This window comes from Schistocerca cancellata, chromosome 6 (assembly GCF_023864275.1).
Source record: "Schistocerca cancellata isolate TAMUIC-IGC-003103 chromosome 6, iqSchCanc2.1, whole genome shotgun sequence".
Classification (NCBI taxonomy): domain Eukaryota; kingdom Metazoa; phylum Arthropoda; class Insecta; order Orthoptera; family Acrididae; genus Schistocerca; species Schistocerca cancellata.
In genome coordinates, this window is record NC_064631.1 from 174,447,373 (window position 1) to 174,519,461 (window position 72,089).

Below are 72,089 nucleotides of genomic sequence, written 5' to 3' on the forward strand. Positions count from 1 at the left end.
ATTCCTGCCAACATAGTCGAATAATGGTATTGTTCCTATTCATATTTCGAGTGATTTGTTACTTCAATCTGCTTCTTTGCCAACTAAGTGTTCTCTCTCAAATGCTGACATCTGCATGTATACTCTTCACGTGCCAGTCTGCGCGGCATAGTTACTCGCCAACTAAGAACACGAAATTAAATTCGCAAAGACTTCAAGCCCTGGTATCGGCATGCCCCTTGTTTACTAATTTTCTCAGCCGTATGGTGAAATTGCATTGCGGCATCACATATACATCCATCGGCGGTCAAAGTTTACAGTTTTACATTTTCTTGGATACTCTTATGAATAACAGTTTGTAGCCAATTTGCATATGTCCTTCGTGGCACGCCGACTTTTTTATCTTAATATGTATATCCATGATAAAGGGCAGAAGACAGAGCTGGTACGAATTTCTGTAGATTTTCATGGAGACTTGTTAGCTTGCTGAAGTGAATAATTTACTCGTCATGAACACCGTTTTTAAGGGGAACCGTTCGTGAGCGAATTTTCTGCTGTTGACAATAGTAACGTTTTCACACTTTTCTAAAATATTATTTGTTTAAATCGAACCAAATCTGAATCATACATAACCTACCCTATTTTATTTTACATGTATGATAGTAACATTCTTATCACAGAAGAAACCCTAAAACAGGTATGTGACTTAAAAAATTGGCACTTAAAAATGTCTAAACATTTGTCAAATTTTGCCATAATTCTAGTACATTTTAATTAAAGTGATGTAATTAACCTCTGTGCCAAGTTCCATTGATTTAGATGTATTTGTTTCAGAAAAAATTTACATGAAGCCAAAAATTACATACTTTCGGGAAAATGCATTTAAAGATTTTAATACAATGTCTTCAACTTACATTCAAAGCTGAAAATTCAAAGCAGAAACTCGTCAGGGCCATAGCTGCCATCGTTACGGGTTTCTGTTTCCTCCGGATTATCTTTGGAAGCCTTCTTTTGAATTTTGGCCCATTTTGCCATTTCTAGGATACTTTTCTCAGCCTCCCGCACTATCAACTGGTCAATTGACAAAAGCGTATTCTTTACGTTCACTCCAGATTCTAAGCCCATATCACTGAAAACTTTATGCTTGCTGTCTGACCCATCACTGAAACACAACACTGCTTCCATGATACCAGTTTTTAGGGGTTTGAGGCCCACAAATACTGTATTAGGGAACCGTTGACACTTTCGCTGTGATCTTGAGTTCTTCCATGGTTACATTTAACAATGTTTTTGTTAGCTATATCTTTATATGAATTTTATAACTTCTGCTTTTGGCATAGGCAGGGGATGGCTACATCTATATTCGTAACCAGTTACACTAGCCCTATAATATTTACATTGTGGCTCGGGGCCCTTTGGACAGAAAGAATGAAATTTCGCCTCCGTCCCTACATCTAAATTTCCTTATTCTGCCTATATTTACGATCTGCGTGAATAAAATATAGCTAGAAACAGAGTACTTCCAAAAATCAATCAATATTTCAGATCACTACGATGAGTAAATCGAAAAAAGGATTCTGAAATGATATTCAGCTATTACCTACACTCTCTTAGCACCAGGCTGACCAATTTGAAAAACAGTGGTCAAAGAATAAGTAGCGTAAAGACAAAAAAAAAAGTCTGCTGCAGCCGGAATAAAGACATCTCAATTGACAGCAGATGGAGGGGGGAGTGTCGTTGTTTAAAAAATTATGCAAAAGCTGTACAAATTCTGATACAGCAAGTATTGGGGTATAACTTAACAGAATTTAAAAAAAAGTCATATTTCGACGGATCCTCTCTTCCTGATTCGCTTAAAACACACTGTAAAAGAAGTGGACTCGGAGAAGCTCAAATCACAAGACTCTGAATGGAACAGATTTTATTTTTACAAATTAAAACAAATCTATCAAGGATGTTTCGGTTTCAAACTAATTTAATATTGGTAGCGACCACAGACTGAGCGAAATTAGACATGAAGATTCAAAAAGGAGGGGTAAACTAATATCCCTGAAAAAGAAACTGTTAACATAGATTAATACAGTCACTTTCTATAATGATGTTTTCTATTTTTCTGTATGTGATGTATGTATAGATGGTGTTTGGCCCAGTTTTGGAGTACTTCTTCTTCCAATGTTGAGAACTATTTCTGTTCTATTACCTAACTCTCGCATGTAACAGGTATTTTTTGTGCTATAAAGGTACGCTATCCCTAATTTTAATCACGCTTCACCGTCGCCGTTATCAAGCGTGATGCCTTGGCGAATTAAACCTGCAGTGGGCGAATAGTTTGATGTTTTCGGTAACAGTCAGGAAAGTGAGCTGGTGTAGTCGGTTACTCAGTTTTATATCATGCCAGCCGTCAACGCAGGACCCATTTTCACTGTTACTCAACGAGCTTGGCATGAGGCATATTGTTACATACATGTAGGACAGAGGTCTGTAGGGCTCACCCAGTTGTATATCATCCTTAGCAACATTAATCACTTATAGGTGGTTTATTCTTCCTGTACCTACTCCGACATTTATTTTATTTGGACAGTTCTTTCAGTATGTTGGCAGTTATACAGATGTTAGTGCGTATTTCTTCAATTTTATCGTTGAACACCGCCCTTGCTATGCTCTTGGTTATCTGCAGCGCAACCTCTGCATCATCGCGTAATGCTGCATCCCAACCAGCTGTGTCCATCACCTGGAAGATGTGTGTCCTGATGAAATCAACACAGGTTCTCTTCAGTGAGGTGCAGGAGTGCTTGATGGCGACCACGGCCAAGAGCATTGCACTGTCAACAGTAATTTTGTGTTCCAACTGCTCTTCACAGTACTGCTTCAGGCCGCAAAGTGCATAGTTGTCAGCCAGCACCAGGAGCTTGTCTGTGACGCTAGCTGGCGGCGGCAGCTGGTCGCTGTACATGTAGAGCAGGACTTGACGCAGTTCCTCCTCTCGCACCCCATCCACCCGCAGGGTGCCACCTGGGCTGTCCTTGAGCTGCTCGGCTAGGACGGGGCTACGCGCTGCCAGCACTGCCCTATGAGCTGCCTGTGATGCCCCACCCACCATGAGCGTCACGTCGCTGCCCTCGCCAGACTCCAGCAGCACCAGCAGGTCGCTGACCAATCTGCCCTCGACATCTTCCACCGCTGCTGATCTTTCATTCTCGCTGTGGAAATGAAGTACAGTCTTTAAATACAACGCTACTGAGAACATAATAGACAAAGTTCACTCATGCTGATAAATTAAGGATAATGCTGATACATGGTGAAACAACGCTCTGGTGGGCGGTTTGCGGGCTTAAATCACCTCGGGGTATGACCATGCGGTGCATTTGACCTGCGGTCGTCGCATGGTGGCGCTGGCAGCAACCCACATACGCAGAGGTGTGTTGGTGCATGTCAGAGTACGGTGAAGTGAATACGTGTGCAGAAGTTTTCAGACGTGCTAATGGTGACTGTGTGTTGAAAATGACTCAAAGAACACGTATTGATGACGTTATGAGGGGTAGAATACTAGGGCGACTGGAGGCTGGTCAAACACAGCAGCTCGTAGCACGAGCCCTCCGTGAGCCACAAAGTGCGATCTCAAAATCATGGCAACGATTGCAGCAGACAGGAAACGTGTCTAGGCGCAACAGTACGGGACGTCCATAGTGTACAACAACACAAGAAGACCGATATCTCACCATCAGTGCCTGCAGACGGCCACGGTATACTGCAGGTAGCCTTGCTCGGGACCTTACCACAGCCATTGGAACAGTCTACAGATGATTGAATAGACTTGGTTTAGTCGCCCGGAGACCTGCACGGTACATTCCACTGGTCCCTGGTCACAGGAGAGCCCGTAAAGCCTGGTGTCAAGAACACAGTACATGGTCATTGGAACAGTGGTCCCAGGTTATGTTCACGGACGAGTCCAGGTATAGTCTGAACAGTGATTCTCGCCGGGTTTTCATTTGGCGTGAACCAGGAACCAGATACCAACCCCTTAATGTCCTTGAAAGGGGCTTGTATGGAGGTCGTGGTTTGATGGTACGGGGTGGGATTATGATTGATGCACGTACACCCCTGCATGTCTTTGACAGGGGAACTGTAACAGGTAAGGTGTATCGGGACGTCATTTTGCACCAGTATGTCTGCCTTTTGAGGGGTGCAGTGGGTCCCACCTTGCTCCTGATGGATGATAACACTCAGCCCCACTGAGCTGCCATCGTGTAGGAGTACCTTGAAACAGAAGATATCAGGCGAATGGAGTGGCCTGTCTGTTCTCCAGACCTAAACCCCATAGAGCACGTCTGGGATGCTCTCAGTTGACGTATCGCTGCACATATTCAAACCCCTATGACACTTCAGTAGCTCCGACAGGCACTGGTGCAAGAACAGGGGGTTATACCCCAGCAGCTGCTCGAAAACCTGATCCAGAGTATACCAACCCGTTGTGCGGCCTGTGTATGTGTTCATGGTGGTCAAATCCCATATTGATGTCGGGGTACATGAGCAGGAAACAGTGGCGTTTTGTAGCACATGCGTTTCAGGACGGTTTTCTCAACTTATCACCAATACCGTGGACTTACAATCTGTGTCGTGTGTGATCCCTATATGCCTATGCTATTAGCACCAGTTTTGTGTAGTGTCACGTTGCGTGGCAGCGCATTCTGCAGTTATCCTTAATTTATGAGTGAGTGTAGTTATAACCTACACCTGCATAATATGCAAATGCTAAACATTGTCATGTATTGACAGCAAATTCCATGAACAGGATTTTATATCGGTTACACAGCACAGTAAAGCTATTATGACATGATATTTGGTATACAGCAGTGTCCAGACAGAGTCCAAACCCATAATTAATTCTGAAATAGAAGAAATATATCCCAGACTAGAAATTGCAAAACAGGAAAATCTCTTCTAGAACACTAACATCTTATTACAGCCACCTGAATCACAGGCCACTTGGCCACTTACAATGTGGCTCAAGTGATGCATTCGCAGTAGCTCTTTTCCTGCAAAGGAACTGTGTGGCGCTATGGAAGAGTCTTTGCTAGTTATGATAGACAATAAATCATCTTCCCATTGCATCCCACACTTAGTACTCTGGTTGATGTTATTACCTCCCAGGTCTCGCAGTGTATATCTTGCCTTCTTGTAATTCATTTCGAAAATCGATGTAGACAAATCATGAAAGTTATTTCTCTGACACAGGCTGGCCCCATGCCCCCCTCTCACACCTACACACATAGCTCTAACTAAGTAACTGGTCTCTCCACATGATGTTCCTCCGACTGCTTCACTACCCTTCAGATGAATATGCAACAAGGACCATCCCATAAACTGAAGAGGAAGTCATCTGTTTGAAGTACATTATCCATTTGTTCATCTCCCAACTCTGGACACTGGACTCGCATTCGCAAGGACGACGGTTAAAACCCATGTCGGGCCGTCCTGATTTAGGTTTTCCGAGATTTCCCTAAATCGCTTCAGGCAATTGCCGGGATGGTTCCTTTGAAAGGGCACAACTGACTTCCTTCCCCCTCCTTCCCAAATCGCATGGGGCCAGTGACATCGCTGTTTGGTCCCTTCTCCCAAATCAACCAACCATTCAATTGAACTCTGACATTGTGGATTCCAATTAAACTGGCACGTTTTGGTAACACTGTAAACAGGATGTCACTGCCTGATAATAGCTCACGGACCATCTATCCTCGGGCTTCTGATACAGAAGCTTCTGGAGAATTGTAATTTTGTCATGTGCTTAAGGGCAGACACTTGTTCTGTTGTGGAATAGACACTCTAGACCACATACATTGCCCGACAAAAAAAGTGAAGCACCTAGAAGACATGGTTAGCTGGCAGTGAAACATTATACAAACACAGACCATCGGTGGGTACGTAAATGATAAAGAGTTACAATTCTGTGACAAAATGGCCACAATAGAGCATTAGTGTTGCTTCTATTTAGTGTTGTTACCAGGCCTGGCAGGGGATGTAAGGGACTTGAACAGGTTCAGATGCTGAGTGATCACTCAAGGACATGGAGATGCTGCATGTTCGTAAGTGTTACAGCGGATCCCAAGGACGCACACAGGTAAACGGCAAGGTTTGCCTGCCACCAACATACACATCGCATCTGCAGGCATAGAATGGAAAGGGTGTCACGGCGAGGATGTACCCTGAAATAAAATATTTCTGCCTAAAATTCTTTGATATTTAGTGCAACACAATCTATTACGGCTTCATTAATTTCACAGCTACCAAACAGAGAGCGTCGATGATTGAATCTATAGAGACTTAGAATGTTTCTCTACGACGCCATCTTTCAAGGTGTACTAATTTTCTTTCTGGCATTCTATATACACTCCTGGAAATGGAAAAAAGAACACATTGACACCGGTGTGTCAGACCCACCATACTTGCTCCGGACACTGCGAGAGGGCTCTACAAGCAATGATCACACGCACGGCACAGCAGACACACCAGGAACCGCGGTGTTGGCCGTCGAATGGCGCTAGCTGCACAGCATTTGTGCACCGCCGCCGTCAGTGTCAGCCAGTTTGCCGTGGCATACGGAGCTCCATCGCAGTCTTTAACACTGGTAGCATGCCGCGACAGCGTGGACGTGAACCGTATGTGCAGTTGACGGACTTTGAGCGAGCGCGTATAGTGGGCATGCGGGAGGCCGGGTGGACGTACCGCCGAATTGCTCAACACGTGGGGCGTGAGGTCTCCACAGTACATCGATGTTGCCGCCAGTGGTCGGCGGAAGGTGCACGCGCCCGTCGACCTGGGACCGGACCGCAGCGACGCACGGATGCACGCCAAGACCGTAGGATCCTACACAGTGCCGTAGGGGACCGCACCGCCACTTCCCAGCAAATTAGGGACACTGTTGCTCCTGGGGTATCGGCGAGGACCATTCGCAACTGTCTCCATGAAGCTGGGCTACGGTCCCGCACACCGTTAGGCCGTCTTCCGCTCACGCCCCAACATCGTGCAGCCCGCCTCCAGTGGTGTCGCGACAGGCGTGAATGGAGGGACGAATGGAGACGTGTCGTCTTCAGCGATGAGAGTCGCTTCTGCCTTGGTGCCAATGATGGTCGTATCCGTGTTTGGCGCCGTGCAGGTGAGCGCCACAATCAGGACTGCATACGACCGAGGCACACACGGCCAACACCCGGCATCATGGTGTGGGGAGCGATCTCCTACACTGGCCGTACACCACTGGTGATCGTCGAGGGGACACTGAATAGTGCACGGTACATCCAAACCGTCATCGAACCCATCGTTCTACCATTCCTAGACCGGCAAGGGAACTTGCTGTTCCAATAGGACAATGCACGTCCGCATATATCCCGTGCCACCCAACGTGCTCTAGAAGGTGTAAGTCAACTACCCTGGCCAGCAAGATCTCCGGATCTGTCCCCCATTGAGCATGTTTGGGACTGGATGAAGCGTCGTCTCACGCGGTCTGCACGTCCAGCACGAACGCTGGTCCAACTGAGGCGCCAGGTGGAAATGGCATGGCAAGCCGTTCCACAGGACTACATCCAGCATCTCTACGATCGTCTCCATGGGAGAATAGCAGCCTGCATTGCTGCGAAAGGTGGATATACACTGTACTAGTGCCGACATTGTGCATGCTCTGTTGCCTGTGTCTATGTGCCTGTGGTTCTGTCAGTGTGATCATGTGATGTATCTGACCCCAGGAATGTGTCAATAAAGTTTCCCCTTCCTGGGACAATGAATTCACGGTGTTCTTATTTCAATTTCCAGGAGTGTATAAAGTCTATTACAGCGTCGAGCGCCATGATCTGGCATATTAAATAGTTTAACGTGACAAGGAACAAACAATGTTGCACTTTAATTAAGCCAGGATACGTAATTTTCAGCGGTTGTACAAGTTATGAAGTCAGAGCACAGTATCCACATCCATTACCTGTTTTCTCTCTTACGTCAGTGATTCCACTATATTCAGCGTTTTAATAGTAATATTACACTTATTTGAATCAGTCGTTAATAAAAGATTTTGACATGTGAGTAAGCTGCATGTGTTGTAAGGTTTCGGTGCACGATATGAAACGTCCTCAAAAGAGGTTTCGGAATAACTGGCCACTTATGTTCTTGGGTTAACATATTTTCTTTGTGTAAACCAATTTTGCAAATAGGTTTCAATATCAATTTTGTCAATAACAAGCGAACTAATAAACATATAATGTAGTTTTTAGGTGGTAAATAATCGCAAGAAGGAGTATATAAGTGCATTGTTAATGTTTTATTTGCAAAATTTGAACCGTGGTCATAAGAAATATTTTCGGTGTAACGAACCGGGCAGCGTGACGTCAGCTACACAAATGAGAGGTGTCAATGTGCGAGGTCTTCACTGCCTCAGTCGTAGTGGCTGTGTCTGTCTCGGCGGCAAGATCGGTAATACGCAGCGCTGTAAGAGATTTTGTACGGCATATCGGCCGCGTCGAGCGCCAAAGCCTTCAAACTTTCCGCTATGTGTTGAACTCCATCTTAATTCAACATTCACGGGTGATACTGCGAGAACGAACTTTCTGAGGGTGTTAGGTAGTGGAGCGATCTGAAATATTCGTTTTACAGTGTGTTACAATGCTCGCTAACTAGTGGTGCTAATAACAAACTAAACATATTTTACTGGACAGAATTACTACCGCTTTTTAGTGACTACAGAATCATTTAATGAACTTTAATTTCCTATTTTCAAGTAGTCAGAGCACTTTCGGAATGTGAGCCCCCACCTCTGACGGGTGCTTGGTATGAGACTTCACTGTGTTCAGATCTGATGTCCAGTTAGCTTTACTAACAGACATCAACCCGGTTGACGAACTGGTCTCGTCAAAACTGGTTTTTGCGTGTGTGTGTGTGTGTGTGTGTGTGTGTGTGTGTGTGTGTGTGTGTGTGTCCACTATTCACAAGTGAATTCACTTTTATTTCATAGAACACTTTGTTCAGTTTCAATCATAAATACTTGTCAGGAGCTTAATTATCCTATTTTATTAATTTTAATGACAAATCTTTCCATATTTTGCAATTTTCGGCAAGCGCTAGGAAACTCACAAAGAAATCCAACAATTCTACAGCCAAGTTGGACGAAAGGAAATAAATGGAATGATATGAAACCATCCGCACAGACATGTGTATGAGCCACAATTTCTACTATGTTGCAGATTTAGCTGACTCTCCACTGATCAGACCACACATTTTAACACGAATTTCATCTGGCCAAAAAGAATGGGGAGCTCACACGTGAGACACCGTTACCATCACCTAATGTGCCTGTGAATTTCCGTTCGGCCAGCTGGTCGAACGGTGCAGTATTCAGATTTGTGTGGCGCTTTTATGTGACAGTGGCTCAATGTTGGGCTCCATATGAATGTGAAGGCAGGCATACTCGTCGTCAAGGTTTCTGACGATCATATCTGACCACCACAAGAAGGATCGCTGTCTTGTGCACCGACCACATTGTAACCCCTTTACATCTGCACCTCCCATCTAAGAACAAATAATGGACTCCCTACAACGTTCTGTCACCACACCGTTGGCCAGAGACTAGCAGCCGAACTACCTCGTGTGTAGGCTGTCGTTAGGACTACAATACAAACGACTTGCGTTTGGGATGTTGCCGTGACACGGAAAAGCTGACTGCTGATGAACGGCGTCACATTATGATTGGTTGGTTGATTTGGGGAGGGACCAAACAACGAGGTCATCGGCCCTAACGGACTGGGGAAGGATAGGGAAAGAAATCGGCCATGCCCTTTCAAAGAAACCATCCCGGCGTTTGCCCGGAAAACCTAAATCAGGATGGCCAACGCGGGCTTGAACCGTCGTCCTCCTGAAAGCGAATCCAGTGTGCTAATCCCTGCGCTCTCGGTCTCGCATTATGTTCAGCAATGAATCGCAATTCTGCACAAGCCTGGATGACCATCGTCGTCGAGTACGACGACAACCTGGGAAGAGATTTCATTCTTCCAATTTTTTGGAGAGGGACAGCGGTGTCACTCCTGGTGTCGTGGTGTGGTAAAAGAACTGGTACGACCTTTGGTCACGCCTGGTAGTGATCGAAGGAACTATGATGGCATAACGGTACGTCACGGACATCCTAGGTCTCGCGCGACCATATCGTGATGCCACTTTTCAACAGGACAATGCTCGTTTACACACGCCACGTGTCTCTACGAACGGTCTGCGAGGTACTCCGGTGGCCAGGAAGCCCTCCAGGTCCGTCTCTCATGGAATATGAAGGACCAGCTGGGACGTTCAATTCCGAACCAGTGTCAGTATCTAGGATATCGAGGACCAATTACAACAGTTGTGGGCCAGCTTGCCTCGGGAGAGAATACAATGGACTTATGACATCATTCCCAATCGAATCGGTGTGTTCATCCAGACCAGAGGAATTGCAGCGTCGCACTGGTAAGTGGGTTCATAGTGCAAAGTTCTTTATTAAACTGACTATATTTATCACTGAAATACACTATGTGATCAAAAACATCCGGACATCCCTAAAAACATAGGTTTATCATATTAGGTGCATTGTGCTGCCACCTACTGTCAGGTACCCCATATCAGCGACCACAGTAGTCATTAGACATCGTGAGAGAGCAGAATGGGATGCTCCGAGGAGCCTATGGACTTAGAACGTGGTCAGGTGATTGGGCGCCACTTGTGTCATACGTCTGTACGCGAAATTTCCATACTTCTGAACATCCCTCGGTCCATTTTTTCCGATGTGATAGTGAAGAGGAAACGTGAAGGGACACATATAGCACAAAAACTAACAGACCGACCTCGTCTGTTGACAGACACAGCGCCGACAGTTGAAGAAGGTCATAATGTGTAATAGGCAGACATTTATCCAAACCATCAAAAAGGAATTCCAAAATGCATGAGGATCCACTGCAAGTACTCTGACAGTTAGGCGGGAGATGAGAAAACTCGGATTTCATGGTCGAGCGGCTGTTCATAAGCCACACATCACGCCAGTAAATGCCAAACGATGCTTCTCTTGGTGAAGGGAGCGTAAACATTGGACTATTCGACAGTGTAAAAACGTTGCGTGGAGTGACGAAGCATGGTACACAATGCGGCGATCCGATGGCAGTGTGTGGGTATGGCGAATGCCTGGTGAACGTTGTCTGCCAGCGTGTGTAGTGCCAACAGTAAAATTCGTGTGGTCGTGTTTTTCATGGAGCAGGCTTGCAACCCTCGTTGTTTTGCGTGGCACTATTACAGTATAGGCGTACACTGATCTTTTAAGCACCTTCTTTTCTCCCACTGTTAAGGATGTCGATTGCATCTTTCAACATGATCGAGCACCTGTTCATAATGCACGGCCTGTGGCGGATTGGTTACAGGACAATAACATCCCTGTAATGGATTGGCCCACATATAGTCCTGACCTGAATCGTGTAGAACACCTTCGGGATGTTTTGGAATGCCGACTTCTTGTACCTCTTCTCAGTGGAGTACTCCATGAAGAATGGTCAGCTATTCCATAAGAAACCTTCCAGCACTTGACTGAACGTATGCCTGCGAGAGTGGAAGCTGTCATCAAGGCTAAGGGTGCGTCAACACCGTAGTAGATTCCAGCATTACCGATGGAGGGCGCCACGAACTTGTAAAGTCATTTTCAGCCAGGTGTCCGGATACTTTTGATCATATAGTATAATACCACATACCCTCTCAACCTAAGAAATTTCTTTCCATTCCCTCCTCCCTGTCTGGTTGCTTAACTTTTTTTCTTGCCTTCATTTCCTGAATTTCTGAACCGTCACCAAGAACTTCAAAAATTAAAACTGTTTCTGATGTCATCTTTGTATCAGCTGTTATAACTAGTATTATATTGTCTTTCACGTCCTAAGCATTCTGAAAACTAAAAGAGTCATTGACCACATACGTTTTGCTTTATTAGAAAAGTTCCATCAGTGGTATATTTCATGATAAAGCACTATCAGCAATGATTAGGGGACAGCAGGGTAATAGCTTGCACCGCTTAGTGTTGCCACAAAGCGAAAGTAATATCAGTTACACCCAGAGTTGTGGTCAGCTTCTAACAGCACGAGATTGTTCACACTATCTCATTATTTAATTTCAGCTGCTTTTGTTATAAAAACATGGATATGAAGTGTAGAGGTCAGTGAAACATTTTAATTGTAACTATATAAAGTAACCAATTACAATTTTATGAAACTTGTTCTGCACATCAAACATTAGTACTTAAAAATTGTGGCCTTTAGGTTAAGATTGGAAATGTAAGATTCATGTTCGTCATGAGATAATGCCGCGTAGGATGCACAGTATTGCCTGGGGATAAACTATAATGCCCTATACGGTAATTTCATTTTAATATTCGCGATGAATTACTTTTTGAAAATGTATGAAAACTTATAAGATCGTTTCTTTACAGATGGTGAGGAAAAGAATCAGAGTGACGAACACGGGAAAATGATGGAAAGCCACAAATGGCAGCTGCAAGGAGGAAGGAGAAACCTTTTTCTACTTTAAGAGATAGGTTGGAAGGTGGAGGCTGTTCTATAGTGAAACTTAGGCAGAAAGCTTACGTTATCTAAAGAACAGGACGAAGACATATCTAAGCATGTGTTATTGCTAGCAAAGACTTTTATGGAGTACCTTCTGCGGATTTGAGATATTTAGTTGAATGCATATGCTGTGGCAAAAAATATTCAGCATAATTTTAACAAATCATTCAAGATGATCGGGCAGGACTGGCTCTCTGGGTTTTGGTATTAGAAAGCTATATGTCAACAATCGGAAAACTGAGACTGAGTCATGAGTGGATCTCAGCTTTTAACGCAAGTAACACAACCATTTTTCTCTAACCTCTCCTCTGTGACTGAAATCCATAATCTGAATGCCTCTAGGGTTTATTATTTTGATGAGATCCTGGTATCAATAATTCAAAAGCCAGGTAAACAAGTAGGTTCAGCAACAACCTGGGAACGTGGTAAAAACGTTTACGGTGTTCCGTGTAGCGAGTGCCAGAAATGAAATGTAATTTATCATCGAATCATGTCGCCTACGACACACTGGGATCGTGGTAAGAACGTTCACAGAGTTTCGTGTAGCGAGTGCCAGCGCGGCATATATGCCTTCCATGTTTATTTTCCTGCTGTGTGGGATAACCGACCCTTGCTTTACAGAGAAGGGGGCCATCAAATTCAATATATGACTGCAGCAAAATGGCTAGATGAGTGAGGATCTCTTTCCAAAGTGGCTAGACTCAGCATTCGAGGACCATAACATTCTTTTGATTTTAGAAATTCACGGTAGCCATGTCTCCCTACAAGCCTATACCTTTCGCAGGGACGATGGACTAGCAGACCTTCCAATACCACATCACAGCTCCCACAAGCTAAAACCTTTGTAAGTGGCTTTTTCAGCAATTTAAAGGCTCCATTTAATCTAGAATGTAACAATTTTATGAATAGGAAATAGCGCCGTATGACATTTGCCCTATCTTTAACGAAGCCTTCAAGGAGGTTGCAAACATAGAAAGCGATGTTTCTGTCTACAGTAAAACAGCAATCTTCCCTCTGCGCCCTCCCAAATGTAGTAACGAAGACTTCGTACTTTTGCATACACAAGAAGAGTCAACTTTATGCCTACCAGCTGTTGACAATGACGGCGCTACTCAGAATGTGCATGACACACTCGATCAGCTGAATGAACCAATTGCCATCCCTGCATCCTCGTTATGGGTTATCTGTAACACAACTGTATATCTAACATCGTAATGATTCCACACTGAAAAACCCTAATAAAAGTGTCGTAGGTGACATGCTTCGATGATAAATTACATTTCAGTTCTGTTTATCACTGCATCGTCTGTGCAGATCCTCAGGTAACTAGTAATGTCGAGTACTAGGTCATTTGTACATATAATCGTTGTACATCTCTTAGACTGGTGTAATAATTTACGAAGTATATAATAGTGATTTAGTTCAAATAAATCAAGAAATAAGATTGTGACTCGTCACGAGCAGCTTCATTATGGGTTACAACTTAATACACTGGCTAGTAAGACACTTAACTGTAGTACATTAACAAACTGACATACCTGACGTTAGAATTTAAGCACACATCATTTCAAGCTGTATTTAAGCACACATCATTTCAAGCTAAACAAGTGTTAGAATTTCTTAACATAATGAGAAATAATCGGAAGTTCAATATCAAAATTCAGTGCTCCCCAGTTGGGTGCCGAAAGAAAGAAAATTCTGAGATAGCTAACAAAAACGAATAAATGCAAGAGAGGTAACGCTGTTGCATGTCTACAACCCACGCTATGTTGTACACGCTCTTCACATGTATTACATCATAGACACAGTAGAGCATACAGTGAAGTGCGACCAAAAGTATGTAAGATCCTTTCCCAAAATTTTCAGTATACAGCAGACGGACATGGATATTGGATGATGGTTAAAAGAGAGAGAACACACTTCGTCGCTAAATAAATCGAACCCTGTTACCTAATAAGAAAACATGTCTCTTTACTTCGTGAATATTAAAGTTTCGCAAATTTAAGTGGAAAAACAATGCTTCTTAAGGCTAACTGTACTTCATTTATTGATTTTTGAAAGTAATAAACTTCCTATAATGCGCAAACACAGCCATGCTCGTATTAATGGTTAAATTTAGTACTCTTCCACACTGAACTTTGCCATCGCTGTATTGCTCTTCCAAATTAATTTATCACTCTGTATCTGTCCATAGTATCCTTTTTATAAATGTTCACATGATATGTTCCGGCAATGGATGCCACTAACTATGAATGACTATATTGCTTTGTCAAAAATGGCTCAAATGGCTCTGAGCACTATGGGATTCAACTTCTGAGGTCATCAGTCCCCCAGAACTTAGAACTACTTAAACCAAAGTACCCTAAGCACATTACACACATCCATTCCCGAGGAAGGATTCGAACCTGCGACCATAGCGGTCACGCGGTTCCAGACTGTAGCGCCTAGAACCGCTCGCCCACCCCAGCCGGCATCGCTTTGTTCCCTAACCTGATGTGTAATTAGGCGCACCTGAGAGAAGGGGCTTCGAAAGTTCCAAAGAACCAGACATGCATGACAGCTGAGATTTACTACTTCAAATCACTGTTTATAGTACACCTTAGTAGCAGGGCAAAGAGAGGATGGCCCCACATTGCATTATTGCCAAATTTGTTAAAGATGGCTGATCCGAGATGGCGGCGATAGATGCGGCAACATCTGAGTGACGTCATGGCAGGAAGTTCAAGTTTTGGCGGAAAAATAGGTCAATTGGGCGACCTTCACTAAACTAAGAAAATGGCAAGGAAATTTTGGTGGGAAAAGGGCTCAGTCTGTGCTGGGCTGTTGGAGAGGATGGGCATAAGTCTTTACTTTGCATGCAGTGTTTATTTAAAGAATTTCAGTTGTCATTAGGCAGTAGCTCCAACCAGTGTGTTCACCATGAGGTCTGGAGTCCAGCTGACCAAGTACACAGTACTACCACCTGAGGAACTGTCCTCCCTCTCATGACATAATCCAAGATGGCGCTCTGGAGAAAAATGGCAGGAAAAGGACATGGTCTATGTGCAGCCGCTGGAGAGGAAGCAGTGTACTTTATTTTCAGTCGGAAGTCGGAACAATTTATTTTTTCATGCATTGCACATAGTTTATTTATTACACTGATACAAAACACTTGCCCTGACATGCTTACAGTACAGTACACTGATGCACAGACGTGCAAACAACTCATAAATTGTCAAAATAATGCATGTCAAATGCTCTGTAAATGTACTCACTAATTGTAAACGTCGAAATAACGCATTGCATTGCCTATAGACATGTTCACAAAATAATGCAGTACACTGATTCACAGACACGTTCACTACGCGTAAAATTGTAAAAAATAATGCATGTACAACGCTATGCAAACACACTCATAACGCTTCAACAATTGGAATAATGCAGTGCACAAACACTCATTGCATTAAAAACGCTTTCGAACTATCATTAAGAAATTCGACCCCTACATATCAGCAAACTGTTCCCTACAGAGGCCCCCAGGTGCGCACACCAGGGCGGCATGTGCACGCCAGTCCAGGCTGCCCCACTTGCGAGACACATCTGGCCGTGCACGTGTTTACGTGCCCAGCATGGCTGACACATTGCTGTGAGATGTTTACCTCCTGACTCACCCTTGTAGGTGCAGCTAAAAGGTTGTCAGTGTTATACTGACACCACATGTCTGTATGTGCTACAGAAATCTTTTGCAATGCTTCCCACAATAATGTAGGATGCATTCTTCCTAGTGATCCTAATGAGACAGCCTGTCTACAACATATCAACCCTTCCCAGAAATCATAAAGTGCTGCAGAAACAGTTAACGGTTGCTTTTGTTGTTGTAGGAGCTTTAATGATGTCTCAGCTTGTTTGCATGGATATTCTTGTCCTAACAGTACCTGTTTACGAAAATATCCCAGAATAACGCCGAATGCATTCCTCCTGATGGTCCCAAAGAAGCACCCTGTCCATCACGTTACCATTCCTGGATATTATAACATCCTGCTTTCCCCATATGTCTGAGAAACAGTAAACGTTTCGTTCATGTTCTCACCACTAAAAGCCTTTGTCATGTCTGTGCATGCTTGTGAAAACACTGTTAATCATAAAACCATTCTTGTTGTTTGGAAAGAGAGCACAGTCTAACCACAGATAGGAAACTCAGAACAATTACGCACTGTCATACAGAAGAGAAAAATAGCTCGAAGTTTCGGTGTCCTACAGCTACTCGTCTGGAGACGTCCTAATGCCACAATGGTGGATGAGGGACAACATCCCGCCAGAGATGGATGGTCTGGTTCAACCTTTTTTGAACACTAGAACAACAAAGACATCACATTACCCTCAGAACTTTCCATAGATACTATGCCCCCATCCTGTTTCAACCAGTCTGTAGAGGCTCCTGCGTCCCAGCACAAAGAACGTCTTGTGAATGAATGGAGTATTCTGATTGGCTCTTACTGAATTTACCCACCAAATTACTGATGCTGCCAGTGCGGGAGGACAGTCCGCCTTTTTTTCTGCAGATGAGACTTTCAGCGGCAATCCTACTTTCTACAGATCGCCATATTGCACTGACAGTTAAACCCTGCAGAAGTGGTCTACAGATCGTCAAATACAGAAAGACACGTCCTCAATTACACTGCTTGGCCGCTGAAGATGGATGCTTGAATATTTCAGCGTGAAACCGATCTCCGAACTGGCTATATATAACCAAAATGCTGAATCGACGTAGTAAACACACAATTTGTATCCTGCGACATACAAAATCACCACTTCTGCATCCTACATATAGCTATTGACCATCAGACACTCGTTCATATACCACGAAGACAGACGGAATAGGCACACGGACCTTATATATAGCCGTCGCAGCACTAAATATTTCCCACGAGGTCAGTAGGTCATCCACTGCAGCCGACGGTCACAAGTAATCTTCCCCCCCACACACACTGGCCTGGCGCATGACCAGAGCACCCTCAGCGAACCGAGGTCACTCTCCGAACTGTTGTACAAAGGCTGGGTCAGATTCCTCGGCACAGAGGGATGCTTGCTTGCTTTCTACACCCATCTCTAGACTTCTGTATTACAAGAACATATGTATTTTCATATGGTTTGCCTGAATATCATACCATTTTCGCGATATTTCTCGATATCAGGCATGTAGCAAAATCGCTTGCATAGTATTATCGCCTGTACAGTATAATTCCGAAAATATAGAGTGGTAATTATGTCTCTAGAAACCCAAAACCGTAGCGAGGTGGAGCGTGTTGTAAAATACTGAGTAACTGGAAACTTATCTCGTCTGCAAAGACATTTTCATGAAAACTCGAAAAAAATAGAGGAAACTGATATTTCTACTTGCGAATACCGATGTTGGTGACGTAGCAGATTCCAAATCATCCTTATAATTTACAAAGTCAACTAACGTGTTTCTCATGTGTCGAGAACCATCAAACGTTCTTTCACCCATCTTTCCAGTGCTAGATGCACACAACACACTGACAACTTTTTAGCTGTGCCTACAAGGGTGAGTCGCGAGGTAAACATCTCGCAGCTATGCATCAGCCATGATGGGCAGGTAAACGTGTGTGCGGCCATATGTGTCTCGCTTGTGGAGCAACCTGGATCGGCGTGCACGTGCTGCCCCAGTGAGCTCGCCTGTTGGCCTCTGTAGGGAACAGTTCACTGATATGGGGGTCGAATTTCTTAAGCATAGTTCGAAAGCGCTTTTACATGCAATGAGTGTTTGTGCATTGCATTATTTTGACTATTAAAGAATTGTGAGTGTGTTTGCAGAGTGTTATACATGCATTATTTTTTTTACAATTTTATGCGTAGAGAATGTGTCTTTGTATCAGTGCACTGAGTTATTTTGTGAACATGTGTGTAGGCTGCGCAATGCATTATTTCAACGTTTACAATTAGTGAGAGTGTTTGCATAGCGTTTTGCATGCATTATTGTGATAATTTATAAGTTGCTTCCATGTCTGTACATCAGTGTACTGCATTATTTCGGTAATTTACGAGCAGTCTGCATGTCTGTAGTATATTTATTGTGACCCCAAGCACGTTAGGGCGAGTTTTTTCCTATTAGTGTAAGAAATAAACTATGTGAAATCCATCTCTAAATAAACTGTTCCAACTTTCCACTGAAATTTAAGACCACTGCACCTCTCCAGCATCTGCACACTGACTGAGTCCTTTTCCTGCCATTTTTGCCCAGAACGCCATCTTCGATTACGTCATGGAAGGGGGGACAGCACTCTCTGGTGGCAGTACTGTGTACTGGGTCAACTGGACTCCGGACCTCATGGTAAACACACTGGTTGGAGCTACTGCCTATGACAACTGAAATAGCTTAAATAAACACTGCATGCAAAGTAAAGACTTATGTCCATCCTATCCAGCAGCCCAGCACAGACTGAGTTCTTTTCCCGCCAAAATTTCCCTGCCATTTTCTTAGGTTAGTGGAGATAGCCCAACTGACCTTCTTCCCCTTCTTTTCATTCGAGAAAATACCACATTTTTCCAGTAGTATGGGACTGGGACAATTTAAGCAGGGCCACGCAGATGAATACAACAGTTCCCATTTGAATAGCGGTCTGATAAGACGATTCTTCCTGAACGTTATACGAACAGTGAGTGCAAGTTAGTAATGTTTGAGATGTTTACTGCGGTTATATAGGGCGTGAAGTGTATACCGATGTATACTTCGACTAAAGTGTTACTGTCGACCTTTTACCTTCTAATAAACTTATCATAGCTTATGAAAATGCCCAAGGATGTAAAGAGAAAGTGTCACTTTTCCGATGATTACACAAAAGGGCGGTCTTTTGTCAAGAAAGGATGTATGCATGAGGAAGCGTTGTGTGAAATTTGTAGCTGTTTCATCTCAGTAGCTCACAGAGGAAGGTAGATGTGAGACACTACATTATTACAATGAATCATACAAATGGCTTCGCGATAGCATCGTCATCAAAGCCCATTTCTTCATTCATGATTAAAGAAGATATCCAGGGAGACTTGCTCGTTGCTGCTGCAGAACTAAGAACAGTTTTGTAAAGTTGTCAAGCATCATCAGTCCTTTAGTTCCCTTGACTGTACCATAAAACTGAATCCTAAAATGTATCCTGACTCCAAAGTCGCCGCAAAGCAGTCTGCAACCAGCATCAAAGTTACACCGATTGATAAAAATATTCTCGCACCATACCCCGTGTTCGAATGCGTAAAAGAATTGCAAGAAGTTTCATTTTATGGCATAGACATCGACGCATCGAACCACAAGGCTGAAAAGATGCTTCCTTTAGTTTTCAATACTTTATTGAAATTGAGGGAATACAACAGAAGCTGTTGAAGTTTGATTCGCTGAATAACGAAACATCGGACGGCTTCATCGACGCGGCCAGCAGAATGTGTTTCACAAAATTAAAGAAGAAGCAGGACAAAATGTAGAAGGAATTGGACGCCCTGCGAATGTTCTCCACAATGCTATATACAGCGTTGCTGAATCTTAACCATCGACATTTAAATAATCGTCATGAAAACATTTAATTAATTGTCAATTTACATGGTAAGGACAGAGAAGCAGATAGAGTTCTGTTTATACCTTGATGTCAATCATCAGGCTCTTCTATCTCGCTCAAAACAAGATGACTGTCTTTAACGCCCGCAGTTGACATAATTCGTAAGCTTTGGATTCCATTAAAACAATTTTTTGACACCGAAGACAGGCTACCTTAAATAATTTCAGATTTTTTCAATAGTCCGATCAGTAAAATTTACTTCATGTTTCTACAGTCAAACTTGGCTCTGTTTGAAAAAAAATATAAAGAACGTGGAGAAGAATAAAGTCTTGATAATTGAAATAAGAAACATATTAATCGACACTCAAATATGTCTCAATGAAAGGAAAATTCTCACTTTAATTATCATGCAAACTAGATGAAATTGAACAAATTAAAGAATGAGAACCCTAACCAAGAAATAATTATAATTTGATTTCGAAATCGGAGGAAGAGAGATTGTCTTTCTATACCATATCATTTGACTACTTTGAGAAATGGGCTATTTCTTTTAATAAATATCACGTAGTTGATTGGATGACGCTATCTGAAGTCTGCGGAGAAACACTATTATACACTTGAGTAAAAATGGCGCGAAGATTTCAGGCGACATTTGTTTTCTGGAATATATGTATCTGAAGAGCTTTTTACAAGCGAAGCGTGACTCGGAAGAATGGAAGAAAGGTGGATTTACTTTCTTAAGGGAACCGGAATCGAAAATCCTAAACGCAAAAGCCAACTTCTAAAATTATGCGAGTGTTTGCTTTCTATAGACGCACACAACGCCACAGTGGAAAGAGTATTTTCTCTGAAGTCGGCCCGGTGGGGTGATCAAAGAAATAGACTGCTGCCAGGGACTGTGGAAACCATCTTACAGTGCCAGTTGAACTACGAGCTGACTTGCAGGGAGTTTTATAAATACGCAAAAGGGAAAAGAGACTTCCTGACAAGGGTGAAAATATGGTTTTTTTTTTTTTTTTTTTTTTGCAGTTCATAAACATTTTAAGGTAAAGTAATACAGGTTGAGATTATTCTGCACACTTTTCTATCAGAAACCACGCTTCAGTTTAAAGCAAGACAGCACCAACACCTGTGGGGGTGCTCATCAAGTAACACTGAGCTTGTAGAACGTCAAAGTGCTTATTCAAGAGGTTAACTGCAAATCGGGGTAACTATACGTCGCCGGCCGGGGTGGCCGAACGGTTCTAGGCGCTACAATCTGGAACAGCACGACCGCTACGGTCGCAGGTTCGAATCCTGCCCCGGGCATGGATGTGTGTGATGTCCTTAGGTTATTAGGTTTAAGTAGTTCTAAGTTCTAGGGGACTGATGACCTCAGTAGTTAAGTCCCATAGCGCTCAGAGCCATTTGAACCATACGTTGCCTTCCTCAGTAACTTGGTTTTTCCCGATGTATCCATGCTGCATCAGGATCACTGCTCATGGGTAAAGCGTCTGCTTCTAATCTTAGGGGCAAAGTGTGAGAGAGATGACATGGATTTTTATCAGACTCTGTAACAATGTTGTTTTCACTCTAGAATTTTAAATGTGTACTGTACACGTAAATTTATGCTTTGGAACTTATGGAAGGTGGCCTGTAATATGATAAATTAATAATAAATAGAAACCATATCGACCTTGCCATTGTGGGGTGGCTTGCGTGTCTCAGTGATGTAGATAGCCGCACCCTAGGTACAACCACAGTGTTGGGGTATCTGTTGAGAGGCCAGACAAACGTGTGGATCCTAAAGAGGAAGAGCAGCCTTTTTAGTATTTTTGGGGGGAACAGTCTAGATGATTGACTGACATGGTCTTGTAACACCAAACAAAACGGCCTTGCTGTACTTTTACTGTGAACGGCTGAAAGCAAGGGGAAACTACAGCCATAATTTTCCCCGAGGGTATGCAGCTCTACTGTATGGTTAAATGATGATGGCGTTCTCTTGGTTAATATATTCCAGAGGTAAAATAATCCCCAATTCGGATCTCCAGGTGGGGACTACTCACGAGGATATCGTCATCAGGAGAAACAAAGCTCACGTTCTACACATAGGACTGTGGAATGTTAGATCCCTTAATCGGGCTGGTACGTTACAAAGTTTAAAAAGGGAGACGGACAGGTTGAAGTCATATATAGTGGGAATTAGTGAAGTTCGGTGGCAGGAGGAACAGGACTTCTGGTTAGATGAATACAGGATTATAAATACAGAATCAAATAAGGGTAATACAGGAGTATGTTTAATGATCAATAAGAAAACAGGAATGTGAGTAAGCTACACTGAACAGCCTAGTGAACGCACTGCCGCAGCCAAGATAGGCACTGAACCCATACCAGCCACAGTAGCACAAGTTTATATGCCAACTAGCTCCGTCTCAAGTAACGTATGATGAGATCGTTAAGGCGGACGAAAATTGAATTGTGATGGGGGACTGAATTCGATTGCAGGATAAGGAAGGGAAGGAAAAATAGTATGTGAATGTGGACTGGGGGAGACGAATGGAAGAGAAAGCCGCCTGGTAGAATTTTGCACAGAGCATAATTTAATCATCGCTAACATTTGGTTTAAGGCACATGAAAGGAAGTTCTATATGTGAAGAGACTTGGAGACACTGGAAGATTTCAGATTGATTATATGATGGTAAAACAACTTTCGGAACACGATTTTAAATTGTAAGACATTTCCATGGGTAGATGTGACCCTAATTTATGGTTATGAACTGTAGATTAAAACTGAAGAAATTACAAAAAGATAGATTAGGAAAATGGGAACTGGGTAAGTTGAAAGAACCACAAGTTGTTGAGAGTATCAGAGGGAGCTTTAGGCAAATATGAATGGGTAGCTCTGAGACACGAAGAAGCGAAGGTAGTAGAGGATCCAATAGGTAAAAAGACAAGGCCGACATGAGATCCTTGGATATCACAGGAGATACTGAATTTAATTGATGAAAGGAGAAAATATAAAAAAAAGCGAGCCGAACTCTCCGACTGTTATTACCGTGACAAGGCACAAGGCAAACTTGCTCTAAGCACTATGGGAATTAACATCTGAGGTCATCAGACCCCTAGATTTAGAAACTACTTAAACCTAACTAACCTAAGGACATCACACACAACAATGCCCGAGGCAGGAATCGACTCTGCGACTGTAGCAGCAGCGCGGTTCCGGACTGTCGTGTCTAGAACCCCACGGCCATGGCGGCCGGCCGCACAAATAGAAGTGATTTGTTTTAAATTACTAAATTTTAACAGCGAGAAGAAAGCCACTGCAATGAAAATCGAATAGTTGCTCACGACAGTCTAAAATTGAAACGAGTTCATTGATAGGTCGTGAGAGAGAGAGAGAGAGAGAGAGAGAGAGATAAATCACACAGGAAACCATACCATTCTAACTCGAGACGTTCTGCCTCCCCCAGTAAGCGGCAGATCTTCACAGTGTCTTCAGTGTGATGCCTCATGGCGTTAGCCCACCTGTCTGTAGCCATAACTTCTTTGCAGTGGGAACTAATGAAGCGGATAGCTGCCGCCTTTAGCTTCTCACATGAGTACACCATTGCAAGGACAGCGCAGTCTGCTGCGTTCTCCATGCATAAGTCTTGAATCAGTTGCTGCTCGCACTGCTGCTTCAGCCTCGGGACATTGTACTTGTCCGCCGCAGCGAGCAGTTCTGCTCCAAAACATTCCAACAGAGGCGCTTCGTCTGTGTACATGAAATGCAGCATCTGACGCAGCACTTCCTGGTTGATATCTGTGATGCTGACACTGTTGTTAGAAGCTTCCAGCAGATCGTGCCGGAACATAGCGGCGAAAACAGGGCTGCGGGCCGCCATTATAACCCTGTGAGCCGGCAGCCAGACACTGTCTGCCGTGATGGTGACATCAGCCGCTACCCCGGATGACAGCAGAGCTCCAAGATCGTCCCTCAGGGTCCCTCTGCTCTTTCCTCCCTCTTCCATTGCTGCTGCTCCTGGAAAGATATGAATACAGCAGCCTTAGTAGCTTAGTGGGCAGACTGGGGATTCAAAAAATTTTCAGCTGCAATCTTGAAAGGTATATACATAAACTAATTCAAATTTTATAGGAAAATTTTGTATTGAACCAGAGATGGTCAAATGTAGTATCGATGTGCAGTAGCATCGCTGCTCAACAGCGATCGCTGATTCAAGATGTTATGGGTGATGTGTTAGAGTAACTTTGGATAGAGAGATGTATGGAGGACTCTCAAGTGTAAAGACGTGTTGTAACTGATGTGTGCTGGATACATACTTACTCTCTACAGGCAGTAATGATCTATTAATTGCAAGATACTACACGGGATATAATAAGGTAAAGAAAGTTGTTTTGTTATTAATCTAAGGCGCATATTCATAAGTGATAATTGAGACAAGATATAGCACCCACATCCAATGAATTTGTCAAGCTAATTGTTAATGTATAACCAGTTTAATGTGTGTATTAATTGTGAGCATTATTAATTTCCAAATAATCAAAATGCAAGTTTTAAAGTTAGTGCCATATTGCTGCTTACACCAAGTCAATACCAGCTCCCAGATCCATGTCGTTTTTGATAAACTATTTTTCTCAAGAAGTTATTGCCTCAGGCATAATCGATTTAATTAAAATGTATGCTAAGCAACAGCTGTGCACGATAGCTGTTTGCTAACTATACAGTTTAAAGTACTAACAGGGAGCAGTGCGAAGGGCGTCATCATTGCGCAGATAAAGGCAAGAAATTTTATTATTTCCGAGATAGTATTCATTAAGCACAGGGATCATTATTTTCAAATTGACAAAGTTTTGTTTTATTATCAGGGCCAATTTCAAGCCAATAGTGTTGCATCAGATTCAGTATTTTGCTTTACGTAAATTCATATAGTTTTGCTTTGGTTTAAAGTTCTTGAGAGTTTACATTCTCGTAGTCAGAAAAGTTCAATACACGGCAAAGCGCATATGCGACAAGATAAAATACACGTTCACATGGCATTCCCATTATAGTAGTCGTGTTTCAGACTACTGTCAGTTACTTAATTTCAATAATATTTCACACGTACAAATTTCAATCGTATTTCAAACGTACATGTTTCAGTCTACAACTCCTTTCTCCTCAATAAAGTTGGTTGGTGTGAAAAATAAAAAGTTGAATTTTGGTCCTAGGTTCATCTGTTACTGATTAAATAAGCCAGTTCAAAGGTTGGCGGGAGGCAAGGCCCAAAAGGACCATGGCTTCTCCGTATTTTTTAATTTATTTACATAAACAATAATGAAAATCATCACAAAAAGTATCAAAATTATTGGCAAAGAAATACATTACGTTCTAATGGTGGTGATACAGTAGTCAGAAAATTCTGCGAAGGACATGAAGTGTATCTGAAAGAATTATTTCAATCGTGGAGCAACGAAAAATTTCGTCTTATTCAACCGAATGTCTTATAGATCCTCACATGACAGTTCACGGTACCAATATGTTCCAGAAAGCCGCTCGCGAAAATACGATTTTTCAGGGGATGATATCTTAGGCTTTGTTGATCACAGAGATGAGGGATCAAATATTTTGGATAGCCCTTGGCCTAGCGACTATTTTTATGACTATCGGAAGAACCGGTATAATGCAGTTATCCTACACTACAGGGCTAAAATTTAAACATTACACACTTCTTCCAGCTCAGGCAAATTGAGAAATCAGTTGATTCTTTTGCATTAGCTATGGTCTAGGGTGGGCCTTAGGCGGTTTAAACGCAGTCTAGTCAGGTCAATGTGACCACCGCCTGCGTTCGACGATAACGTGCAACAACGCTCTCAGCTGGCAGGTTGCAGCACTAGAAGGGTAAATAAAGCGTGTCGGTGGGACGCAGAACACCATGCAGTCGTTGTCGTAACGCGGAAACAGAACAATTTATCTGGCGTCCAAAAGAGCATATCACCGGCTGTCAGGGCCAAGAATGGAAGCATTTCCGAGACAGCTAAGTTTGTAAACTGTACGCGTGACGTCATGGTTAAAGTATATCGTGGATGGCAAAATGGTGCTATACAAAACTGGCGTCATAGATGGCAGGGCTGAACAACGGCTACGGGGAAACGAAGGCTGGGATTTGCATGACAGTAACGCAACTGGATGTCCAATGAGTGTCCATCGGACAGATGGCCGTTGGCGTGTACTATGTGGAATCAACAATCTGCTGCAACAATCGTCGGAATAGTTCAAGCCGGACGGCATTCCCTGAGTTACCTCATCATTCTGGAAGGCACAGTGGCTCAATATAAGAATTCATCCATCCTTGGGGACCATTTCAGCTCCTACATACTGTTTGTTTTTCCTCGGCACGATGACATCTACCAGCAGGACAATGCAACATGTAACACAACTCGCAGTATATGTGCGTGGTTTGAAGAACACCAGGATGAGTTTACTGTATTATCCTGGCCTCCAAACACACCGGATTTAAGCCCAATACAGACTCTGCGGGACCTCTTCGCTCAGGCTGTTCACGCCATGTATCCTCAATCGACAAACATAGCGCAGCTGGCCACGCCACTGAAGTCTGCATGGCTCCACATCTTCGTCGATAACTTCCAGAACATCACTGACTGTCTTCCCGCACGTCTTGCAGCGTTCTGTGTTTCTGTGTTGCAAAAAGGTGGTTATTCAGCATTTTGACAGGTGGTAACATTGATGTTGAATATGGATTGGGGGTAAGAAATGAAAGAGGAAGCCGTCTGGTAGAATTTTGCACAGAGCATAACTTAATCATAGCTAACACTTGGTTCAAGAATCATGAAAGAAGGTTGTATACATGGAAGGATCCTGGAGGTACTAGAAGGTATCAGATAGATTATATAATGGTACGACAGAGATTTAGGAACCAGGTTTTAAATTGTAAGACATTTCCAGGGGCAGATGTGGACTCTGACCACAATCTATTGGTTATGAACTCTAGATTAAAACTGAAGAAACTGCAAAAAGGTGGCAATGTAAGGAGATGGGACCTGGATATACTGAAAGAACCAGATGTTGTACAGAGTTTCAGGGAGAGCTTAAGGGAACAGTTGACAGGAATGGGAGAAAGAAATACAGTAGAAGAAGAATGGGTAGCTCTGAGGGATGAAGTAGTGAAGGCAGCAGAGGATCAAGTAGGTAAAAAGACGAGGGCCAGTAGAAATCCTTGGGTAACATAAGAAATATTGAATTTAATTGATGAAAAGAGAAAATATAAAAATGCAGTAAATGAAGCAAGCAAAAAGGAACACAAACATCTCAAAAAGTGCAAAATGGCTAAGCAGGGATGGCTAGAGGACAAATGTAAGGATGTAGAGGCTTATCTCACTAGTGGTAAGATAGATAGCCTACAGGAAAATTAAAGAGACCTTTGGAGAAAAGAGAGCCATTTCTATGAATATCAAGAGCTCAGATGGAAACCCAGTTCTAAGCAACGAAGGGATAGCAGAAAGGTGGAAGCAGTATATAGAGGGTCTATACAATAGCGATGTACTTGAGGACAATATTATGGAAATGGAAGACGATGCAGATGAAGATGAAATGGGAGATACGATACTGCGTGAAGAGTTTGACAAAGCACTGAAAGACCTGAGTCGAAACAAGGCCCCGGGAGTAGACAACATTCCATTAAACTACTGACGGCCTTCGGAGAGCCAGTCCTGACAAAACTCTACCATCTGGTAAGCAAGATGTATGAGACGGGCGAAATATCCTCAGACTTCAAGAAGAATATAATTCCAATCCCAAAGAAAGCAGGTGTTGACTTATCTTAGAAGAAAGATTAAGGAAAGGCAAACCTACGTTTCTAGCATTTGTAGACTTAGAGAAAGCTTTTGACAATGTTGACTGGAATACTCTCTTTCAAATTCTAAAGATGGCAGGGGTAAAATACAGGGAGCGAAAGGCTATTTATAATTTGCACAGAAACCAGGCGGCAGTTATGAAAGGGGAGCAGTGGTTGGGAAGGGAGTGAGACAGGGTTGTAGCCTCTCCCTGGTGTTATTCAGTCTGTATATTGAGCAAGCAGTAAAGGAAACAGAAGAAAAATTAGGAGTAGGTATTAAAATCCATGGAGAAGAAATAAAAACTTTGAGGTTCGCCGATGACATTGTAATTCTGTCAGAGACAGCAAAGGACTTGGAAGAGCAGTTGAACGGAATGTACATTGTCTTGAAAGGAGGATATAAGATGAACATCAACAAAAGCAAAACGAGGATAATGGAATGTAGTCGGATTAAGAAGGTGATGCTGCGGGAGTTGGATTGGGAAATGAGACACTTAAAGTAGTACAGGAGTTTTGGTATTTGTGGAGCAAAATAAGTGATGATGGTCGAAGTAGAGAAGATATAAAATGTAGACTGGCAATGGCAAGGAAAGCGTTTCTGAAGAAGAGAAATTTGTTAACATCGAGTATAGATTTAAGTATCAGGAAGTCGTTTCTGAAGGTATTTGTATGGAGTGTAGCCATGTATGGAAGTGAAACATGGACGATAAATAGTTTGGACAAGAAGAGAATAGAAGCTTTAGAAATGTGGTGCTACAGAACAATCCTGAAGATTAGATGGATAGATCACATAACTAAGGATGAGGTATTGAATAGAACTGGAGAGAAGAGGAGTTTGTGGCACAACTTGACAAGAAGAAGGGACCGGTTGGTGGGACATGTTCTGAGGCATCAAGGGATCACAAATTTAGCATTGGACGGCAGCGTGGAGGGTACAAATCGTAGAGGAAGAGATGAATACGCTAAGCAGATTGAGAAGGATGTAGGTTGCAGTAAGTACTGGGAGATGAAGAAGCTTGCACAGGATAGAGTAGCATGGAGAGCTGCATCAAACAGTCTCAGGACTGAAGACCACAACAACAACAATAACACTGATGTGACTGGACAGTGGGTGGCTCCTGAGAAAATCCAGAAACACCGTGATTTATGGGTTTCAAAAGTACCATTTGTGGGAATCCTGTCTGACAAGTCGTAAATGCAGTTTTAACTACTTAAGTTCTAGCATGTCTCTTTGGTATATAACATATGTATTTTATAAATATCATACCGCAGTAATCAACGTAATTAACCCAGAGAGATAATAGAAAGGCATAGTAGGTACATGTAACTAAACCACGACAAATGATCTCCGTTTTTCTCTATAAAACCGATAACATTATCAATATTGAGCTCTTTCACTCAGTGTAACTACTTAGACTCTTGTATTGTCTTGGCTTTCATCCTTTGTGTGATTAGTATAATTCGAATAACAATTGAGTTTTGAAAAATGTGTGTCGTGTTACTGATTTAAAGTTATCCTCCCCGTCAGTACAATGATTTCCTGAATAAAAGTAAATTTAGCTGTCTTAAATAAAGGTATTAATTCGTAATTTTAATGAAGTCATTGTTGACCGCAATTTTGCTCAATTTTAATTTTCTTAGTATTTACGAAACAGAACCTTCCATATTTTGTAAAATAAGTCCGATCGTCTTTCAAAAGAAATGGCTCTGAGCACTATGAGACTTAACTTCTGAGGTCATAAGTCCCCTAGAACTTAGAATTACTTAAACCTAACTAACCTAAGGACATCACACACATCCATACCCGAGGCAGGATTCGAACCTGCGACCGAAGCGGTCGCGCGGTTCCAGACTGTAGCGCCGAGAACCGCTCGGCCATCCCGGCCGGCGATCGTCTTTCAGATTACATTCATTTCCACAGCTTATCATGCAGTAATAGCTTGTGTACGCAATTCCAGAATGAATCGATACCAAACAGATGATGATTGTCGCTATGAATTTGAATATTCACTAAACAGAATTACAAGCAAATAAAGACTTTACTAAAGTAATTAAAAGCATGTACAAGCCATTGCACATCGGGTTGCAGCGAAAGCGGATGGGAAAATTATGTTATGTATCTATTGCTGACTGACTGCATTAATGATAAATCAATTAGAAAAGGGCGAGAACTACATATCTTGTGACATACAAGCCAAACGACAGAATGGCTACGAAATGACGGGACGTACTAAGCTTTAGGTGAAAGGTAATTTTACGTCATTTTACTAAAAGAAATCCGATAAATTTTGGGTATACGATAAATCATACAAATCAAAGGGCTGTCAATGCCACCGTTTTCACTTATCTTTGCAAAGATAAGTGACTGTAAAGTGAAGAATCGCAACCCACATTTGCAACGATCAGTTTTTCAAAAAAATTTGATCCAATAACAGATAGGAATTATCTGCCAAAATCAAAGTCGGCAATATGGTCGAATAGTATCACAAATAACGCGGCGCTGCTTGAGTGTTTTATAATACATTGTGCGCTAATAAATATTAAATCAAGACAGATCATAAATCTTACTTTAGCAGGCCAGTTAGGGCATAAATAAACATTCGGTATCAATAGAGGCTATCTGTTTAACCAGAAATGGAAAAATAGGAAAACCAAAAGAAACAGCTACCCCGGACAATACCGATGTTGAATCGGAGATTGATGAGCAAGAAGTAATTGGCACAGCAGTGGAAAATCTGGATTCTGTCGTTAAGTGAAAAAGAGATGCCGGCAGAATCTCAGCAAACCGCTCAAGCGGTACCCAGATCGTTTACTGACTTTCATAATTTTTTTTAAGAGATCACTCTAAGCCAAACGAAGAAACTCAACGCAAATTTTGAACGTGAGGCATATGAATTAAATACTTAAGTAACTGCACAGCTAATGGTCAGATATGAATACGAACTTTGAATGTACAGCATCTGAACTAGAAACAAGAATTAATTCTCAGTAAGAACAAAACGTTCAGTGTATCAGGACGGAACTTACCGAACTAAAGAAAGCATACAAAGATTTGTCGGCGGCTGTGCATAATTTGTTTCGGTAGGTCGAAAAAATCAAAACTGCGCAGGGAACAATAGAAGACAATGATCAGCAGCTTGCTCGACACGTACTAAACCTTGCCGTAGAGCAAGACAAACATACACAAGAAAAATTTGAAAACAAAAGTAAAACGATTACCTTTGACTTTGTCCATTGGTTGAGACAGAAGGACGATTAGCTGAGGGAGCTACAGATGGTAGTATAACAAGCTATAAACTAAGCTTTGTTAGCACGTAGTGGAACTAGCGAAGCTGACAGCAAAACATCGCAGTGGCATGATCAGGTAATTGAAGAAGTGGAGAAAATCATAAAGGCAAGTTAGTCAACCAGTCACTTAGCTTGTGACGCGGGGGCGGCAAACAATCTTTCCTCTATACTTGGCGAGGAGAGCCTTCTAAAATACAGACAATTTCACTCACTCTGGACAAAAAACGCCCACACCCAGTGATTTTTATAAAAAGTTTTCGGGGTAATATTCATAAAGCATGGATCGACATGCAAAAAAACTCATTCGTATCTTAGGGGATGGTGCATTGTGGACAAACGACCCGGCAGATTGTCCGCAGCTCGTGGTCGTGCGGTAGCGTTCTCGCTTCCCACGCCCGGGTTCCCGGGCTCGATTCCCGGCGGGGTCAGGGATTTTCTCTGCCTCGTGATGACTGGGTGTTGTGTGCTGTCCTTAGGTTAGTTAGGTTTAAGTAGTTCTAAGTTCTAGGGGACTAATAACCATAGATGTTAAGTCCCATAGTGCTCAGAGCCATTTGACCCGGCAGATTACCGTCAAACATATGCGCAGCTCGAAAGAGCATTTTTGCGGAAATATTGATCACATAAAGTCAAGAACGTGTATAACACTGAACCATACAATAGCAAACAGGAAGCTCTCCGAAAATACTTTGAAAAATATGTTAACAAAACCGGGTATTGGGGTGAATCCATGTCGCAAGGAAAAGTAATCTGCCCCTTAAAATCCAAATTACCAATACATTTTAAAGAGAAATTTATACCGGTACCTAACTCTGACGTGAAATAGTTTGTGTCAACTCTTATCGCAACTGATCTACTACATGAGGAAACGAATAATGGTAACAGCAGTGGTGGGCACGTTACGAACAGTAACAACCAATATAATAATTGTAATCGTAATGGTAATGGAAAGAACAATAACGCCTCACCACAGCATCATAATGGAGCATATAACAGAGCAGGAGATGGCGGAAGTTTGTCATTTTTAGTAAACGCTGGCGACAAGAAACTAGATACAGTTCTGGGTATTTCCAGTACGGAAATAATCATCAAAACCATTGGCAAATTATCAGCGAAAGAACTGGCATCAAGGCGTTGGGAATACACTCACGTCAGCTGGTAATGCGAATGGGCAGCAAAATTCACCTGCATCCAACAATACAGGGGAGCATAATTGGCGATGACACCCCATCTGTCAGACTTATCCAATTGGTAGGGGATAATAGACCCAGCACCTCCTGTGCGACATAGTAAGTACGACCACAGCGTGCAACCTACGACAGAATGCAATCAGAGAAGAATTACGTAACGAAGATAAACAATGCAAAAGACCCAATACTGAAGTGATACAAGCTGCATTTTATGCTACAGTGGAAGGCACACCAACTACTATTATTACAGACACCGCAGCCACCACGAATGTCATGTCCTTGGAACCAGATAAAATGATTTATGAAACATCCACACCGTATACCCTTCCTGTCCAAAACCCTAAAATAGTTGGTACCTTGGGTAATAAGTCTAAAAATGTTCTTATGCAGACTCAAGTATAAGTCGACGCAGATAATGGGGCAATGAGTACGTTCCTCGTCAATGGGACTTTATTAGTGAGGTGCATATGAGGGATAGATTTTTTGCAGGAGAGGAATGTATTTTTCGCCCTCCCTAGTGACAAGTGTATGCTTTATGTAGGTAGGAAATAAATAACCTTACCACTTATGAAGAGTAAGGCGGGATAGATTATGTCAAGGTGTCACGATTGGATTCGTAGGTACTGAGGTAACGTCTAAAGACAACAAGTTTCCTTGCTCTTCAAGTACATGAGTTCAGATAAGAAAAATGTGATGTGCAGCCTTGGAAGAATCAGATTAAAGAAAGAACTGCAGAGTCCAAACATTTGAGCAACAAAATGAATTAAATGATCTGCTCTATAGGTATATTAAAGTATTCAACGAAAAACTGGTAACATAAATGGCTATATACGCAAAATGAAATACGACACAAGTTACAAGGTTGGCGGAAACATCTTACTTCGAACGCTCCCTAAACCTACCTTGCTGAAGAAGAAAAATCGTAAATGGCAAATGCTATTTACAGGACCCAACAAGATTACAATAATCCCTTATGAAGTTAGTTAGCCTATCTACTTGTACAGCCTGAGTAGAGCCGCATTAAAGAATTATATCCTCATCGGTATACAAAGAAATATATTCTGTGACAAATATGCTTGTTATTCTCAAAAACATTTTTATTTTTGTGTTTAGTAATTGTGTATTTACACGTCGATATGTGTGTTGTTACTAATGCAATAACTAGGGAAGTGCTTTGTGAGAAAACGTGATACATCATTTATCCAAAGACTGATCTTGCAAGAAATTAATTTCCATTGTAAGTAGTAAAACATTAGTAGTCTACCAAGTCAATATCGCAAAGAATTTTTTCTGAGTACTATACTTCCCTAATGTAATTTAAAGTAATTGGAACAATTTATGTAAAGTAAAGTTTACGAAGAATAAATATTAAATTATTACGAGGGTAATCTTAAAAGTACATAGACCTGTTTATTTCTACAACGGTTTACACCAGTTTACAGCTTGAACATTTAGCTATTTTTCGGCATAATTCAATTATGAACCTCTTCATTCACTTTGTCGTCGGATCTGAATCGCTTTCCGGCCAAATGTTCTTTTAACCTGGGGAACAGGGACAGTCACTGTGCGCCAAGACAGGACTACAGGGTGGATGGGTGATTATGTTCCACTGAAACTGTTGCAGGAGAGCATCGGTTTGCCGAGCGATGTGTGAGCGAGCGTTGTCACGGAGAACTTGTACGCCCTTGCGCAACATTCCTCTTCTCCGGTTCTGAATTGCCTGTTCGAGTTTTTTCAGAGTCTCACAGTACCTGTCAGCATTAATTGTGGTCCCAGCGATTCAGCTCCGACGAGGAGGTGAAAGAATAGGTTCATAACTTTCTGAACAGCATGGCGGCGAGCTGGTATGACATTGGCATACAAAAACTGTCACAGCGTCTACAAACATACATCGACAGAAATGGTGATTATGTTGAAAAACAGCTAAATGTTGACGCTGTAAACTGATGTAAACCATTGTAGAAATAAACAGGTCTATGTACTTATAAAAAAATAGGAGACCTTGCTTTTGGGATTACCCTCGTACATTCTTTAGAGCAATATACGAGTACAAATAACAGATGTCATGAAATATGCTCTTTTATAAATATAGCGTAAGAGCAGTAATAAGTCAGTTTTCATATTGGTAAATTTTTAAGTCCTTACGTAAGCCTAGTTTACACGACGGCACTAGGTAGCAGGCAACTGCGATACCGGCCACGCGCAGAGAGTTTGCGCAACTCGTCGGTGAAACTAAACAGTTTCGGCGTGTTCCAACTTTGGCGACACTAGCTGCTGAATTTTGAGGTTATGTGTGTCCGTAGGGTGTAGACAAACTGAAATATGAAGTGGAGAACGGAGAATAATGTTCGCTTTTTGTATATCTATGCTTTGCATAGGTGCTGGTTACAAAAATAAGCAATATATTGCTGCTCCTGAGACCGCCAGGTGCGATCGGAACATAAATAGTTTGACAATATCTGAGCTGCAGGGCAAAATTTATTGAATCAGGAGCACATATACAACTGAATTAAGAAAAATACAAGAAAATGTAATTTCTAGCTGTGGAAATGCTCTCGTCTACAAGACTAAAATCCCATCGTTGGAGTTGGCCGACCTTCTTTTTTCTTTTTTTTAAGGAATATTGTTGACAGGAGGGAAGGCTACACAAATCAAGAAGCTGCATTCTTTATTCAATACGCATTATTTAAAGCTTCGCAGTAGTGCTCACCATTCACATATGTTTGAATTTTGAAATATTGCCACTGTACAGATCTACCTTTAAGAGAGTAGTTTACAAACCATTCTCTTCTCAATTCGGCCTGCTTCGAAAAATTACTGCTGTTAATGTTAATAATTATTACTGATAATGTTAATAATTATTGGTGTTAAGGAAAAGGTGTCATTGTCGTCACCAACTAAATCCGCATCTTATAGCATGTCGAGTGTTCTCGATTGTAATGCACGCAGTGTGGTATGTAATTTCAGTTCTGGCGGCAGTGCTTCATGCATTACAGTATCTTTATTCCTTATCGAATAATTAACTCTATTTAGAAGAAACGTGAACAGTTCTGGTGACATTCTAAGATAATTAAAAGAACTTCTTGCATTATAGACTATTTCAGCAAGGATGCTGAGCAACCGAGCTGGCGTCTTTTTTCATTCAGTCACGATTCGGAACACGTTTCTTATTTTTTTCTTATGTAGCCATTCCACGCAACAAGCTTTAACTCCATCACAACGTGCGACGTGCAGCTGCCAAAACTTTCATTTCAAACACGACTCAGGAACCCACAAAACGACGAAACTGAAGTATATAATGGTTTCGCCGTGTCTACAGTCAAATATGAAACCATTTGCGTGAAACTCATTCCACGTAACGACTGGCACAACCGAATGTCGTCGTGTAAACTAGGCTTTAGGTTAGGAAGTGCTAAAGTGGGTCATGGTTTTTTCATTAATATGATACAAAGAATATAGTTCGGTGTTAGATGAGGCAAGGTTATGCCTCGTGCAGACTTCAGTTAACACACGCAAGGATTTTCAGTAGTCAGAAAGGAAAAGTGTTTTGTTTAGCTTTCATATAGATTACGAAACACTTAGGACACTCATGTACATCTAGGCTTCATGTTCTTACACTACGGCCACATGAGAGATTACGATCGCGAAAGGAAGAAACCTTGTAAATAAAAGAATTGAGCAACTATTATGTAAAATAAAACACTTGTAAGCAACAAATTTATTTGCTCAATTTTAAAGATATAGAACACAAGTTGTTGGTCAAAGTAAAATATTGACTATGGATGACAGCAATAATAATAAAAAAATTGTGTTATTCACAGTGACACTAAGAACAGAGCAAAGCGAATATGTGTTATTTAGAACTCTAGGCGAGTGGCAGTACAAAATCTCGTGATGTGAAGAGCCAAACACCATGATGCTAGTGCATGAAAATGGACGGCGAATCTAGTCAGGGTGTATACATGGACAAGGAAAAAAAATTCCCGGATTTTTCCAGGATTTCCCGATTGAAAATACACTTTCTCCCGGATGAAAATAAACTTTTCTGTGTTTAGTGACAGTACACTTTTCCTCGGCACTGTAAAACTTATCAATCCTTAGATGATTTATGGTTTGACACACCGACGTAGAATTACTAGCACTTTAGAAAATGAAACTCAGGGGAAAAAACACGTTTCGGAAAGATCTTTGATGTGCAGCAACATGTACGCTGCATATTTTAGTGTTACGAAAGTATAAATTCGAATTCAACGAAACACCGCATGTTACTTTCCGAAGCATTGAAATCGAGACTGCGGAGCGCTTTCGTAAGCCAGTCACAGCTCATGTCACGTGATCTCGCCAGCTGATGACAACACAGGACACGTGATGTAGTCAGCCAACAGCAAGATCACTCTCCTAAGTAGCGCGAACACACAAATAAGAAAGATTAATGGTTTAATTTAATATACATATTGTTGCTACAAGAAAAGCAAAGCTTTCACATATAATACTGGTCTCGAAGATCAATAAGCTGCAAGAGAAGCTAAGCTTCCACATATAATGTTGATCTCTTTTGCGCATGCTACACTTTAAGATATCACATAAATGTGCCAGTAAAATTTTTAATAACGACGCAAATGTCTGATCTTCTCGGCTCGAAATTCTTCTAGATGGTCGTCCCCAAAGAGCTGATTTTTAAATGAGAGTCAAACGCTCTGTGATTTAAGAAATTCGTCGTACATTCTCGCACAAAGTTCATCTTGTATAAAAGGAAATTTACTTTGAAAGTAAAGCCTTTCAAACCTACCATTCGCAATGTTTTCCCGTAACCTGTTAGAAATACGTTTGTTTCAGCAGTTGCCAACCCGTATATTTGTACGTGTAAAACATTAAAAGATCTTGCATTAAATCGGATTTAACGTAAACAGCTGTCATGTTACGCTCATCGGAGGCAATTTGTTGTTAAGAAGCATTGCATAGTCTTCCTAAAGCCTTTGACACACTTTGCTGTTGGCAGACGCTTGTATGAGCACTGTGTTTTGTTGTATACGGCTCATTTCCTTTGCGACTTAAGTTTTATTTTCGTTTTTTTTTTCTCTCGTTCATGTTTTGTTCCTGCAGTATTATTCTGCAGAAGCGGTATACAGTAATATTCTTTGTTAGAGTATCGGTTATTACCAGCCAAAATTCCAAAAATTTAGCTGAAAAATAAAACAATGAAAAATTCCCGGAATTCTAAAAAAATCCCGGGTTTTTCCCGGTTTTCTCCCGGATGAATAAATTCCCGGGTTTTTCTCGGATCTCCCGGGTCGTATACACCCTGCTAGTGTAAAATGTGGAACTAACAATCCTCTTAACTTACCTTATCTGCAGAGATGGGCCGATGTATCGGGCTGCGGTGGTGTAAGAAAGACACGCAATACAGACGAACCATGTCTCGCGCGTGTGACTGTACTGCCTTGCAGTGACTTCTGAAGCCGACTGTGCCAGCGCAATGCAATAATTCTTGATTGTTGTCACGCTATGCTACTGCGCGGCGATTTAAAAATTCAAAGCTTCATGAAAATCTAGATCGTTTACGCTCATTAAAGGCAATAACACATAGCGGCTGTAGGCATTAATCAAAGGTTCAAATGGTTCAAATGGCTCTGAGCACTATGAGACTCAACGTCTGAGGTCATCAGTCCCCTAGAACTTAGAACTACGTAAACCTAACTAACCTAAGGACATCACACACATCCATGCCCGAAGCAGGATTTGAACCTGCGACCGTAGCGGTGGCGCGGTTCCACACTGTAGCGCCTAAGACCGCTCAGCCACCCCGGCTGGCAGGCGTTAATCAATACAGAGGAAATATATTATGTGAGCAATAACGAAAAATGAAGACCCAGTTCACTAATGCGCAAATCATGTTCAACAAAGCTGTTTGAAACAACAAAGCAAACATAAAAACCAATAACCCACAGCCACAATGAACAATAAACAGTAGTACTGTATAATACTATGTATCTGCGAATGTATGTGTGTGAACTAATAATATTCTCTCTAGGTCCAACACGATAAAAAACCGAATATTCTGTAGCACTGACACAAATGTACAAATGTTTCATGTCAATCCCTGTACGGTGAGCTGCTTGAAAAGGGAACTTCATGTATCCTGAGACCTGCTATCACCTGACAACGCCCCGGCTTGCACACAACGATCCTTGCCCGAATCGGAAGGTCCTGCCTTCATCCCACGACACCGTGTTTGACCTGGAGCCTTCTCGTCTCATTAGCGCCAACTACCAGCACGTCAGCACTCAACACGCCATAATATAAACCGTTATATCAAGGTAGTTTGAATGAAAAATACTGAGAAAAATATTAAAATAAAGTATGTAAAGTTCCCCTAACTAGACTTAGACTTACGCGTCTTCAGTGTATAAATGCAAAAAGGGCTCTTGCGTGTAATAACAAAAGGAAACCCAGAAGACTTTCCAAAATACATGTAGAAACGTAAATGAAAGCATCAATACTGTTAGCGGTACATGTACTTGTGTACATCAGTGAGTATTTGACCAGCAAAATAGCTAATATTCTTGTCGAAGCTGTGGCGCAGTGGTTAGCATACTGGACTCGCATTCGGGAGGACGACGGTTCAATCCCGTCTCCGGCCATCCTGATTTAGGTTTTCTGTGATTTCCCTAAATCGCTTCAGGCAAATGCCGGGATGGTTCCTTTGAAAGAGCACGGCCGATTTCCTTCCCCATCCCTCCCTCACCCGAGCTTGCGCTCCGTCTCTAATGACCTCGTTGTCGACGGGACGTTAAACACTAATATCCTCCTCCTCCTCCTCCTCCTCCTCTTGTCGAAGTTTAAATATTTCGATGTATTTCAAGGCTGTATTGCAGATGTCACTAACATAGAATAAAGCTCGAAGTCTGGAACCTTTCCTGCAGTTTTTGTCGAGTTTCCCGTGGGACCACGCCAGGATGGGAAGGTAACCCAAACGCAAGTTAAATTTCAGGCTTCAGTCAAACAAACGACACTACCGTAATTATTATGTATAAAGGTACTACGAAATAACCAAATAACTTTAATAACGGGATAACTAAAAGTGTCAAACATTTGGGAGTTAAAATGTACTGATAAAGCGTAAGAACGTGAAGGACTATGTAGAATAATGTTGTCGCTACGGTTCAATTTTGTGAATGACACAAATAAACACTCCTATTCAAAAATTCAAGGGGGCATTCTAGCGCCCCTTTTCCATATATAACCAATATATTTTATAATATAAATACCATACGTCAGGAATAAAACCTAAAAAGACGATATAAAAGCAAAGTACATGTAACTAAACCACGACATATGATCTTTGTTTTTGATGTATAAATTGTCAGTTTGAGGCTCTCTGTGACTCCGTGAAGCTGGTTACACTCATATATTGTCTTGGATATCACCCTTTTTGTGATTAATGTTATTCGAATAATAATTGATTTTTTTTAAAATACGTGTCGTGCTGCTGATTTAAAGTTATCCTATACGTCAGTACAACGATTTTCTGGAGAAATTTAGTTGTGACCGTCTTTCATAAACGGTACCTAGTTATAATTCTAACGAAGTCATTGTTGAGCGCCATTTTTCTCCATTTTAATTTTCTTAGTATTTCTTAAATAGAACCTTCCATATTTTGTAAAAAACAAAGACCGGTTACCTTTCAGATTAAATACGTTTCCACAGATTATTATATAGTCAATCGCTTGTGTGTGCAATTTCAAAACAAATCAACACCTGTCAGGTGATAAGTGTAGCTATGAATACGAATATAATAAAGGCTTTCTTAAAATAATTAAAAGTATCTACAAGCCACGGCGCATCGGCTGGTAGCAAAAACAGAGGGAAGCATTATTTTTGATTTATTGTTGGCTAACCATCTCAACGTTAATCTCAATTAGAAAAGGCTGGGAACTACAGATCTTGTAGCATACGAGCCAAACAATAGGAAGCGAACATATGGCAACGGTTCTGAGGTCACCACGCTATGTTTTTACTCGCCACTTTTTGACCATAAAACATCACGACGTGCTGTTTGTGTGTAATGGGCACAACACGCCAATATCGGCTGTCTTGACCTGGAAATTGTTCGATTGTGCCACTTGGCGGCGTAAGAACCTTACAGAAATTTCTTCTCTCATACGAAATTCTTCGTACTTGCAAATCAAATATCGCGTTTTTTTGTACACTGTAGGCGTAGCCCAAAAATATCGTACTTTTTTATTCAGTGTAGTGTACAGTGAACTTGTATTGGGTGGGAGACGATTTTGTTTTATCTTATATTTTGCGTACTTATGTATTTGTTGTTTGTACACTGAAGAGCCGAAGAAAGTGGTACAGCTGCATAATATCGTGTAGGGCCCCCGTGAGCATGCATAAGTGCTGCAACACGGCGTGGCGTGGACTCGACTAACATCTGAAGTAGAGTTGACAACATGAATCCTGCAGGGCTGTCCATAAATTCGTAAGGGTACGAGGGGATGGAGATCTCTTCTGAACAGCACGTTGCAAGGCATTCCAGATATGCTCATTATACACAACTCTGGGGAGTTTGGTGGGCAGCGGAATTGTGCCAACTCATAAAACTGTTCCTGAAGCCACCCTGCAGCAATTCTGTACGTGTGGAGTGTCGCATTGTCCTGCTGGAATTGCCCAATCCGTCGAAATGCACAATGGATATCAATGGATGCAGGTGATCAAACAGGATGCTTACGTGCGTGCCACCTGTCATAGGCGTATCTACACGTATCAGAGGTCCCATAAAACTCCAAGTGCACACGCCCCACACCATTACAGAGCCTCCACCAGCTTGCACAGTCCCCTGCTGACATGCAGGGTCTAAGGATTCGTCAGGTCGTCTCCATACCCGTACACGTCCATCCGTTCGATACAATTTGAAACGAGACTCATCCGACCAGGTAATATGTTTCCGGCCTTGGGCTCCGAAAGCCCATATCTTTGATGTTTCGTTGAATAGTTCGCACGCTGACACTTGTTGATGGCCCAGCATTGAAATCTGCAACAGTTTGCGGAAGTGTTGCCCTTCTGTCACGCTGATCGATTCTCTTCAGTCATCGTTGGTCCCGTTCTCGCAGGATCCTTTTCCGCCCGCAGCGATGTCGGTGATTTAATGTGTAATCGGATTCCTTATAGGGTTGTTTTAAAAATCTGCCTTACACAAACACAATAAGTTTATAATTCTGTAAAATACAATATCAAATTTATAATAATTTAATTGTTGTAGGTCTAAGAACTACAATATATGCAATTTTCTTTGTTTTGTTTAGACTCTCACCTTAATATTACATTGTTAAATGAACTGCATTATTATACACCGGTTTTGTGCTCTTTTTCGTCGTTTTTTCGAGAGCATGTCATTTGCGAACCACCCAAGAGGGAAATTATTGCGTATTTGTGAAGAACTGTTTGTGGGCAGAGGTTACTTGCATTTTTGTACTTACATTTTCCTGATATTCATGGTACACTCGTGAAATGGTCGTTCGGGAAAACCTCCACTTCATAGTTACCCCGGAGATGCTGTGTCCCATAGCGCGTGCGCCGACTGTAACACCACGTTCAAACGCACTTAAATCTTGATAACATGCTATTGTAGCAGCAGTAACCGACCTAACAACTGCCCCAGATCCTTGTCTTATACAGGCGTTGCCGACAGCACCGCCGTATTCTGCCAGTTTACATATCTCTGTATTTGAACACCCATGCCTATGCCAGTTTCTTTGGCGCTTCATTGTATGTGTTGAAGTACGTAAACGTGTCGAAGTATATAAATAAGCTGTCACAACTTTAATGACTCACAGTGTTCGTTCTTTATTAGCAGCACACCCTTCTGTAACGGGGAACGGAAGGGAACCAGCTGAAAAATGCTCCTATCGCAGCACAAAAAAAGTATATGTTCATCTTCAAAAGACTGACAGGAAATTTAGAAACTAACTGTCTCAATCCTCATTCCGCCTTCCTCCCCAAAAAATTAGGCTTGGAAACGTATTCGCTCTTTTCTGTGCTGAAAGAGAGTGGCAGAGAGACAGTGGGAGAGAATGAAGTCTTGACTTCTGCTCGAGCGGCTGCACGACTTTTACGTTCGTGATCGAAAACGTTCTGTCCTAAATTTTTATAGAGCATTTCGCCTGAATACTGAACTCGTGAATGTAGTAGTGGCACAGCTACAACGTTTTTCACTTTCTGACCCACCGGTAATAACGGTTCCGTCCGATAACACATTTGTGACTGGTTTCTTGGAAGACTGTCTGCCTGTGACCGCCGCATACGGCTCTTCGGTGTCCGTAAGCAGGAAACCGGAAGCGGTTGCGTCCACAGCGCTGCGATCCCTCGTCTCCTGTCGAAAGCGTAAGCTGCCGCTCATTGCTGTGGGTAGTAGAAGATGCTTTATTGTTGTTGAGCGATGCTCCACAAAAAGTCTATTTTCATTTTACTCTGAGGCAGACAACCTTTTTCAATATGATCAGTATTTACGCTAATGGCTCATGCGTATGGTTCAAAATTAATATTATAGTTTGTGATCCAATATTTCACTGCGTTGTTTAATGTTATTTTTACTGCTATATAGCTCGTTTATTTTCCTTTAAGAAGCGATTCTTCATGAATTTTTTTTTCGTCAAGAATTCGTATCTTTCCTTCAAGCAATATCGAATAACTGCAGTGTAATGTGCTGTACTGTCCTTGTTCGATTTCTTAAACTGTGAACACCTTGCAGTGCATGCTCTATGGCAACGCAAGCACGCTGCACATTTTGAGGTCCTAAATGGATTCACGGGGAATATAACGCTGATCAAAAGCGATATTGAAGGTATTCAATTAGATTTCAACAAACAAAATTGCCCATTTTTGGAGCTACCCACAGTGGAAGGAAGTTGCCAACGCTGATGCCGGCAAACGTCCATAGGTGTGCCTCATTACTGTTAGTGAGGAACTATGATCTATACTTTGCAAATCACACTTAAGTGACAGGCAGAGGGTTCAACGAACCAACTTCACAATAATTCTCTATTATTACACTCTCAAACAGCGCGCGCAAAATATGAACACCTATATCTTTCCGTGCGAGCTCTGGTTTGCCTAAATTTATTGGCGTCGACATAATATTTCCGCAATCGGAGGAGAAAGTTGGTGATCGAAATTTCGTGAGAAGATCCCGCCGCAACGAGAAGCGCCTTTCTTTTAATTACGTCCACACCAAATGCTGCATCATATCGGTGACACTCCCCTATTTGTCGATAGTAAAAGATGTTCTGCCCCTCTTTGAACTTTCTAGATGTACTCCGTTAACCCTATCTGTTAAGAATAGCACACCGCGCAGCAGTACTCTAAAAGAGGACGGACACGTGTAGTTGTAGGCAGTCTCCAGTCTTTTTCGTATATCTGTTGCATCCGCTAAGCGTTCTGCCAATAAAACACAGACATTGGCTTGACTCCCCACATTTTCTGTGTGGTCTTTCCAATGTAAGTTGTTCGTAGTTTAATTCCTAGGTATTTAGTTGACTTTAACGGATTCGTTATGGCACTCGTATGGACGACCTCACACTTTTCATTATTTAGGACCAATTGCCAATTTTCAAACCTTACTCATATCTTTCCTAAATCGTTTTGCAATTTGTTTTGATCTTCTGATGACTTTACTAGGTGGCAAACGATAGCGTCATCTGCAAATAACGTAAGACTGCTGCTCAGATTGTCTCCTAAATCGTTTATATAGATAAGGAACAGCGGAGCGCCTGTAACACTACCTTGGGGAACGTTGGAAATCACGATATTCCATAAGCACGCAATTTGATCACAAGCTGCTTGTAAGCTACGGTGTTGAGAGCCACCTTGAGATCTATGAAAAATGGAATCAGTTTGAAATCCCCTGTCGAAAGCACTCGACACTCCGTGTAAGTGTGTTTCACAAGAACGATGTTTTCTACATCCATGTTGACTGTGTGTCAATAGAACGCCATTTTCTAGGTAATTCAGAATGTTCGAATACAATAATGTTCCAAAATCCTGCTGCATATCGACGTTAATGACATGAGCCTGTAATCTAGTGGATTACTCCTATTGCCTTTCTTGACTCTTGGTGTGACGTGTGCAGCTTTTCAGTCTTTGGGTACGGATCTTTCGTCAAGCGAGCGGTCGTATATGGATGTTAAGTATGGAGCTACTGCATCGCGTACACGGAAAGAAACGTAACTGGTACACGGTTTGCACCGGAAGACTTGTGTTTATTAAGTGATTTAAGTTGTTTCACTACTCCAAGGATATCTACTCCTAAGTTACTCATGTTGGCGGCTGTTCTTGATTCGAATTCTGGAATATTTACTTCGTCTTCTTCGGTGAAGAATTATTAGAAGGTTCTGTTTAGGAACTCTGCCGCTTCAGCACCACTGTCATTGACAGTATTTCCATTGCTATGGCGCAGAGAAGGCACTCATTGTGTCTTACAGCTAGCATACATATTTTAAATACGACAAGAATCTCTTCGGATTCTCTGCCTATTATAAGGATCTCGCATTGATCGGTATGTTCAGTTCTTAACTATTCCTGCTGTTATATGGGTTCTGTGGAACGAACGAAACTCAAATTCAAATCGTTGACTGTCGAGTCGATGTATAGTGATGTAGATCGGTTGTCGTAAAACGGACATATATGACCGTTAACACAGATTACTGCGCCAGGCTTGTAAGAAATCTTAACGTGCAAAGGTTTCCTTCAGATTTTGTTAAAGAATTTCTTCTGATTATTTGCAGCTACATTAAATAAAACGGAAAATAAGAACCTTGTGAGCACTGGTCTGAAACTCGATTGCAACTAACATCTCACAACGTGCTTGCATCGTGAGACAAGTGCCATTAATGTCATTACATCCTTGCTTGCACCTTCTACAAGCTCATTGATGAATATCTCATTGCTCCATTACTAATCACAATCTTGTCAGTTCTCTCTCAGCATTCCAAAGGCACACAAGTAAAATACAGAACCGAATAATCAGCACACAAATAACAGACACATACAGACTGGGCAGCGCACGTGTAGAGTCCGTGTAAAATACCGTGGCTGGTAGATGAGTAGTCACCAGGGCATGCGTGGGGAGAGCGGTAATGGTAGGGGTTACGAGCAGGCACTGTAGGGGAAATGCGGAGCGCTGGAGGGGAAATGCCATTCTAAACTGAAGATGAATTTTCTTTTATAGATATTAACTGGAGCCCTTCCACACCTACACTTGGAGGTGACTATTCAAAAAGATCTGTCTCCTCTGTTTCGGTTAGTATCTAAATAAAATTCCGCGGAAAATGCAGCGCTTTATTTCGCTTGGCTTCTTAACCATTTTTCACTTTCAGAGAAGCGCCATGTGTGCGAAGTTTTGAGTAAAACCCACACATTCTCTTGTATCCTTTTTAAAATTTGCTTCTTTTGCCGAAACACAGTCGAGTTCACAAAATGTCACCTCACTAAAATGTGCAGAGACAATTGCGAGAGAATTCTGAGCAGCGGTTTATTAAGTTTGTTAAGTGAGGACCTGAGAAAAAATAAGTTCAGTAGCTTATGAAAAAGCACATCTTCGGTACAAAAATAAACGTGTAATGTCTTCACTTACATTATTCCAAAATCCACAGCGTTTCTCGTTTCACCAGCTATCGATTGCCCTTAAAAATCAAATTCTTTTATTAAAAAAATCTGTTGTTATTGGAAAAATATGGTAAATAATGAAGTTTTCCATAATAGCGATATAGCAAAATTCTCTCCTCTTTGTGCGCTATTATTTGCCAAAATCTTTTTTCGATATCTCAAATTGTTTATAAAATATGAGGAATGTTGTGGATATTTCACTCTGGTTTGATCACTCACATGGTGCCATCGCAAATGAGTTTGCCACATCAAATCAATTTTCTCGAGATTGGTGACAGATTGAGACCAGGACATCACACACACCCATGCCCGAGGCAGGATTCGAACCTGCGACCGTAGCAGCAGCGCGGCTCCGGACTGGAGCGCATAGAACCGCACGGCCCCCGCTGCCGGCGAATTACTCTCCATGTAAATATCACAATAACTATTACCATTAACGAAATGAATGTCACATCATCATGAATCTGATATACAGGGTGGTCCATTGATAGTAACCGGGCCAAATATCTCACGAAACAAGCTACAGTTATCTACCAACTGTCGCTACTCTCCATTGACGGTGGCAGTTCAGTTTATCGTCTTCAAATGTGATGTACGAATATGGTGTAGAACATTACTCTCATAGAAAATAACGTACTTCTATCCCTATTTAGCTTCTCAATCCCAGCATTCCTTTCTCATTCCCACTGTTGTTACCCTTACCTCCCACCAGCTTTTGACAATGTTGACTGGAATACCTCTTCCAAATTCTAAAGGTGGCAGAGGTAAAATACAGGGAGCGAAAGGCTATTTATAATTTGTACAGAAACCAGATGGCAGTTATAAGAGTTTTGGGACATGAAAGGGAAGCAGCGGTTGGGAAGGGAGTGAGACAGGGTTGTAGCCTCTCCCCGATGTTATTCAATCTGTATATTGAGCAAGTAGTAAAGGAAACAAAAGAAAAATTCGGAGTAGGTATTAAAATCCATGGAGAAGAAATAAAAACTTTGAGGTTCGCCGATGAGATTGTAATTCTGTCAGAAACAGCAAAGGACCTGGAAGAACAGCTGAACGGAAAGGACCATGTCTTGAAAGCAGGGTATAAGATGAACATCAATAAAAGCAAAACGAGGATAATGGAATGTAGACGAATTAAATCAGGTGATGCTGAGGGAATTAGATTAGGAAATGAGACACTTAAAGTAGTAAAGGAGTTTTGCTATTTGGGGAGAAAAATAACTGATGATGGTTGAAGCAGTTAGGATATAAAATGTAGACTGGCAATGGCAAGGAAAGCGTTTTTGAAGAAGAGAAATTCGGTAACATCGAGTATAGATTTAAGTGTCAGGAGGTCGTTTCTGAAAGTATTTGTATGGAGTGTAGCCATGTATGGAAGTGAAACGTATACGATAAATAGTTTGGAGAAGAAGAGAATAGAAGCTTTCGAAATGTGGTGCTACAGAAGAATGCTGAAGATTAGATGGGTAGATCACATAACTAATGAGGAGGTATTGAATAGAATTTGGGAGAAGAGGACTTTGTGGCACAACTTGACAAGAAGGGACCGGTTTGTAGGACATGTTCTGAGGCATCAAGGGATCACAAATTTAGCATTGGAGGGCAGCGTGGAGGGTAAAAATCGTAGAGGGAGACCAAGAGAGGAATACACTAAGCAGATTCAGAAGGATGTAGGTTGCAGTAAGTAAGTACTGGGAGATGAAGAAGCTTGCAAAGGATAGAGTGGCATGGAGAGCTGCATCAAACCAGTCTCAGGACTGAAGACCACAACAACAATAGGGTTAAAGTACAAGTGTTTTCACATTTTCCTTCATTTTAACTCGGGACCCTAATGGCTTACGTGGCACGGCGAGCCCTGCAACCCTGGCTTCACATGTCAGTAGTGGTGCACGGTGACACGGCTCTGAACGGCCGTGGGCGGACGTGCCAATCACGAGCTTGGAGATCGCGGGAACTGGACTTCTCCCCAGTTTGGCATTTGTTTATTTAAACAAAGGTGAATTTTCAATATCCTACTCCCTGAACCTGTTTTAGACATAGCACATTCAGAGTTAAACTTAGGGCAAGGAATGTGGAGGCAGCGACATTCTCCACTTTGCGTGACTTAGATGAATCAACAGTGTTCAAATGGTTCAAATGGCTCTCAGCGCTATGGGACAACTTCTGAGGTCATCAATCCCCTAGAACTTAGAACTACTTAAACCTAACTAACCTAAGGACATCACACACATGCATGCCCGAGGCAGGATTCGAACCTGCTACCGTAGCCGTCGCGCGGTTCCAGACTGTAGCGCCTAGAACCGCTCGGCCACTCCGGCCGGCCAATCAACAGTGTGCATGTGGCATTCTGTGCACTGAACTGTCACTGGTGCGAGTTGAGGGCGATCTAAAGGAGCAGTATACAGCAATTCTATAACTAACTGTATACCTCTGAATGAGAGCCTTTTCGATACCAGTGTGAAATACATAAAGTGGATAAGAACCAACTTAGTGTTAGGAGAAGCAGTGACCACACACATCTCTGACTGAATTTCTTTCTTTCTTTGGGCCTTGTCCCACCTCACGCGCCGGCCGGTGTAGCCGAGCGGTTCTAGGCGCTTCAGTCTGGAACCGCGCTGCTGCTACAGTCGCAGGTTCGAATCCTGGCTTGGGCATGGATGTCTGTGATATCCTTAGGTTAGTTAGGTTTAAATAGTTCTAAGTCTAGGGGACTGATGACCTCAGATGTTAAGTCCCATAGTGCTTGGAGCCACGGGGTCGACCGTGTTATTACAGACGTGAGAGTGTTAGTTGCAGATAGGGCCGGATACCCTTCCTGCTGCACCCCAAACCTCCCGGGACGTAAGTAGTGTACCCTAGCTGTCTGCATGTAGTGTAAGCCCATGGAATAGTGCAAACGTTTTCAAATGTCTGTGAGTCGTGTAACTGAGGTGGAACGTGGGAACCAGCCAGGTATCCATATAGTGGGATGTGGAAAACCGCCTGAAAACCACATCCAGGCTGGCTGGCATACTAGCCCTCGTCGTTAAACCGCTGCGTGGATTCGATCCGGGGCCGGCGCGCCTACCCGAGTCCAGGAAGCAGCGCATCAGCATTCTCAGCTACCCTGGTGGGTGCATCTCTGAGTGAATAGTAGCCAAGAAAAACATGTCATCAGACAGGTTTGGACGTGTACACAAAACTCTGACGCCATAGAGGCTGCCTGGTTATCCAGAGCCTTGTAGTTCCTCACCCAGTATTCCAGGTTGGCCACCTTGCATTACCATGTTGTAATCTGACGTCATAGCAAGACCGCGCCAGTAATCCAAGTATTGGGTTATGTCGTCATACTTAGACTGCGCCAGAATTCCAGGTTGACCATATTTTATCCATGGCGGCCACCCTGCATCGCCATCTTGTATCCTGACGTCATAGCAAGACTGCACCATTATTCCATAGTTTCAGATTCCCTGTCCCAGTGAATAAATTAACCAGCATGGGAACGCACCATTTTTAATTTCCCGCCAGTTAATACTTAGGACAGCAACCCTACTTCCACACCAGTGCAGTCAGGCTATTTTTTCTCATTTGCCGCCAAAATTTCAACTTACGCCATTTTATACATAGGGCAATTGACCTTTGCCAGAGCAAAACTGGTTGAAGTGGGGTGGGTAAACCTCATGACGTCATCGATGATGTCATTAACGACGTCATCGGTGGCACACACTGTCCGAGAACCGGGCCAGCTGTAGTATTTCCCGGCTCGAGCTCCAGTCTAGCAACATCAGAGTGTAATAATGTTGTGAACAGTGGCGAAAATAGAGCAGTTTGTGATTTATCTGACTCCAGCGTTTCCCATATCAGAAACAATAATAATGGTGTGCAAACAATCGTTTCAGTTGACTCAAATGACGCATATAAAGGAAATGGTGATACAGTTTCCGACGGTCCTGCTAACTGGGTAATAAAAGAGTTCCTTCGTGATCATATCGATAAAAAAAATCCATGTGGCACAGGATATGGATTGTGAATTCAGTAATTCTTACAGGCAGTATGCGGATATTGGGGAGTAGTTAACTGAAGGTTTACTTTTCAGAACCATGAGAAATGGCGAGAAACGACAAAAGCTACACAGGGTGTTCGGAAATTCCCGTTACAAATTTCTAGGACTTTTAGAGGGGAGACAGTACAAGAATACAGCAAATGACGAAGGGAAAGTGGAACAGAGACGTCTAAAAAATGAGACTGATAGCAGGTGCAGAACGTTTAAGCAGGAACAGCCTGAGTATAGCCGCAAAGCTGTAGAAGCATGCGTGCTATGGGTCAAATAATTGCCGTGTATAGGAAAATTAAAGATACCAGTAGAAGAAAAGAATCTGTACGAATATATCGAGCTCAGATGTTAAGTCAGTACCAAGCAAAGAGGTAAAGACTGAAAGGTGCAAGAAATTTATAGAAAAACCGTACCTAGGAAACGCCCTTAAAGACAGTACTGTAGAAAGGGAATACGAGGTGAATGAAAATAAGACTTCGAGAAAAATTTGGCAGAGCACTGAAAGACGCAAGTGGAATAAGACCCTGAAGTATAAGACATTCGCTAAGAGCTATAGAGGTCCTTGTGAGTAATTTTGAATTGACTATTGTCAATTTATAAACAAGGCTGAGCAACAAAAATTTTGTGCAAATGAATTTCGCTGAAACTAATTCTTAACTTGCCACTCAAAAGTATTGTAACAAAACGGGAAGCACCACAAAACTCCAAGAAGGTCGTGAACTAATAATGAAATACCTGAGTGACTGCAGGAAATTGTGCCCCTATACTATTTGGTGCTAATGGTGCGACGCTCGCGACAAAAGTCACACTGTGGTCGGTCCGGTGTAAACGTGTGAAACCATCGCGCTCGCTGTGTCTTTGCACAGTAAGAGAAACACAATTGCGTTTACTGTTTGCAGACAACCAAAAAATACGAGACTGTTCTGTCACAGAGAGCTCCAGTGCCCACTGATTTCGTAACTGTTAGAAGCAGACAAATACTTCATCCATCATGGAATGTTTTCGGGGGCTACAAGTGACTGGATAATGCGGAAGTAACATCGATTATACGCCTGAAATCGTGGAATCCAGAACAGCCTTTGATCCTAATTTTTTTTTCATTAAATGACCGGTTTAGATCAGTCAGATCATCACGAGATTCGTCTGTCACCTTAAACTAGTAAACAAAACAAATAAAACCCTTACCCAGGGTTGCCACCGTCACGAGATATAAAAACATGTATATTGTGATAAAAATACATGCCGCCACGAAGCATGGACCTTGCTGACGTCGGGTGGCTTTTATGCCTCTGCGATACAGACTGGGCGCCCTAGTGGCATCCATATCAGACCAGTATCTCTGAAGAGACCAGACAAACATATGGCTCCTGAAGGGGCAGTAGTCTTTTCTGTTGCCGGGGCAACAGTCTGTATGATTGATTGATCTGGCGTTGTAACATTACCCAACCATCGTCTTACCACGTTGACACTGGGAATGGCTGGAAGCTAGAGGAAACTAGAGTCATTATATTCCCCGCGGACGTGCAGCTCTACGGTGTGGGTTGATGATGGTAGGATCCTACTGGGTAAAATATCCCGGAGGTAATGGGTTCCCCCACTCGGATCTCCGGGCGGGGACTACTCAAGAGGATGTTGTCGTCAGGGGAAACAAAACTAGCATCGGGGCGTTTGTTGTTGTGGCCTTCAGTCCTGAGACTGGTTTGATGCAGCTCTCCATGCTACTCTATCCTGTGCAAGCTTCTTTATCTCCCAGTACTTACTAACTGCAACCTACATCCTTCTGAATCTGCTTAGTGTATTCCTCTCTTGGTCTCCCTCTACGATTTTTACCCTCCACGCTGCCCTCCAATGCTAAATTTGTGATCCCCTGATGCCTCTGAACATGTACTACCACCCGGTCCCTTCTTCTTGTCAAGTTAGGCCACAAAGTCCTCTTCTCCCCAATTCTATTCAATACCTCCTCATTAGTTATGTGATCTACCCATCTCATCTTCAGCATTCTTCTGTAGCACCACATTTCAAAAGCTTCTATTCTCTTCTTGTCCAAACTATTAATCGTTCATGTTTCACTCCCATACATGGCTACACTCCATACAAATACTTTCAGAAACGACTTCCTGACACTTAAATCTATACTCGATGTTAACAAATTTCTCATCTTCAGAAACGCTTTCCTTGCTTTTGCCAGTCTACATTTTATATCCTCTCTACTTCGACCATCATCAGTTATTTTGCTCCCCAAATAGCAAAACTCCGTTTACTACTTTAAGCGTCTCATTTCCTAATCTAATTCCCTCAACATCACCCGACTTAATTCTAGGCTGGGTAGCGGAGAGAATTTAGAAGAGGAGATGGATAGGTTAAAATTAGATTTAGTAGGAATTAATGATGTGTGGTGGCAAGATGAGCAGAACTTGTGGTCAACTGAGGACAAGATTATCAACACAAATTCAAGTAAGGGTAACGCAGGAGTAGGGCTGATAATAAGTAAGGAAACAGGAATACGATTACGCAGCAACGATCAGCACAGTGGACGCATTGTCGTAACCAAGGCGGATGCAGAGCCACCATCCATTATGATAATAAGTTTGCGTGGCCGCCATTCGCAGAAAGCACAGAAATGTTTGTTTTGTAAACAGCAACCGCCTTTTCTTGCTGCAATGCAGGGGGCTGGCACTCTGTAGTGGGGTAAGGACGAAAAGGAGAACTTGGACTGGGGGAGCAGGATTGAAGGTCAAGCCACCTGGCAGAATTCTGCAGAGCATAATTTAATCATTGTGAATACTAGGTTTAAGAACCACGAAAGAAGTAGAAGTAAAAGGGAGAGACCTGAAGACACAGGAAAGTTCTAGACAGATTATACACTGTTCAAATGACTTAGGGGAACACGTGTATCAACATAAAATCTGAGCTGGAGACACCGGTAAGTTCAGATAGATCATAGACTGTTCAGAAGTATTAAGGAAACACGCGTACCAACGTAAAATCTCTTTTGACTCAGGTTACCACCTGCATGGTTTGAGATCTTCGCTTTCATTGTAGGTAACAATTAAAATCATTCACCATCTATTGGCTGTGTTACACATTATAATGTCAGGTGACCCCTGAGAAGGAAGTGAGTACTAGTGTCTCGGTGTTTTCTAGCAAGGCACACAGATAGCAGTTGTCATTTGTGGACGTGAAATTCAACCATGTACATGCAATGCGAATATTAATGCAGTGCAAGTTGCAAGGGCAGCCTGTTTGATCCTAAAAGCATGGACTTTCGCTCGTGTTACTGCAGGTGCCAATGCCTCTCCGTGTGTCATCCTTAGGTTGTGGACTCGCTTTGCGCTGTGGACTCGCTACAGGGAGACAGGTCAGTACAGAAGGTGAGTTGGACAAAGTCTGCGACGCTTTATAACCCCATGTGAAGACCAGTATTTAGCCATCTCCGCGTTGCGGTCTCGTACTGATACCACCAGAGCATTGCAAGAAGATCTCACAGGGGCCACTGCAGCCCCTGTGTCCGATTAGATAATGAACAGGTTGCAGGTTACGAGAAACGACCTTACGACCCAGACGTCCTTTTTGAGTTCCCCGCTTGACGCGACAACGCTCGCCTTTAGGTCTACCGTTCCCACGTCAACTGGTAACTTCGTCACTGGCGAAAAGTGTTATTCGCAGTCGAGTACAGATATCCTCTGACGCAAGCTGATGGCCAGGTTTGTGTGCGGAGAGCAGGGTGAGCGGTATCTGCCAAACGTTGTTCAGGATGTTGACAGATTTTTCAACGCTCTGTAATGTTGTGGGAAGGCTTTAATTTTAACAGTTATAGGATCTTGTCATTGTCCATGGTCGCCTTACCGCCAGCCATCACATCGAACTGGACCATGTGATGGCTGCTGCATATGACGCTGTCCCTGAACTCCTAAAGCCAGGGCCTATGTCTTGCGAAGCCTGAACATTGAAATAATGGAATGGCCAGCGGAGAGTCCAGATCTAAAGTCCATTATGCTTATGTGGGACATGCCTGACATACGTGCTCGTGGTTGTCCCTTTCCACCACAGACTCTCCAAGATCTCTCATGGACTCTCATTCAGGAACGTGATGGATACTACCGACTGACCTCCGTAGACTTATACAGAGCGTGCCACGTAGATGTCGTGCAGTGATGAACGCCCACGGAAGTCATATTCGTTACTGGATCTTTCAAAGTCCAAGCACCCAGGATGACGGGATTAACGATTGTTTCCAACTGTCGTACATTTCAGTTCGCTTTACCTAAACGATCGAGGGTGTACTGAAGGTTTGTTGTGTACTTAATTTGTGAAAGATAAAGGTGTAATTCGGCAGCATGACCCCTCTTCAATTATTGCTCAATGGAATATGGCAGACGCCCAAACTCATGTTCTCCTAATTCTTTTGAGCAATGTATAATGGTCAAACAGCCATATCGAAATCAGACTTTAAAATTGTAAGACAGTTCCAGGAGCAGATGTTGGCTGTGACTATAATTTATTGGCTATGAGCTGTAGTAGTTTAAATCAGAAGAAATTGTTTAAAGGTAGGAAACTTAGCAGATGAGATCCGGATAAATTGAAACAGCCGGAAATTGTTGAGATTTTCCAAAGAAACATTCGGAAAAAGTTGAATGAAACAAGGGAAAATCAATACAAGTGGAGTCGGATAGTTAGCTTTCATAAGTGAAATAGTGAAGGCAGCAGACGATCAAATAGCCAAAAAGGCGAGACCCAGTAGATAGCCTTGCATAAGAGGGTAAGTATTAAATCCAAGTGACGAAATTGTTTACAGAGTACGACAGCGGTGTTGGGGAAGTTGAGAAGGACATTTTGATACAAGACACTTGTGGTCTGTCAAGCCAGGAGGCAACCTCAAATTAGTATACAAAATCCACCTAAACTGCAGCCAGCCTCTGTGGACGAGTGGTTCTCGGTGCTCCAGTCCGGAACCGCGCTGCTGCTGCGGTCGCAGGTTCGAATCCTGCCTCGGGGATGGATGTGTCTGATGTCCTTAGGTTCGTTAGGTTTAAGTAGTTCTAAGTCTAGGGGACTGATGACCTCAGATGTTAAGTCCCATAGTGCTTAGAGCCATTTGAACGATTTTTGAACCTAAACTGCAGCGCATGCGCGCATTTTTACGTCACTGGTCTAGTCGTTCACTTACAAATTGTGAAATGAGTGTTTGTGTAAATCCTACCTCACTGTTTGGTGACTTTCTGCGTAAAAAATTAACTCTTAAATCATTTTATTTCTCTGGCCTTATTACGATTGCTTGTGCTGGTAAGGCTTAATTTTATATCGGATTGTAAGCGTAATTTGTTTTTGCATAATGTCATCAAAAGTCTTTTCCATTCATTACCCTCACAGGAGAGGCTAACGTATTAACCTTAACGAAAGCTGATGTCATAAGAGGGTGAGATCTTAAAAATCTCGCGCGGCGCGCATGCGCTATAGCGTAGGTAACTTTTGTTGATCACTTCGAGGTTAATGTAGGTCTTTGTAAGAAGCAACCTACATTAATTGTACATAGCCACCGTCTCACCATGTCAGTTTTAGATAAAATATCACTTCGAGGCTGTTTCCCTGCTTGATAAAGTACAAGTGTCTTATGTCAAATAGTTTGTCTCGACATCCCCTACACCACTGTGGTAGGTTTAACCCTCTATAGAGAGCATATAATATGGGAAACAAACTTGAAGACAAAGTTATAGAATGGGAAGAGGAAGTAGATGAGAATAAGATGGGAAACTGATACTGGCAGAAGAAGTTGCCAGAACACTGAAAAAGCTAATTCGAAACAAGGGCCCGGGAGTTGACGACATTCCCTTAGAATTATGACATCCTTGACATCCTGTGACAATACTATTGCACCTGTTACACAAAACAAATGAGGCAGGAGAAGTCCCCTTAGACTTCAAGAACAATGTCATGATTCCTGAACAATGTCATGATTCCTGACAGGTGCTGAGAGGTCTTAATACTAATTACCCAATAGTTTAACAAGTCATAGTTGCAAAATACTGACGCAAATTAGTTACATAAAAATGAGAAAAATGATATAAGCCTAACTGAGAGAAGATGAGTTTGGGTTTCGGAGAAATTTAGGAATTCACGACCCAATACAGACCCTATGACTTATCTTAGAAGATAGGCTCAACAAAGGCAAATCTACGTGTATAACCTTAGTAGATTTAGAGAAAGATTTTGACGATGTTAGTTGCAATACAAGCTTTGAAATTCTGAAGGTAGCGTGAGTGAAAAACAGGTATCGGCAAGTTAAAGCTTGTGTAGAAACCAGACAGCAGTTGTAAGAGTCGAAGGACATGAAAGGAAGGCGGTAACTGACAAGATAGTGAGACAGGGTTGTGGCCTATCCCCACGTTATTTAATCTGTACATGTGGTGTCACCGCCAGACACCACACTTGCTAGGTGGTAGCCTTTAAATCGGCCGCGGTCCGGTAGTATACGTCGGACCCGCGTGTCACCACTGTCAGTGATTTCAGACCGAGCGCCGCCACACGGCAGGTCTAGAGACACTTCCTAGCACTCGCCCCAGTTGTACAGTCGACGTTCATAGCAATGGTTCACTGACAAATTACGCTCTCATTTGCCGAGAAGATAGTTAGCATAGCCTTCAGCTACGTCATTTGCTACGACCTAGCAAGGCGCCATAGCATTTGATAATTAATATTGTGAAGCATGTACAGTCACGAGAGATGTTCACCAATTGTGGATTAAAGTATTCTATCAGTTATTCTTGTTTTGCTAGTCTTATTTCTCTGACCTGTTCCAGACCTCACGCAAGCCTGCGTGAGCTTAATCGCGTGCCTTTCGGCTTCCTCCAAACCCCGTGAATTGGCTCCTGCCAACTCACTACAGTACACTGAGCGAATTGAGAAGGAAGCTAAGGAGAAATTTGAAACGAGAACTAATTTTCAGAGAGAAGAAATAAAAACTTTGTAATTTTCCTACGACATTGTAATTCTGCCGGAGACAGAAAACGACTTGTAGAGTTGTTGAAGGGGATGGATGGTTTCATGTCGTTGGTTTGAATATCGAAGCACATAGTTGACTTAAGTATAAAAATGATGTCATTGTGCCTATATCTGCGTTGCTGCACTTCAAAAAATTAATTTGCCTCTTCGTCGTACCGCCTCATAAACTTAGCAAAGTGGTAGCTGCATTTTAGAAAGTGCCTAATCTGCAATTAAAATAGTGGATAAAATAACTACATACTGAGTATTAGAATGGTACTTACTTGTCTGGCGTTGAGAACTGACTGGAACTGCGGACGCCGACAGCTTCCGATGCGGTGGAACTTCAGCGGGACAGCCAACTGATAAAGCTAAATGTCACTGAGCAATAAACAAAAAACACTACGTGGACTCAACTACGATTCCAGTGTCGAATAAACGACGCATTTCCTTAAAGAAAAACGGACGCGAAATATACAGGCACTTGGACCCAGGAGACGAAGGTCGAGCGTGCCGGGAACGTAACTACAGCTACAGCCACTTGTGTTATCAGTGTGGGCAGCACTCCGCTGTAGCTTTGCGTCTGTCCTGCCGCAGATGATTACCTCAGTCGTCGGTATCGCCATCGCTCCAGGTCCCCCCCCCCCCCCTCCCTCCGTACTGCCGTGGCAGGAACGGTGTTATCGTATCAGCTCAAGATCTCGTTTACTCTACAATACAGCCTAGTATTACTCGACGAAGAGAAACGTAGACTCCAGCCGCAACAGGAGTTAACTCCGTTCCATGACTGGGCACAGCTACGTTCCAGGTCAAAGCGCTCCGTGTTCTACATTTTCATCTATACTCAGGAAGCCATCTTATGGTGTATGGTAGAGAGTACTTTGTGTACCCCTTTCCTGTTCCAGTCGCGAATGGTGCACAGAAGGAAAATTTGTTGTTAATTCTCTGAGCGAGCGCGAATCTCTCCATTAAACTTCATGGTCTCTTCTCGAGATATACGTAACTGGAAGCACACTATTGGTTGATAACTAAAAAAAAAGACAGTCTTGATGGCAAATTTCTTTTAATCGAAGTGACCGGTTTCAATCCTGAAGGATCATCTTCTGACTTGAGCAGTCAGTTCAGCGTCGTGGGTCGGCGCAGCTTACTCCATGGAAGTCCACCTGCCGTTCTGGAGCCTGAAGATGACCCTTCAGGATAGATGATCCTTTAGAATTGAAACCGGTCACTCCGATTAAAAGAAATTTCCCATCAAGACTGCTTTTTAATTATCATATTAATATAAGATGGCTGATAATGTTTCCAAAAATTTTGTTATTGGTTGAGGCTACGAACTATTTAGCTGGGAACGTATGCTCTCGGAACTTTACGACTCCTCCTTTGTAGAGTCCGCCGTTCGAGTTGGATGAGCATCTCTGTCACGCTTCCGTGCTTATTAAAAGAACCTATAGCGATTCTAGGCGCTTCAGTCCAGAAACCGCGCTGCTGCTATGGTCGCAGGTTCGAATCCTGCCTCGGGCATGGATGTGTGTGATGTCCTTAGGTTAGTTAGGTTTAAGTATTTTTAAGTCTAGGGGACTGATGACCTCAGATGTTAAGTCCCATAGTGCTTAGACCCATTTGAGCCATTTTTGAAAAGAACCTATGACGTAACGCGCTGCTGTTATTAGATCTTCTCCATTTCATATTTATTCGATCAGCTTTTTCTGATACAGGTCCTAGACAGTCGTGAAATATTCAAGTGTCGATCAGACAAGGAATTCGTGCGCTACTCCTTTCGGGGGTGGACCACACTGTCTGAGAATTCTTCCAGTGACTCTCAGTCCGGCATCTGCCTTACTTGCGGACAGTTTTATGTGGTCGTTCCATTTCAAATCGCCCCGTACGCATAGGTCTGAGCACTATGGGACTTAACATCTATGGTCATCAGTCCCCTAGAACTTAAAACTACTTAAACCTAACTAACCTAAGGACATCACACAACCCTTCCAGTTCTTCCTACATTTCGCTGCAGTTGTAACGTATTTGTCATCTCGCACTGTTTGCATGGAAAGTGATGGAGTGAGATGCCTCTGAGGGCAGCAACAACTAATTGTTGTTAACTTCATTAATTTATTGAAGATGATAAGGAGAGAGAAGAAAGAGTACCAACGGAAAAGATAACGGAACACCCAAGCAAAATGTTGAAGCTAAGTGAACGGTTGGTGTGCAAATTAAGGTAGGAACGACCTACTTTACTCGTTTATCTATACAACTGCTGCGCGAGTCACTGTACGGTGCACGGTGGAGGGTACCTATAAACCTCTGTACGAGCTCTAATTTCTGTCATATTCTCTTATGCTAAATGTATGATGGCAGCAGTGGGATCGTTCCGTGGTGGGTCTCAAACGCTGGTTCTCTAAATTTCCTCGATAGCGCCCCCTGAAAAGAACATCATCTTTGTTGTGACTTGGCAAGACAGCCAAGCCACTATGCAAGGAAGCCGAAAGGCACGCGTTAAGCTCACGCAGGCTGGCGTGAGGTCTGGAACAGGTAAAGTAATTATACTAGCAAAAAAGGTCTTAGCTGTTGGAATACTTAACTTTAATCCATAATTGGTGAACATCGGTCTGACGGTACATGCATCACAAGATAAATAGCAAATGATAATGGCGCCTTGCTAGGTCGTAGCAAATGACGTAGCTGAAGGCTATGCTAACTATCGTCTCGGCAAATGAGAGCGTAATTTGTCAGTGAACCATCTCTAGCAAAGTCGGCTGTACAACTGGGGCGAGTGCTAGGAAGTGTCTCTAGACCTGCCGTGTGGTGGCGCTCGGTCTGCAATCACTGACAGTGGCGACACGCGGGTCCGTCGTATACTAGCGGACCGCGGCCGATTTAAAGGCTACCACCTAGAAAGTGTGGTGTCTGGCGGTGACACCACAATCTTCACTCCAGGGAGTACCATTTGTGTTTACGAAGATCTCTGTAACACTTTCATGCTAATCGAACATACAGGTAACAAATCTTCAGTCGATGCAACATTGGGCGACTTGCGTGCCGGTGATGAGGATGAAATGATGAGGACAACACACCACTCAGTCCACGAGTGGAGATAATCTCCAACCCTGCCGGGAATCGAACCCGGGCCCGCTTGCATGAGAGGCGAGTAGATTATCACCCAGCTAAGCAGGCGGACTACTTATGAGGTACTCGAATGCTGCAAGAGTGTTTTTTCTATTCATCCCAAGAAGAAAATACTTAGGAAAATATGTATGTCTTATTTGAACGAGACGACATAATTTCAAAAACGGTGTACAATATAAACTTTTTACCAAAAAATTAAAGCGTTACAACGGTTCTAAATCTCTTCTCTTCTCTCTCTCTCTCTCTCTCTCTCTCTCTCCTTCTAAAACTGATCAATCATCACATTTGTTTTCTGACTGTTGGAGACAGTTTCATGATGAAAGTTCCTGGAGCCTGTAAATAGCTGAGGTGCTTTGCAATGTGCTGTCACTTAAGTCACGAATATGTACGTAGTCTATACTCGTCCCACACTGAATATAAACTTGCATTCCTACAATACGCTATACTGTCATAAACATGTAATAGCTCAGCACATAATACATACACCACAACATCTGACTGGCTAAATGTTACTTTAGATGCCAGACGCCTTCTGTCAAAATCGATTAAGTGCAGAAAGCTCCGAACTTGAGTGAATGTACATAGCTATGCAAGTATCTGGCAGCGTGCTGTTCTCCTTACACCTAACTTAACTGATCCATGTCACACACTAATATTTCCATAGTGGCACTTGCTCATGCATACCGTGAAATATATAAATAGACATGAATACACAACTTCTGTAAATGCTGTTGCAGTGGTGATCATAGATGTGTAGTTGCTAGCTAGAGGTAGTTCTTGTATAGAGAAGTAATGCAATAGGTAAATGTTATGAGCTAAGTGAACGAAATGTACATATTTGCTGATGTGCGTTAACAGATTCGTGTCGTAAGAACTCAGACCGACTGTAGTAATAAAAGGTAATTGTTCCTTGGGCTGGAAGTATAAATTGGAACAGGAATTAAGTCAGTTGAAAAACTGACTATTACTTGTATATATAAGGAATAAACTACATCAATGTGCACTTTTAATTTGAAGTAGCTGACAACTGAACGCAAAGATATGTTATATTTCAAAATAACTGTGTTTTAAAGTCGTGAATTTCTGTAAATTAACTCAGTTGTTATAGCCTTAAGGAATGTTCACATTGTTTTACTGTACAGCCCTCGCGAGCCTGATGTCAGGCAAATAGATTTGTTTTTGTGTGACCCAGCAATACTAATGCCGGTGGATAGTTGGTAGCTGCATTAACACTTTCGCTGCGGCATCGGTGCAGGCGCGCACTCTCCAGTGCGGCCCGGCGATGTGCGAGTGCGGGCCGGTAACACTCAGAAACGGCAGGTACCGCTCGTAACCGACGCTCCTAAGCACACCTGAGCTACAGGATGACGTCAAGACCTTGTAAGATCTGTAGGGTCATGTTCTATACCGACTTAATGATGACACCTTAGACGCATTACTTCAAATAAGCTTCGACTGTATTGTGGTCATGTTTTGAAGTCGTTTGCTGTCTGACACCTATAGGGGTCACACAGGCGTCATTCAAATGTTCATTAGCCGCCATTACGAACAATATACGTTCGATAACTGACCACACAAAACAAAAGTTTACCCGCTATGATGCTAGCTTAGACACTGCAACTAGACTGAGTAATCCGATAGTGAGCGCAGGCGCTTATACGCGTCAGCCGCACTGGCTCATGGCTTGTTGTGACGCTTATAAGCGACAGCCGCAGCGAAAGTGTCAAGAGATGTCACTTCATTTTCTTTTTTTTCTTTAGTTATACACCATTGTCAAAAAAAATGGTTCAAATGGTTCTGAGCACTGTGAGACAACATCTGAGGTCATCAGTCCCCTAGAACTTAGAACTACTTAAACCTAACTAACCTAAGGACATCACACAAATCCATGCCCGAAGCAGGATTCGAACCTGCGACCGTAACAGTCACGCTGTTCCAGACTGTAGCGCCTAGAACCTCTCGGCCACCGCGGCCGGCTATACACCATTGTCATTCTGCATAATAATAAATACTTTGTACACTCAACATTCGCTCCTTTTGGTATAGATTAACCTTTAATGATAATTACAGTTTAACACCAACCTTTAGATTTTGATATGACTATTGCACGTAAATTCGATTTTGCGGTTGTATGTCACTACGTTAGGTTCATATAACAAAGACTTGACATTGGTTGTGCTATTTTATTCTTGATAACAGATAATAAAAACCTGTTCGTCACTTCTCGACATTACCGGTAATGAAATAATATGTGATTCGTATCTCCACGAGTAGTACCATCACACTCTTAGGCAGGTGTCTGGTTTGTACGGAATCGATGTAAGTGCTCTGGGAACGTCCAGCGGATGAGTCTTATTCTGCTTTATGTAGATGTCACTAGTCGGGGTCCATAAATGTTCTCCAACCAAGGTCTTTTCGGAATTCTTGGTTGCATTTGTACTTTGTCACGTCCTCTGTGCAGTGCGCTCTGCGTCCATTCATCCAGCCAGGAGTCGTACGCTCTTCTGCGAATGAGCTGTCCATATTAAACGAAGGGGACGTTTATGTGTAGAGTTGTTCCGTTGCTTGCAATCTGCTATGACGTTCACCAGTTTTTTCAGTGCGTGAGATTACACTCACATAGATGTAATTTTTTTATGCCTTCTCAGGCATTCGTGGTACCAACAAAAATTGGGCAAGTGTGATTAGGAATCGCCCACTAAGGATTCCGTACAAACTTAATTATGTATATAAACGGGTAATCCTTTCAGAGAATGGAGAACCTCGACCATATTTTCCTGTTACCGACATTGATGCTGGCAAGTGTCGGTCTCAGGGATTTCAAGATTTACTGGAATGTTTTAATTTCAATTATATAAATGTGACATAAAGTCATACCATTTGGTAAAAGTCAGACATGAGGCAAGGAATGACTTTAATGCTCATATGGCTCGTTTAGGAATTTATCTATCATCAGGTATCCAGGAGCGTTTACAGCTTGTAGACATGGCGTTTCATGTAGTCCGCGAATGTTTGTTTCACGTCTTCCATCATCAGATATCCAGGAGTGACTATTGTACGCAGATATGGCGTTTCAGGTTGCATGTGAAACACCCATTCGCAGAGTAGTATCCGAATGAAATTTGCACTCTGCAGCGGATTATGCACTGAAATGAAACTTCCTGGCATATTAAAACTGTGTGCCGGACCGAGACTCCAACTCCGCTCCTTTGTCTTTCGCCGGCAAGTGTCCTACCGTCTGAGCTATCGAAGCACGACTTACGACCCGTCCCCACAGCTTCAATTCTGCCAGTACCTCGTCTCCTACCTTCCAAACTTCACAGAAGCTCTTCTGCGAACCTTGCAGAACTAGCACTCCTGGTAGAAAGGATATTGCGGAGACATGGTTTAGCCACAGGACATGGTTTAGCCACAGGACTCGGTCCGGCACTGAGTTTTAATATGCCAGGAAGTTTCATAGTCTCCGAATGTTTGTTTCAAGAACAATTTGAAACGCCATAGCTACTCGCAGTAACCACTCATGGCTAACAGATGACAGACAAATTTCGAAACGCGTCATTTGAGCAATAAAGTCATTCGTTTCGTGATGTTTGACAAACCACTGCGACCCAGTCAGCCTGAATACAGAACTACTGATTGTTTTAATTTCAAGTTTTACGTCGGATATCAAATGACAAAAGAAATATTTTTCCGTATGATGTAAATAAAAACTAACAGTTTTTGGATTTTTTCCTTTGGTTGTACTCTTAAACCTTCCTTTTTATCACATTCCTTGATTCCAGGCCGACGGTAAGTACCCTGTACGTATTGATGAGTGAGTCTACGAGTATTACAATCTGTGACATAAATGACCGTATCGTTTGACTGCATTGACTTACAGAGCAGTGAAACCATAGATATCAGTATGTAATATAAATTTCAATATGATACGTGTATATGCAAAATACTAACTCTAATTCTTTACAGACGAATGGAAAAACTTGTAGAAGCCGACCTCGGGGAAGATCAGTTTGGATTCCGTAGAAATGTTGGAAGACGTGAGGCAATACTGACCCTACCACTTATCTTATAAAATAGATTAAGGAAAGGCAAACCTGCGTTTCTAGCATTTTTAGACTTAGAGAAAGCTTTTGACAATGTTGACTGGAATACTCTCTTTCAAATTCTGAAGGTGGCAGGAGTAAAAAACAGGGAGCGAAAGGCTATTTACAATTTGTACAGAATCCAGATGGCAATTATAAGAGTCGAGGGGCATGAAAGGGAAGCAGTGGTTGGGAAGGGAGTGAGACAGCGTTGTAGCCTATCCCCGATGTTATTCAATCTGTATATTGAGCAAGCAGTAAAGGAAACGAAAGAAAAATTCGGAGTAGGTATTAAAATCCATGGAGAAGAAATAAAAACTTTGAGGTTCGCCGATAACATTGTAATTTTGTCGGAGACAGCAAAGGACCTGGAAGACCAGCTGAACGGAATGGACCATGTCTTGAAAGCAGGGTATAAGGTGAACATCAATAAAAGCAAAACGAGGACAATGGAATGTAGACGAATTAAATCAGGTGATGCTGAGGGACTTAGATTAGGAAATGAGACACTTAAAGTAGTAAAGGAGTTTTGCTATTTGGGGAGCAAAATAACTGATGATGGTCGAAGTAGAGAGGATATAAAAAGTAGACTGGCAATGGCAAGGAAAGCGTTTCTGAAGAAGATAAATTTGTTAACATCGAGTATAGATTTAAGTGTCAGGAAGTCATTTCTGAAAGTATTTCTATGGAGTGTAGCCATGTATGGAAGTGAAACATGGACGGTAAATAGTTTGGACAAGAAGAGAATAGAAGCTTTTGAAATGTGGTGCTACAGAAGAATGCTGAAGATTAGATGGGTAGATCACATAACTAATGAGGAGGTATTGAACAGAATTGGAGAGAAGAGAAGTTTGTGGCACAACTTGACTAGAAGAAGGGATCGGTTGGTAGGACATGTTCTGAGGCATCAAGGGATCACCAATTTAGTATTGGAGGGCAGCGTGGAGGATAAAAATCGTAGAGGGAGACCAAGAGATGAATATACTAAGCAGATTCAGAAAGATGTAGGTTGCAGTAGGTACTGGGAGATGAAGAAGCTTGCACAGGATAGAGTACCATGGAGAGCTGCATCAAACCAGTCTCTGGGCTGAAGATCACAACAACAACAACAACAACACTGTGTACCCATTCCTGAGAAAAAAGTTTTTAAAGTGAAACAGACAGATAAACGAACGGACAACAAAGCGAGCTTATAAAGGTTCTGATTCTACCTAGTGATGCACGGAACCCTAAAAGAGAACTTGGAGTAGGTATTCATTGGTGATTTTGGTTCCTTTTGTGTTGGATATCGCTTGTAGTACACTCTTAGTCTGATACTATTGCAAAAGACGAGTACTTCCGATTCATAAAATATCGTAACGCCTTTGACACAGCAATGGTCTCAGCTAAACAGACAGAGGTATTTGTCAGTAATTTAAATTTTTGCATTATCCCCAGTTGTGGACTGAACAGAGCGCATATTGTGTTGGTTTTTCCTGACTTCTCTGAATCGTCTGTGTATACGTGGATTCCCCAGTTTCCTGCTCCCTCCATTTGCCTTTGCAATGCACACCAATAGTTAACACTTTCTCTCTATCGTTTGGAATGAGGTGTGCTCCCTGAGGATGAAACAGTCAGACTGGTAGATAGGTCACTGTATATTAGAGGCAATAGTTTCGCTCACGATGAGTCCATTTCTGCATATTGCCATCATCAGGTGCTCTGTAAAAACATAAATAAGCGATGGTCGTAATATAATGGTCTGTAAGTATGATCAGAAAAGCTATAATACATCGGTAAGTGTTTCTAACTTACATGTAACATCGTTGCTGCCATGTATTGTCTTTTTTAGAATTAGTACTTTCTCCTAATGGTACACTGGAGAAGTGCAGCTAATTTTAGGTGTTTTCCATGTATGCTACTTTCCCGACTGTTTGGATGACAGTGGATCACAGCTACCCATATAAATAAGTGATATGTGAAATTCAGTTGTTTTTTATTATTGTTTCGTTCTAATTATGTTTTTGGCTGGAGTTTGTTTTAGTTTTATTTGAGATTTTTATTTCACATTTTTAACTCTTTTGTAATAATTTTGTTATTGTCTATGATTCATGTTGGTGTTATGTCGGTTTTAAGCTTTTCATGTTGCTATCACTGTAACTATTGATGTGGTTATTTAGGGTCTCTGATTATTACTTTACCCGTTTTCTTGATTTATAATGTGAACAAAGTTTTCTATGTACTTTTAGTGTTTTACGTCGGTTTGTTCGTTCGTTCCGTAAATTTGTAGGGGTGCTGTATGCATGTGAACATATATCTGTTTTCTCAAGGACGTTTATGAATGTTACCTTCTCCATAATATGGAGGATTTTTAGTGCTTCGTTTATAGGTTTTACGCTGTGTTTTTCTGTTTGTAGATGTTGAAAAAATGTGGATAGTTGTTTTCACTTTCTCTAGTGTGTTCTTTATATCTAATTTTGAAGTTTCTACTGGTTTTTCCTATGTAGAATTTGTAGCATGTGTTACACTAAATTTTGTAAATGCCAGAGTTGTTGTGTATGGGAATTTTCGGGCTGCCTTTGAAAATTTTGTGTTTGAGGCTTTGTGTGTTTTGACATGCAAAGGTGATGTCGGTTTTTTTGAATAATTTTTTAACTTTGTTCGAGATGTTTCCTAGGTAGGTTGTGGTGACTCATTTTGTTTCCTTCTTTTTCGTTATGTGTATTACGTTTAGTGTTATTTCTTTATGTATATTGTGCCTTTCTTGTTGTGCTTTACTGCAATATAATTGTGTTACAATTTTGGGGTCATAATCGTTTTTCTGGGCTATGTATTCTAAGATTTTTATTTCCTTCTGAATTGGTTCGAATTCTGATGGTAAATTTATTTATCTGTTAAGCACTGTGTGGAAGAATGCGAGTTTGTGGGATTTTGGATAACATGAGTGTGCGTTCATAATACAGTCTGTTGTGGTACGCTTTCTGTAAATTTCGAAGCAATGTTTGTTGTTAGTGTTCTTAATAGTTAGGTCGAGGAAGTTATTGCTTTGTTATTTTCGTATTCTATTGTAAATTTCATTTTGGGGTGTAACTGATTCAGTGCTTTATGTGTTTCGTCTGTGTCAGTAAGGTTACGTTCTATCAGCATTAAAGTGTCGTCTATGTATCTGTAATTGCACATGATTTTTTTTAAGAGTTACGTTTTTTGTTTCAAAATATTATTCTTCCTGACTCTTAAAGAATGTATCAGCTATGGTTCCAGCAATGCTACATCCCATCGCGATTCCACCTTTTGTGTACTTATTTTATTATCAAACTCGAAATAATTTTAGTGTAAGACAAGTTCTGCTAGTTGCAAAATTTCTGTAGTGCCTTATATTGAGATTTTTCTCTATTTGAGTAGGTTTTGTTCTATGATACCTATTGTTTCTTGGATTGGGATGTTCGTTTATAGGTTAGTAATGTAGGAAGATACAAATCTTTCATTTGGGGTTAATTTTATGTCTTTGGTGCTTTTAGGTATTGTTCTAGAATTCCTTATTGTCTATTTTTTTGTATGTGTAAAATTTATTAAGGAGGTTGTTTAATTTCTTGCTTATGTAGTGTGTGGGACTATTAACATTGTCTGCTGCAGGACGTATAGGAACTAATTGTCTGTGTATCGTAGGGTGCCCATGGAGCTTTGGTGTTCAAGAGTTCATGGGTACAAATGTACTTTTTTTCATATTCTGTAAGCATTGTGTGACATGCTTATATGGTTTTCTTGATTTGGGCTACAAATTTGTTTGTGGGGTTTCTATTGATTTGTGTGATATCATTGCTACTGAAGCAATCGTTAACTTTTAGTGTGTAGTCATTTTTGTTTATGATAACTAGACTATTGTCTTTATCTGATTTATTTGCTAGGGCATTGCTGTTCATTAATTTTTCATTAATTTGGCGTAGTGTTTTGTTATCTGAATAGGTATTATAGCTTTTCTTGATTTTGAGCTCTCTTTCGGTGGCGTTTGGTATTTTGATAGTAATTTCATTCTGCTGTTTCGCTAAGTCTAGTGCTACTTTTGCAGATGTTATTAGTTGTTTTTGTACAGTATTGTGAAATTCAGGTTCGGTAGTACACTTTAATCCTTTACCCAATAATTTTTGCTCTTGGTCATTGAAAGTAATTCAGTGATGTTGATGAGTCTTTTTATGAAAATTGCAAGGAGAAATTATGCTTTTAGTTTTGGAAATTGTGTATTGTTTTTCCATGAGGTGTTTGATTTTATTGTTCTGTGTCGACCTGATATGGATGCTGATGTTATGCACATAGATATTTATGAAATGTGACATGATGTCAAAAATGAACATGATAGTTTCTCTACTGCGTATCATATCATGAGCATCTTCTTCCTTGTACGAAGGAGTAACCCTTGCCCTTTTACCAGCATTGCATCTGCTGGTGTGGATTTCATCACTACTTATCAGGTGCATATACAGTGGTATTTAAATCTGTACAGCTTCTGTAACGGCTTGCTGTTGGCGTATTTGTAGTGTACACATCTATTCTGTATTGGTGCAACGTGCTGCAAGGGCGCAGCAGCGACCAGACACTCGCTGACGGTAAGAATTTCTTCTGCCCGCCCGTCCACACAATGCATACTCTCCTAGTTGTGGGTCGAGTATTCCTTTAGCTCTCTTTAAAAGTGCCATGTACAAGATCTTGTATGTGACTGGTAAGAGGGAGATCCTTCTATAATTGTGAGGTTCAGTTTTACTTGCATTTTTATGCAGTGGACAGAGACGGGCCGTGACCGTCAAGCTCGGCGCACGCATCTGTAATTGTGTCTCGCAATGTAATGTCTAAATATAACCCACTTTTACCAATCATGTACTTTCATTTTCATCCGCCTTTCCTTTGCAACGAGTGTATGCATTCGTTTCGACTGTGGAAAGAGCGAGGCAGCGCAGAATTACCGCGCGTTTTGTGGCTGCCTGCAACATTCTTAATCCAGTCTGGATCTAATGAGCACCAGGAGAAGACGATATAATTGCTGAATTATGGAAACACTAGTGACAACATTATTCTATGCGTAACAGAAATTATTAACGAAATTTGGACAAGAAACAGCTTACCATCAGAATGGATATCGGCATTAATACATTCACTGCATAAAAGTGCAAGTAAAACTGAACCTAATAATTATAGAAGGATCTCCCTCTTACCAGTGACATATAAGATCTTGTACATTGCACTTTTAAAGAGATATGAAGGAATACTCGACCCACAACTAGGAGAGTATCTAGCGGAATTTACGAGGGGAAGGTCATTTGCAGAGGAAATACTAAACTAAAGATCATAACAGAAATAGTGAAAATCATAAACTTGAAATACGTGATAACTTTTGTAGACTTTAAAAAAGCTTATGACTCAATAGATAGGAATGCACCAATCAACATTTTAAAGGAAGTCGGACTCGACAACAAAACAACAGAAACAATTAAAGGAACTTCAACATACAAAACATCGAAAGTAAAATTTATGAGGGAACTGTCAAAACCTTTTGAAAGACAGGGAGATAGTTTAACACTTCTACTTTTAACTGCGCGTTAGGGAAGGTAGTGAAAGAATGGGGAAAATCCACCAGTAAAAGGGTGTTCAGCTAGGAAAAAACACAAAATCATCACATAGTGTCTAGCTTTTGCAGATGACATGCCATTAATTACTGGCTCACTGGATGGTTATAAAGAACAAATCACGGAACTACTGAAACAAGTAGACAAAATAGGACCAAAGATACCGTGCAGAAAAACATTTCATGATAAATATCCATGATGCCCCACCAAATCTTAACATAATATCTAAAACATACCTAGGAGAATGGATAAGAAGCAACACCAAAGAAAAGATAGTCATAGAAGATAGAGTATCTAAAATAGAACGAGCACTCCAAATGACAAAAAAATATGTAACAAGAAAACTGTTCTGAAACACAAAGCTAAGAAAGACACTATTAAACAGCGGTAAGACCAGAAACACTGTATACAACCTTAACACTTAAACTAAAAAGATTTAGGGATCTTGAAAACTGGAAAAAGTTTAAAGAAGAATTCTGAGGAAAATATTGAGACCTGGAAGTAATAGTAATGTTGAATACAAATTAAAATCAAACAAAGAGCTCTATTTCTAAATGTATAACTTAACTGACGTAATGAGGAAAATAAGACTGCATTTCTATGGCCATATATACGAGTGGATAATAACATACTAGCCAGGCAGATCTTCAACTTACTAAACAGCTACAAATCCAAACCCACGTGGTTCATCGCAATTAACGAAGATATGAAAAACGCAGGAATTAGAATGGCCATAATAGATTACACAATACTCTTTAGATAAGCAACACAAAAGGCAGGATCTCAGGAAAGAAAGAGGTCTGCAAAAGGAAGAAAGTGAATCCAGGAAGAAGAGGAATGACACACTCGAAGAATGAAGTAAGTCTGGGAGCAACGAAAATATAAACACAAAGAAGCAAAACCAAAGTTGATTTATCGTACACTCCAAAAGGGTTATTCAAATAAATAAAAACAATTCTTGGTTCGCCGCTCTTCCTTATAGATACGACTACCTAAGGTTTCTCCTGTGCCATCATCACGCCATTCCCACAGAGCTACCAACTTAAGTTCGTTATCTTTGAGATACATTTGTTTATCGCCTTCTGTAGTATGGCGTGGAAACGAAACACACATTTGTCATCTACAAACTGAATTATACTAACTGTTTGGGTTAATACTCTTTCCATGTCGTAGGTGGATTGAGGACCTATTCTTGTGGCACGCCACAGTCCACTGCACGCGGACCCTTGAGTCGATTATCCTTTCTAATATCTACAGTTCGTTTACTGATTAATGCCGACATTCATTCTACAAACTGTGATGGTGCACCTAATTGCAGTAACTTATCTAATACGGTGTTTATTTGAACGTTATCATGTTGTTGATGTCTTCAGTCCCAAGACTGGTTTGGTGCAGCTCTCCATGCTACTCTATCCTGTGCAAGGCTCTTCATCTCCAAATACTACTGCAACTTACATCCCTTTGAATCTGATTACTGCATTCGTCTCTTTGATCTCCCTCTAAGCTATCATCTTATAAGAGAAGTCGTAGCATCAGTATTGCCTCCTGTGTTCCTACATTTCTCTGTAATCCAAACTGATCTTCCCTGAGGTTGGCTTCTACCACTTTTTCCGTTCTTCTGTAAGAATTCGTGTTAGTATTTTACAACCATGACTAATTAAACTCATAATTTGGTAATATTCACGCCTGTCAGCACCTGCTTTCTTTGGAATTGGAATTATTACATTATTCTTGATGTCTGAGGGTATTTCGACTGTTTCATACATCTTGCACACAGGATGGAAAAGTTTTGTCATGGCTGGCTCTCTCAAGACTACCAGTAGTACTGTCTAAATGCCATCTACTCCAGGGACCTTGTTTCGACTTAGGTCTTTCACTGTTCTCTCAAATTTTTATCGCAGTATCAAATCTTCCGTCTCTTTTTGGTCTACGTCCTTTTCCCATTTGCCGGCCAGTGTGGCCGAGCGGATCTAGGCGCTTCAGTCTGGAGCCGCGCGACCGCACCGGTCGCAGGTTCGAATCCTGCCTCGGGCATGGATGTGTGTGATGTCTTTAGGTTAGTTAGGTTTAAGTAGTTCTAAGTTCTAGGGGACTGATGACCTCAGATGTTAAGTCCTATAGTGCTCAGAGCCATTTGAACCAACCATTTTTTTCCCATTTTATAATATCGCCTTGCAGTTCATCTCCCTCTTATAGGTCGTCTATA

The 72,089-nt window shown here is 41.9% G+C and overlaps 1 protein-coding gene across 2 annotated transcripts; it reads right to left on the minus strand.

The window, feature by feature from the left end:
- Nucleotides 1–1,821: 1,821 nt before the first annotated feature.
- Nucleotides 1,822–57,667, minus strand: LOC126190743 (TD and POZ domain-containing protein 1-like). Of its 2 annotated transcripts, none has more exons than XM_049931238.1 (3): nucleotides 57,366–57,667; nucleotides 23,537–24,119; nucleotides 1,822–3,179 (listed from the first exon to the last, which is right to left on the minus strand). In XM_049931238.1, the coding sequence occupies exons 2-3, from the start codon at nucleotides 24,106–24,108 to the stop codon at nucleotides 2,549–2,551; spliced, it is 1,203 nt and encodes a 400-aa protein (XP_049787195.1). In that variant the 5' UTR covers nucleotides 24,109–24,119; nucleotides 57,366–57,667; the 3' UTR covers nucleotides 1,822–2,548. The 2 variants fall into 2 exon arrangements, with proteins under 2 accessions (XP_049787195.1, XP_049787196.1); XM_049931239.1 differs by lacking the exon at nucleotides 57,366–57,667 and adding an exon at nucleotides 41,891–41,985.
- Between the last annotated feature and the right edge of the window lie 14,422 nt (nucleotides 57,668–72,089).

Bases quoted from the DNA above. Each gene is read 5' to 3' on its own strand.
- LOC126190743 (XM_049931238.1), bottom strand. From the start codon at position 24,108: ATGGAAGAGGGAGGAAAGAGCAGAGGGACCCTGAGGGACGATCTTGGA. The intron at 3,180-23,536 runs GTATGGTTTCCT...TCATTTCCACAG, and splicing joins GAACGTCTCGAGTTAGAATG to CGAGAATGAAAGATCAGCAG.